Genomic DNA, 72,089 nt, shown 5'->3' with positions numbered 1-72,089 from the left:
AACAATAAAATCCATAAATTAACCAAAATATCCTAAATACATTTTAGGATCAGAAACTTTAACATGCAAAAATTAATTTTGTGATATATCATAATAACACAAATTATACAAGTTTTATATGTTAATCTTTATAACTCGGAAAAACTTTTAACCGATTTGCATGCAAACAACCATGGCTCTGATACCGATTGTTGGAAAAGTAGATCTATATACTCAACATATTCATATATGTTTTGAATTTAATTTGTCATAAAATTAATAAATGAATCTTATGCATGCAAACTTTAATAAAAGGAGATAAGAAAATCAATTTCTCACCAAATGAAATTTGGTTTTATGGGCACTAACAAATTCACCTATTTGTTAGTTCTTGAGCTTTCCCTTAAATGGATGAACAAAAGGTCCAAATTAGAACCTCTCCCAAATGTGAATACCCAAGGAATACATCTTAAAGACTAAAATAATATGATCTAGTATTAAGATTAGTCTACTTAAAATTGACACAAAACATTGATTTTACTCTTGGAATTTCGGTTCAAGAGATAGTAATTTTGTGACTTTATTTCTCTAGAATTATCATAAATTGTAGAGAGTTTTTGATAGATTTTCTTACACTAGAAAAATAAGATGAAAAGAATGAATTAATGAATTGAAAAGAAAAACTCTTTTCTTTTCTTTTCTTCTATGGTTGGCCGAAAATTGGCCTTGGGTAGTATGCCCAATGCCTTTTATTTTTGCTCTTCTCAAAAGCTTAGGTTTGTATGGCTACTTGTTAGCTTTCATCATTGTGTTTTCCACTTAAACAATTAACACAATTTCTCCACTAACTCCCTCCATAATTTTGGCACTTTCATTATAAAATGAATGGTCCATTTTATTTTGTCATTTGTCAATTTGTCACATGTAACATGTTACATGACATGTCACAATGTAATGTATTTTTAACTTATTAAAAATCAACATATTCATAAAATATGTCATTTACAAAATCGACTAGTAATTCGTAATTACTCGTACCAAAAATGTTTTCAAATTATAAATTACAACATTCTGTATTTATAATAATTTATTCATTCCGTTTCAATTGTTTCTGTAAACAATGATTTCATCTAAGTAATAAAACAATTCGATTACTTAGACCGTGTCTCATTTAATCATATTTACAATAAGATACGTAAATTATACTCACAAAATCATCCGTCAATTTTAAGCAATTTAATTAACTCGTATCGGTATACGATTAATTAAATAATCAATTAAGAGTATTTCCCTATAGGTATGACCTAAGGGGATCAACAGATCACCACCGTCCGCACGACGAATGTCAAACTCTAGTCACCAATCATTACCGATATGTGTGGACCAGTTGACTGTAAAATATTACATCCCACATGTATTCTTAAAATGAGATTTAATAATGATATTTAAATCATGTGATCGCACTATTGTTGAGGACACATTTCCCAACAAGTCCATGTATCTTTCATTGGAACAAAGTGAGCTGACTTGGTCAGTCGATCCACTATTACCCAAATCATGTTGTTACCTTGTTGACTCTTTGGCAAACCCACAATGAAATCCATGGAAATGGATTCCCACTTCCACTCAGGTACCTCTAAAGACTGAATCTTCCCTTGTGGTCGTCGCTGTTCCCCTTTAACTCTCTGGCATGTCAAACAACGGGACACAAACTCTGCTGTCTCTTTCTTCATCCCAGGCCACCAAAACGTTTTCTTCAAATCCTTGTACAGTTTGTCACCACCCGGATGTACTGAGTATGGTGTACAATGCGCCTCTGTCATGATAGTCTTTTTCAACTCCTCATCATTAGGAACACACCACCTACCATCGAACCTCAAACAACCATCTGTATGAATAGAAAATCGGAACACTGTCCCTTTCTCTACTCCAGCTCTCCACTCCACTATCTTAGGATCCAACGCCTGTTTACCTCGAATGTCATCATAAAACTCAAGATGTACTGTCATATCACCCATGGCGTCTCCTTTCTGCATCATATGTATCCCAAACCTCCCTACCTCATCTCTCAGCCTCATCAAAGATAGAGTTGTACACAGAGAATGTACACTCTTCCTACTCAAAGCATCAACAACAACATTGGCTTTCCCTTCATGGTAGATGATTTCCATGTCATAATCGCCAATCAACTCCATCCACCTCCTCTGTCTCATCTTCAACTCATTTTGAGTGAAAATGTACTTGAGACTCTTGTGATCAGAAAATACCTTAAAGATTGCTCCATAAAGGTAATGTCTTCAAATCTTGAGAGCAAACACCACCGCACCCAACTCCAGATCATGAGTAGGGTAGTTTTCCTCATAAGGCTTCAATTGCCTAGAAGCATAGGCAATCACTTTACCGTTTTGCATCAACACACATCCTAACCCATTCTTCGAGGCATCTGTATAAACCTCAAAGTTCTCGATCCCTTCAGGCAATGCTAAGACAGGAGCTGTGGTCAAACGCTCCTTTAATGTTTGGAACGCCGTCTCACAACTCTCATCCCAACGAAACCTGTTCTCTTTCCTCATCAACGTTGTCATAGGTCTAGCTATCTTGGAGAAATCTTTCACGAACCGTCTGTAGTATCCAGCTAAACCCAAGAAACTCCTAACCTCAGCAACATTCTTTGGTGCTTCCCACTTTGTCACTGCTTCTATCTTTGCCGGATCCACAGCTACCCCCTCCTTAGAGATCACATGCCCCAGAAAAGCAACTTTCTCTAACCAGAACTCGCACTTGGATAGCTTAGCATACAACTCATGGTCCCTCAAAGTTTGCAACACAATCCTTAGATGCTTCTCATGCTCCTCCTTAGTCTTGGAGTAGACTAAGATATCGTCGATAAACACCACTACAAACTTATCCAAAAACGGTCTAAAGATCCTATTCATCAAATCCATAAACATTGTCGGTGCATTAGACAACCCAAACGGCATCACCACATACTCATAATGGCCATACCTCGACGTAAAAGCTGTCTTTGGTATGTCCACCTCTCTAATCTTCACCTGATGGTACCCCGACCTCAAATCAATCTTAGAAAAGACTGATGCACCACTCAACTGATCAAACAGGTCATCTATCCTTGGCAAAGGATACTTGTTCTTCACCGTCACTCGGTTCAGCTCTCTGTAGTCTATGCACAACCTCAGACTCCCATCTTTCTTCTTTACAAAAAGAACTGGTGCTCCCCACGGCGATACACTAGGTCTAATGTATCCCTTCTCTATCAAATCATCCAACTGCTTTCTAAGCTCCTCCATCTTCTTAGGACCCATGCGGTACGGTGCCTTAGAGATTGGCCCCGTCCCTGGTTTCAACTCTACTGTAAAATCTATCTCCCTCTTTGGTGGCAACCCCGGAATCTCGTCAGGAAAAACATCGGCAAACTCTCCCACCACTGGTATCTCATCAACTGTCGGACTCTCCATCCGGTCATCTCTCACATGGCACAAGATCAAAGGACATCCCTTCCTCAGATAAGACTTCAAGGTGACAGGTGCAATCAACTTAACTTTGGGTTTGACTAGAAACCCACGATAAGACACACTAACACCCTTAGGACCTCTTAAAGACACTTTCTTTTGATGACAGTCTATCGTAGCTTTATACTTTCCTAACCAATCCATCCCGACTATCATCACAAAACCGTCAAAAGGAAACTCTAGCAAGTCTACAGGTAGATCAACTTGCCCAACTATCATAGATACATCTCTAAACAACCTCCCACATGATACAGACTCACCCGAAGGTATAAAAACTTGCTCACTAACAGACTCATATACCCTCAAACCCAACCGCTTAACATGACTCGAAGATACAAACGACTGAGAAGCCCCCGAATCAAACAAAACAAAGGTATGAATACCATTAACAAGGAATGTACCGGTGATAACGTGCGCATCTTCCTCAGCTGCTTTCTTCTCCATCATGAATAACTTTCCACTGGTCTTCTGTCCACCTCCCCGGACAAGATCTTGGCTGATGTGGTCGGCTTAGCACCCGACCCTTGATTGTTGTTGTTGTTCGTTGGTGGTTTCCGATAAGAATTACCGCCGTTGCGGTTGCCTCCACTCTGGTAACTCGACTTCCCGGTTTGGCCATGATCCAGGCCGGTCTGTTGCTCGCGTAGCTCGCGCAGTCTCCGGAAAGATCCTGCACTTGTGCACTCATGTCTCTTGTGGCCTACACCACCACAAATGCTATAGCAGTCACTCCCCAACTACCACTAACACTTCCACGGCCACGCCCAAAGGAAGCCCCAAAGATCAACCCCGACCCGGAAGAAAACCCCTTAGACTGATTGTGGTTGCCTTTCTTGCGATTAGATTGGCCACCACCCTCGCTCTCAGACTTCCTTTTCTCACCACCTAACCTCTCCCGAGCCATCTCCACCAACCTCTCGCTCTCCCGGCCCTCTCATAAGCTTCCTTAACATCGCAAGGGACTCCCACGGGTAACTTATCCATAATCTTAGGGGTCAACCCTCTCTCAAACCTCAATGCCAAATTCTCCTCGCTTAAACCCATATCCTCCGCATACCTAGACTTATCATTGAACTGCCTGTAGTACTCGGCCACAGACATCTCAGCGGTCATCTTAAAACTGTCAAACTCTTCTCTCAACTTACTCCTCACATGCTCCGGTACAAACTCCTTTCTCACAGCCCTACGAAACTCCTCCCAAGGTATAGCAGGTAAGCCTTGGTTTGTATATATCTCCTTAGCACTCACTTTCACCGTATCCCACCACTTGCCACCGCCTCCCTCGGATAGAACGCAGCTGTTCCACTCTCATCTCATCGGGACAAGTGAACCAAATCTAGTATGTTCTCCATCTCTCTAAGCCAACTATCGAGAAGGTTAGGCTCCCCAACTCCCTTATACTCTTTCGGGTTAAACCTCGCTATATAGAGGCTGATTTTAGAATGATCAACCTCCTTCTCCTTATCCTTATCCTTATCTTTATCTTTCCCCACAGTCTTTAAAGCCTCAGTGAGAGCATCCTGATGCTCCAACATCTTAACGATGTCATCTATGTTCATAAGCTCAGCTCTTGCATACAAAGCAGTCTTCTTGGGCGGCATCTTGAAACTATCATAGAAAAAGGGGTGGATATAAACATACGCGCCAAAACCTCAAAACGAGAAAACACGCTGCCCAGACCCCTACTCGATCGAGTTCCCAAACACACTCGATCGAGTAACAGGCTACTCGATCGAGTGCCCACCATACTCGATCGAGTGCCCCAACATCAGACCCCTAACAGACCTTCTGATCTCTAACAAACTCGACCGAGTAGCTAGGCTACTCGATCGAGTGACCCCCTACTCGATCGAGTGCCCGAGGTACTCGATCGAGTGCCCAAAAACACGATTCTGGACTCAAAATCGTCAAAAACCCACCCGATCGAGTCAGTCCCACTCGATCGAGTCATGCTAACTCAGAAACGCTACCCGCATGCTATATCATATGCTAACATGCTAAAAACTTTATAAAACCACATATTATATCATAACTAAGCATATAATGCTACGCATCCTTTCCTACGATCTACGAGATCATTATATCATGTTATTAAATGCCACCTTATAAACATCCAACATGTTATCACTCCAACAACAAGTCTACATATATCATTAATCTTTCTTTCACATTCTCAACCTTCTACCTCAAACATCCAACAACTACACACACTTCATCACATTCTTACACAAGCAAACCAAACAACACATACGACCTTGACATACACCCCCCATGTGACCGGTTCAAAATTGTAGGGCAAGTTCGCGACTTTAGGACGTCTCCCAAGCCTTTGCATTAGCTCCTACAACTTTTACCCCGGGTTCATTTTAATTGACTCCCTATGTTCATTAGGTTCATTGGTTACAGGTTTCAGGATCGTCTCTCTGATACCATTTGTAACACCCCCATACTCCAAGTGCCTTACCAGGACCACTCAGGTATGAAGACATTACCATCTCGGTTACCCGAGGCAATGATAATCAAATAAACAATGAAGAAACAAAGTTTAAATATAAATACTTAGCGAAGAGTTACAATTCTCAAAACCAAACCAAATGTGTAATACATGTTCTCAAACTGACTGTTCTAGCTGAAATGTAAATAAACTAATAAGCTACAGCGGAAGACTCCTATCATCATGTCATGGCCATCCCAGCTATCCCAGTTCTCATCTCATACCTGCTTAATATCTGCTCACCATCCCCGAATGGATCACCGCAGGTTTACAAAACAACACCGGGGTCAGTACTAATCACACAACTCAATATATATTAACAATAAGATAAACAGACGACTTAATCAATCATACACACACAATCACGCCAAATCCAATCATCTCAATCACCGATCGTCCACCGGACCACCACGCTGGGGGGACCGCAGCCGTACCCACCAAATCCCCGCTCCACATAGTGAGCGATAACCCTGTCCATTAATGTGCACATCCCTTCTGTGGCGGGTTCCACAGAAGGCGAAACTAGGGCGTGAAGCCACTCCCGCAAGTGACCTCACTCAGCCGAGGCCACGCCTCGCGAACCATAGACAACGATCACAACCACAATCACAATACAATTACTATATCCAACAATCAATCACAACACATCAACCAATATCCCATTATGGGACTAATACTGAGTAGGAAATCCTACCCGAAAGCACACTCGTCGACGGTCTCTCTGGCCGTATCAAAAAGACTCCTCTATGAAACCTCCTCCTATCATACAACACATAAATGCTACCCAATTACAAACTACTCAAAAACCCCCAAATCCCTATATTAGGGTTTAACCAAATCAAAGGAAAGACAATAAAAAGGGTACACAGATCTTACCCTTGACGCAAGGAACTAAACGGTATAACCAACGCTAAGAACTGACCTTCCAAACTCCGGAGATTGCTAATAATGCGATTAGGATGAAGAACTTGCTTGCTTTCTCTCTTAAACAGTAATTTAGGTTTTGCAAAAGTGATTTAGAATAATGACGACAAAGCTTATATACCTTAATCGCATAATTAACAAAACCCGAGAAAACTCCCCGTAAAACCGGACACTCGATCGAGTACCTGAGGTACTCGATCGAGTACCCCCTTACTCGATCGAGTACCCTAGTTACTCGATCGAGTACCCAACAGGTCAGAAACTTTTCTAAAACGCAACTTACCCTTACTCGACAGAGTAAGGCCTACTCGATAGAGTACCCCAAGACTTATAAATACGGAGTATTACAGTAACCCCACGGTCGTACGGTCCAAATCAGTCAGCCACTCCCTGGCTGCATCAGTCAAAGAAAAAGGAAACAGAACTTCCTTAATCTTGTCTTGAGTTACCCCCTTTGTGGCGGGGATAGTAGAACAGTAGTTCGTAAAGACCTCCATATGCTTCCTCGGGTCTTCACCTGCCGCACCTCTATAGAGATTTCTCTCCACCAGATTTATATAGGAAGGATGGATGTCAAATTTATTCCCATCCTCAGTCTGGAGATTGAAACCTTTAGGAATATACGATGCTTTAGGCTCCGAGTGACTAGCAATGTTCGGCATCTTTGCTGGTTGATTGGCAGAAATAGGAATGTCTTCTTCTAAAGACTGGTCTTCTGCGAAAAGAAAATGATGAAGCTCTGGCTTGAAAGTACTCAAGTCTTCCTTTCGTGACTTTCTCTGCAGATGGAGTCTATGCCTGAATAGTCTCTCTGACTCTAAATTAGCTGAAACTAACTGAAACCTGTCTGACCTGGGCATAAACAACACTGAAAGAAAATAAATAAGAACTGCCTCAAGGAATAAAAATTCCCTGAGACGGATAAAATCAACGAAACAAAGACAGATAGGGCAATTGCCTCCCCGGCAACGGCGCCAAAATTTGATACGTCTGTCGTGTACCTATCAAAAATAAACTAACTAAACTAACTATATAGTTAGGGAAGTCAGGTCGATCTCCTCAGGGAGGCAAGATATCTGTAGAAGTCCGTCTATTTGGTCACAAATGGGGGCGGTTGTTTAAATTGGTTTTCTAAACTAAAAGGTTTAAAGGAAAGAGAAGTAGAGACAAGAGCAGTAAAGGCAGAAAAATAGAATTAAACTATCAAATAGAGAAGGGACATGTCAGGATTTCGGTTCACTACGGTATTCCAGTGACTCAACTGTAAACAACTTAGACAAATTAATGCGAGACGGATATGGAAAGGTCCTTCCGGTCCACTTTCTACCCTAAACTTCCACTAACTTAACTTACGTCCTCGTCAGGGTAGTCTACTATTCATAGCAGACCTATTTAGTCCAATGTTCCGATCCAGGATTAAATTTAGCCAGATTAAAGGGTGACTCAGAAGTGTGCACTCAACTAAGTCGGTAAAATACAGTTAAATTGCTATGGTGACAGAATCTCACAATTAATTCATCTAACCTACTCACTACATCGTCACATTTCTACCGTAGATCCCCTAATCCCAACATGAAACAAGTTTAGCTACTCATATCGCTATTTATACTATCAAAACTAACAGTAGATAAATGACCAGCATTCAACATATTAAAACGATAATTAAATTGCATAAAAGTAAATTAGGGCAGAAATTGAAGAAGTAAACCAAAGAATTAAAGCGAATGAAATAAAGATTATTATTAAGAAAGGAGGAAGAAATTACAATCGTGAGAATCCGGCGTAAAGAACGACAAAATCCGAGCGAAATAATCCCGAAAGCAAAGTTACAGAGAAAAGGGAAAAGCAACGTAATGTGTTTACTGTGAAAAGCTAAAAACTGATGAATGATAAGATAAAAGATGATCAGGTACTAATGACCTAGTTAACGAAAGTTTAAATAGAAAACAAACTAAATCCAACAACTAAAACACGTTCACGGGCTAATTAAACCCCACGAATGCCTAAACCACTCGATCGATAGAATAAATCCACTCGATCGAGCAAAACTCTAGAAAATCTACTCGATCGAGTAGAATAGTTACTCGATCGAGTAACCTCTCTTTTAAGCACTTCTTGATCGAGTAAATAACTACTCGATCGATCAACCATGGCTATAAAAACCACTCGATCGAGTAATAAAATCACTCGATCGAGCCTTCTTCCTTCAAATCAGCCCAATCTCGTACTCGACTGCCTCGTAAACCGTGCTTTCACGCATTCCAATGCAGTATCTCACTCTGGAAAATCCCGTCTCCTCAAAATGCATGCAAAAAGGACGAAAAATGATACGATTCCACTACTTTCGCGTTCATTTCTACAAAACGGAAAAGACGAACCAAAGTAGCCAATTCGGGGCATAATACTATGTAAACAGTACAAAAATGCATGGAAATACGTGCTAAAATAGGCTAAAAAGACTATACAATATGCACGTATCATTGCATTTGCATGTTCTTTATCAACTTCATAAGTTCATTTTGAGAGGGGTAACCTTGTGGTTCTTGATAAGGTTGGTTGGCTATGGGCAAAGGAAACCCATAGTCATTCCGAGTGTTGGTACCTTGTCCGCCTTGGTAATTTCCTCTAGGGCCATTGTGGTTGAAGTTAGGTCCTTGACTTTGATCTTGAAACCCTTGAGCATACCCTTGCCCAAATCCTTGATTAGCTTGATTCACTTGGTTCCCTTGATAAAACCCTTGGTTGTTTTGATTGCCTCCAAAATCTTGAGGTTGGTTCCCAAAGTTTTGGTTGGTCTTTCTTGGATTTTGATATCCACCTCTAGGTTGAGAGAACCCGGGTGGATTATTTGGGACTTGGGGTTGAAGATGTTGTGGGTTTTGAACATTGGTACTCTTGTAGCTAAAGTTGGGGTGATTTCTCAAACCCGGATAATAGAAGTTGGTGTTTGGGTTATAGACATTGGGATTGTTGTAGGGTGGTCGCGGTGGTCTTGTATTGTTGTTATAGCTTTGAAAAGCGTTGACATCCTGGACATTTTCCTCATACCCTCCATTGTAGTTGTTGTCACATATGTCAAAAGTGTGACCACTCCCTCCACAAAGCTCGCAACTTGAAGCTTGAGCCGCTTCCTCCATGGGTGGACGATGTGAGGTGGTGGCTTGGTGAACTTGGTTTCTTTGTAGTTTTTCAAGTTTTTTTGTGAGGAGGTCGAGCTTAGCATTTGTCTCGACACTAGAACTAGAGGAGTTCTCCTTGGGATATTTGCCATTCCTTCTAAGCATATTTCCTCTAGATCCATAGTTGGCCTCCGAGTCCACCATTTTCTTGATCAACGTCGTCCCTTCCTCATCATTCAAATGATCGAATCCTCCTCCCGCGGAGGCATTCACCATTTCCTTGGTTCTAGGTAGCAAAGTTTGGAAGAATGTTTGGGTGACGTACCACTCGGGAATCCCGTGGTGAGGGCAACTCGCAATGAGATCTTGGTACCTATCTTATGCCTCACCCAAAGACTCTCCCTCGTCTTGTTGAAAGGTATGAATTTCGTTTCGTAGAATGGGGGTCTTCGATGAGGGATAATACTTTGCCATGAATGCCTTGGCCAAGGCATCCCATGTGGTGAAGGTGTCCGGAGGGTGAATGTTCAACCAACGGTCCGCCTTACCCGTTAAGGAGAACGGGAACAACATCATCCTCAAAGTATCTTCGGATACCCCGTTTTTCTTCATCATAGAAACCTTCCTCTTGAACTTTCATAGATGAGCATGAGCATCTTCTTCAATGTGCCCCCCCGAACAAATCTTTTTCAATCAACCCCACTTGGACGGGGTGCATCTCGAAGTTGTTGGGAGCCAAGGTGCCAAAATTAATTGGATTGCAAGAATCATTGTGGTTGGGGCGATTGTGATCTCGTAGAGCCATTGGTGGTGGTGGGTTTGGTATTTGAGGGGGTGGTGATTGAGGTGGACTTGGAAGTGGAAAGTTGTGAAAGGGATTTTATATAGGGATCTCAATCGTGTTGGTTGGTTGGAGAAAGGTTGGTGTTTCACTAGTGTGATGGGTGGGTGAAGTTGCTTGGTCAAAAGTTGTTGGAGGAGAATTTCGAACTCTTGCTAGGGTCCTATTCCTTAAGGTCCGGAGGAGCCTCTCGGGGTCGGAGTTGAAAAGCAAGGCTTGGTGATTTCTCCTAGGCATGCAACTCGGTGAACTGTTAGTCTCCTAGTGTTTTTACACACTAGGCAAAGACAAAAATCACGCACTCTACACAGGAACACACAACTACTCAAGCAAACAAACAATTGAGCTAAAACTATAGCTAAGACTCCTAATAAACTAAATACAACCTAACGCCATCCCCGGCAACGACGCCGTTTGATGATTAAGATGAATTTAATATATATAGCCGTCAACTCTTATCATCAACAATATTTATAAACCCAATTAAAAAGTAGTATTAATCGGGGTCGAACCACAAGGATGGAGGGGTGTATATTTAATTTAATGCGAGTCTAGTCTAGTCGGGAAATAGAGGGAGATTGATTCTTAACTAATAATAGACTAAAATGGGTAATAAGCAAGAGGTGTAAACAATCGATTTAAAGTCTAGGGTCTTCAGGTTCGTCTAAGTGGGGTGAAATGAACATGGGTGAACAAAGGGGTCAAGGGTAAGGTTTAGTCTAGGAAATTGGCACAAAGTCTAGGCCTTCCTAAGGATGACACCTTACTATCATCAAGCATACAATCCTCTCCTAATCATGCTATCAAAATCCGCCATAAACTTTCATAGACAAAGGACTTAAGCAAATAGTGAAGAAATACATGAACTTTTTTCACTCATGCAAATCATCAAACACCCTATATGCATGTATAGGAGGACTAAACAACTTACCCACAACCCACATATTCATCACCCAATTATTCCATTCTAATCCCACGTAGAATCCCCCTAAACCCTAGGGGGTCACTACTCACACATAATCAAAGAGTAAATGCAAACAATTTAAGAAAGACAACTAAACACAATGGAAAGCATGGTGTAGAATATAACAATGAAAATAAGGAATTGAAATGTAAACTATTGATTTAAATAAAGTAAATAAGAAGAGAATTATACCAACAATAAGGAAAGATTGATGCTTTGATTGAATTAAGGAGGAGATTCTTCAATATCTCCAAAATACAACCTAATAACCAAATGTAAACAATTGAAACTAAGTAGATCTATATTAATTTAGTATGTAATTAAGGAGTAACTAAGGAAAGATTAGTACATGCTTAATAAATATTGCATAAACTTAGAGGATTCTCAAATCTAGGGTATTGTGTAACACCCCCATATTCAGAGGAGCCTTAACTAGGCCTTCCTTAGGATATAAGGGCGTTACCATCTCGGTTGCCCGAGGACAGTAATAATCAGACGTCAATAAAAGAACTTTAATATTGTATTACAAGTGATTTAAACCAACAAACTATAGAAAATACACAACTCAGAGACTACTGGCTATGACTATCAAATCTCGTGAAGACTCATCCCCGCCTGGACTCCGGCTATCAACAACATCAACACCTGCTAAGACCGACTGCTCACCATAAGGGATCACGGCAGACACATAACAAACAAACAACCACACAAGGTCAGTACTGAGATAAGATAAGACAACTGCAACTGAAATCAACAATACAAATAATACCAGTTGTCCCAACCACATTCACAACAATCCAACCAACTCACATCGATCGATCGTCCACTGGACCAGACCGCCATGGGGGACCGCAGCTGCCGTACCCACCAAATCCCCGCTCATCAAATCGAGCGATAACCCTGTCCATTAATGTGCACATCCCCTTCCGTGGCGGGTTCCACGAAGGGCGAAACTAGGGCGTGAAGCCACTCCCGCAAGTGACCCCACTCAGCCGAGAACGCATCTCGAGAACCGTCAACAACGATCACAACCATCACAATACAATAACTATAGCAAACAACCAAACACAACACAGCCACAATATCCGACACACTAGACCATCTACAGAAACTGAGTAGGCGAACCTACCTTTAAGCAACCGCAACCAATCCACGCGACGGATAACATATCCAACCACCAAGCAAAGCCTATAACCAGCATATAAATATCTATTACTAACAAGCAAACCCTAACTATAGAGACAAAGGCACGGATGATGACTATGACATACCTATTAGGGAGAAACTCAGCAAAAGACCGCTACCCGATTCAAGAGGCGCTCTCCTAAGGCACAAGAATCTTCACAAAGGTTTCCATGGAGGTTTTGAGGTGAAGGGAAGGGAAAGAGGCGACTGAAAGATAGGAGGAAAGTGGCGAAAGTGATTTGCGGATTTAACAAAACGCGATATAAAACCCTCGGCGAAAACCCTAAGACTCGATCGAGTACCCAACATACTCGATCGAGTAGCCCCCTACTCGATCGAGTAACCTAGCTACTCGATCGAGTAGCCTCTGCTCTATCGAGTACCACCCTTAACACGCACCCCAAGATGGTTTTGGCATACTTTCCTAAGATTACTCCCGCTCCCAAGGACAGTCAATGATGGTCAAAGGGTCCCTAAAAGGGCGGGTATTACATATTGTCCTTACAATTGATTAGGGAGGGGGTATTTATACTATTCCATTGGATTAGAGAAAGGAAGGAATAAAAGCCCAAATTTCGTAGCTTGTTGTCCTGTGCCGGCGCACCGGCTATCCCAACCGGCAGCGTCATCTTCAAAATCTGGCAAAATTGTGACTTGGGGATCTCTCTGCTGGTGGATCGGCTGCCGGTTGCCGGCAGAGAGTGCTTCTTCTTCATAAGGGGGAGCGTGTGCCGGCTACCCCTGCCGGTAGCGAGCTCTTGTGATTTTAGCTCCAAAACTTCCTCAAATTTTGGCTAAGTTTGGGCGTGTGTTCCCTGCCGGTGGGCCGGTTGCCGGCCTGCCGGCAGAGAACTCTTCCTCAGCTTTGTTTCTTTCTCTTCTCACGGGTAGTGTTCCCTGCCGGTGGACCGGCTGCCGGCCTGCTGCTTCAGCATTTCTCCCTTCTCTTCCTCATGCCTAATCATCGAACCGCCTTTCTTGCCCCGATTCCTTTATAACCGCCTCAAATCCTGCAAGAGGGGCACAAAATCCTAGATACGGGTATCAGGCACAAAATACAAGGTAAGGCGCACAAAACCGACTCAATAGGAGTCGGAATGCATGAAAGAAGAAGGAAAATTGGTGCAAATAAATCATATATCATGTACTCGGTTAATAATGAACATAAAATAATGTAAAAATTACGGAGGTGGTCTTAAAAGAAAAAAAAAACCATATTTATCATTTTTCATATTACTCGTCACATTTCACTTTAACGCTCTAATAGACACATACTCTTATCTCACTGTGAATATTTTAATTTCATACGAGACTAGTTGTTATCTTATGTTATCTGTTTTTCTAATCAAAATAAGAATAACTAGATTAATGCATTTGCAATGTATGTATACAAGGCTTAAAATAATGTCGACTCATTCATTTTGGCTGAAGGCTCGCAATACAATTAGAGCATATAAATATCTAATATTCCTACCAAAGAAGGTTTCAATTATTTTGAGATAGTACGAGCTAGTTTATCAATGTTAGAATTTAGGGATCAAAGTCAATCTAAATTTTTTATTTAGTTATATTAAGACGTTTGTCATGTTTACCGGATCGTTGCGAAAATGTACTTTAACCCCGTTAAAAAGGGTATAGCTGTATAGGCACAAAAAAAAAGGCACATTTGATAGGCACAAAAATAACTAGGTAAGCCATTATGTAGGCATGTAACTCTTTCAAACATATCCAATATCACATTTATTTATTTTTGTGTCACAAACACCCAATCAATATTTCATAGACATTGATGTCCTATAAATGTAGGTTTCTTCACCATCTAACCAAGGATTCTTGTCATCATAAAGAATGTGTTTTGGTAAATCTTCTCATCCTTAACCTCACAAATAAACGCATCATGACAATCTTGATCGTTGTTTCTTTACTAGATAAAATGTCATTTTCTGTATCATGTATATTGTCTTATTATATAGAGTTATTGGTAATTTGTTAATGCCTCATATAACCATAGAGGCATAGGCAAACCAATAACGGGATAGAGACATTGGATATACGAGTAACTTTTTACTAAAGTAAAAATTCTATTTAATAATTCTTCTATATAAATTAAAAAAAATATAATTGTTTTAATAAAAGAGTGTATAATAATACATTAATATGTGGGTAACATGTACTATCACCACCTGTAGTATCACCACCTATAAATGGTTTCTTCCCCTCTTAAAATCAAAGGTAAACAAATAAGAGGGAGTATGAAATTAGTAGCCAATCAATGTGAAAGTATAGAGCCTTCTTTTGGGGCGTATCCATTACAAGAGATAGTTAGTGCTAGTCTAAAAAAAGACTTATATAGTCACGTCACTTTCTTAACATTTCACAAATAATTAATCGAAATAATTCCTACGATTTTGAAATAAATTGGACAAGAATTAATCCATTCTGATATTTGGTCGGAGTTAAAAAAAGTCAAATACCAAATGGTTTATAACTCCACGCAACACCTGAAACACTGTACCCTCCTCCACCATAAATTTAAATGTTTACCCTTTATATATACAATCCAAAAATGAATCAAATGTCAAAAAGAAAACATAAAATCTTTATTTCAATTCTTTTCATTCCAAATGTTATTAACTTGGCCTTGGTGTGAGACTGTGAGTGAAGGTAGATGTTATGGACACCAAAATAGTTGAATCGGGAGTCCACCATCAAACAATTAGTAAAGTATACTACCAGTTATATGATATAAAATCAGAGCTCTATACTAAAGTTTTCGAGTTTTGTTTTAAAGAATCTGAGTTATAATGTAAAGTATCTAAACTCATCCACTTAAATATACAAAAAATAAACTTTAAAAAAACTCATAAAAATATTAAAAGTACATAGGGAAAAAGAATAGAGAGATTAAAAATATTTAAAAAATATAAAGGTGGGTTTTATGGTGGATTAATATGGGCCCTGTGGGGGTATAGATGACATTTTTTGTAAATATAGATTTTTTTTAAATTGTAAATATATATTTTAAATAAGGATAGAATGATCATTTTCTTAGCCAAATAAAGAAACATGTAAAGTGGAGTTGAATGGACGAAAAAGGAATACTTGCAAAGTAGAGTTGAATGGAGGGAGTATATTTTATGGTAACGAAACAATACGCCAGCAAGGCAGCAACCTAGGCCCAAACTCTAAATACAGACGTTAAAGCCCAAGAACAAATCAAAACAGACCGGGATCCAAAGATAAAGTGGTGTGTTAAATATCGTCGACACTTTTACTAATTATCGTCGATTATTACCACAACAACTTTCCAACATTCCTATTAACTCCCCCTTGTTTCTTTCTCTCTCTCAAATCTTTCTAAAACAAAAAAAGACGTTTTTTGGGGAAAAATCGTAATTTAATTTACATAATTTTCGATATCGACTAATGACAGTAACAACGATCAAGCTAGTAACGATGTTCAAGAGATATGTTTATGTTTTAATTACATTTCAAGTTTATGATTTCAAGTCTTAAATGAGTTTGGGGATATGAAGTGTATTATTTGAAGGAGTATGAGAGTATAAAAAATAAAAAGATAGTGGAAAGCTAAGGTGATAGAGTATGAGGATGTCTAACAACAACAAAAATAATAAAAAGCCTTATACAAGTGGTCTCGAGTTAATCAACGCAATATCCCAGATCTGCTAAACAAACAGCTAAAGCGCCCTAACTCTAAACCTTCATTCAATTAATTTTTCAACCATACAGCCAAGACATGATATTCATCAATTAAAATCCTCTCCATTTCCTCCTTTCTCCATTTTGTTTTACCGGTCTGGAGGTCTGGATTTTACCCTTAGGCTTGAACGATCTAACGATCACAATTTCAATCAACGAATGATGAGGTGAGGGTAAAATAATACTCGATATACTCAATGAGAGCCATATCGAGTAAAGATAAGAGTATTATTTTACCACTTAAAAGAGAGCATATTTGCATCGTTCCGTTTGCTTGAAATCTATGCATCACATGATCGCATACAATTGGGCAACCCAAGGTTAATGGAGTTGTTTGACAAAAAGATCAGCTAAGAGAACAACATGTCTGTCTCCATATAAAGGAAGAGACAACTCAAGATATTCCTTCTAAGCACGCACTTTTATCCACACACAGTCGAACCATAAGTAATCAATCAGCTTCAGCAAGCACGCAGTTTAACTCGAACAAAAGCTTGTCATAGCAATCAAAGCAAATGGGGTAATGATTAATGCATCAACCCTTTCTTGCATATTCACAATCACCTCAAACTCCAACCAAATCCTTTTTTACTTGACATTACAGTTGAATAGCCAAGGTTCGAAATCCAGGACTTAGGCTCTTCAACGATTTATCATATTCATGCACTGACTTCCATGGTGGAAGTCCATTTCGTATCATTTAAACAAGAGACCAAAAAAGGTTGACCTCATCCTCTATTATTATGAATAAAAGCACGGAAAGAGTTAACCCACATCAGCAAGCTAAACAGAATCTAGGCTCAACAAGCTCCCGGGAACGAGAACAAGTGAAACCGAAGACAACGAGACCGTCCCTATTCGTCACACCCCTCAACAACCAACAAACAGCATCAGTCAACAACAACTAGTAGGAATTTATGCACTCATATTTGTCCACTAGAATCCTATCTTAGTTCGACACTCCACTTTGATTGCATATCGCACGTTCTTAGACAAGCTATGACCCTCAGGCCAAAAACAAGGAACCTGTTAAGAAAAATTAGCAGTGTCGGACACTTCAACACTCTGTCATGAGCAACACTTTTTCTTAGAATCTTCATCCTCAAACACACTGCTTAGCAAATGTAACTACATCACTTTTTGGAGAGGCCCAAACAAATCAACGCAGAAGAACGCTAAACACATCTCGTGGGAGCTAGACATTAGCCGTAAAAATATCATATATACATACATTGGCGATTTTGCAGCTTTAGTGACAACAATGAATCGTTATGCAACTGATCAAGGTAAATTAGCAGAATGTAGCAAGTATATCACCAACACAATGTAGATTACACAACAAAAGTTTTCTTTCATGATGCTACATAATTGTTAGCTACGGAGTACATAACAATTAACAAGGATAATTATCCAAAAACATTGAAGTGCACAAGACCTTAGTTTCGCAATAATGGTATAAAGAAAAGGCATATCTAAAAATTTAGACATGCTAATGAACCTCACTAAGTGAGCCTTGTCTAAAAGGCGCACCTAAAGTGCCCCAAGGCTTTGGATAGTGCCTCATCCAAGGCGGGTCTTGGGAGCACTCGAGGTGCGCCTTTTCAAACTAAGCACAAGACAGTGAAGACACCAACATTATTAATTGATACTGGAAAGCATAATAATCATCAACTTATATATTAGTACTGTACAGCTTGCAACATCTGCCTCTTACGAGTTAGGACTACAGCTTCCTGAATTTGCATCAAAATAAACTAGCAAATCACTTTTCCATATTCCATTTACATTAACATTTACATTTAAATGTCCGAGTTACTAACATCTAAAAACTTGACAAATGGGATTAATAGAAGCAGTTGCAGCTCTTATGAACCACTAACATTGATCATGATAAAATGCGCGATATTTAATAATCAAAGAAACGCATGGAAAACATAGCTGACCTGTGAGTCAAGACTCAGCTCATCAACAATAACATCATCAACATTCTCCCCATTTCGCTCCCTCTTTCTCAATTCATACTCAGCATCATCGGTTGGCAACTCATATCGACAAATAGGACAAGTATTACGAATTTGCAGCCACGGCAAAATACAATCCCCATGATAATAATGCAAGCAAGGCAGCTGCCTCACCACTTCCACTTCCTCACCTGAAACCTCGTCCCTACAAATCGTGCAAACCACCTCATTCTCCTTCAAACCACCATCTTTCAACAACAGCTTAATAGCAGGGAGACTCTCAATTACCGCCTTAGAAGCGGGAGGACTCCCTCTCCAATCATTCATACCTTCCTCTATTTCACCAAGTATAGCCTCATACATATCCACAGTGAAGTCCATATCGTAAACTTCGCTATAAAAACTATTGAGAGCAAAATGGGTGTCCCAATCTAACTCCAAAACAGCATCCTCCCCGCCCAAATTGTCGTCATCCGACTCGATTACAATCTCCCTTTGCTCCTCCCTCTCTTGGTAAGCATCAAACAAGGTAGACACCCCGGCGTCCACATTATCACCTTCATCAACAGCACTTCCATTATACAAGAAATCATCATCAATTCCTCCATCATTTTCTTCATTAACATTTCGATTATTAAACCCTAGATAATCCCAACAAAAGGGGGGACGATCAAAATCACTGACCCCACCAAACCCTTGATTATTATTATTATTATTATCAAAATCATAATCCGGGAGATTCCCATCATCAGATTCTGTATCAGAGTCTAAATTAACAACACGCGAACCCTCAAAACGACGCGTTTCTTCATAATTGGTTTGAGAAGAGCTCCCCAAACCAAACCCTAACCCTAATTCCAAATTAACCTCAGATCCACCTCCGTTGAAAAGTCCGCGCCTTTGCGGGTCAAGCCGGCTCGACCCGAAATAAGAACCCAAATCAGCACCTTTGAAGGTGACGTCATGCTGATGATAGGGATGATGATGATGGTGATGATTATCCTCTGGAAAAGCAGAAAAGAGGGGTTCGAAAGTATGAGTGCCGTCTTCGACATCGATGTCGAAGTCGGGTTCGGGTTCGGAGTCGGAGAGGGAGATTGGAGAGTGAGGTGTGGTGCCGGGTAAACGGGTTATTGGGTTTACGGTATGCCGGAGCTCCGGTGCGTTGCAGACAAGGTTGGAAAAATGTGACATTTTTTGAGAAAAATATACAAGTAGTAGTTGATTTTTGTGTGTTGGTTTGTTATTGATTGTGAGAGAAATTGATTGGCTTGGACACAAGTTTAAGGCATTTTGTATTTGTGTTCAATGTTTATTGACTAGTAGCGTAATTGGGTAATTGTGTGCAACACTCTTCTAATTCTACTATCACAAATTTTAATTTGTGACGGAAGTATTCCACTGTTCCGTTCCGTCACAAGACCTTTCACAAGAAGCAAGTAAGAGATCAAGTGGGAGGGGGCTGTGACAAGACGGATTGTTCTACTATAGTCTACTAGCTTTGGGCCATGGTCCCATACTCCTATGGACAATAACCCATATACCTCGTCGTATTAAAAACTCTTGGATATGACGGTCTTACAATTGAGATGGGGTAGAAATACGATAGATACATGTTTATAGCTTGATAACCAACTAGTTACTCAATGGCTAACTACTTTGAGAAATTGTACAAGCTTTAACTAATTTTAAAAAAACAGCACGAACAATTAGTAATTCGATAAAACAAGAAAAATATTTATGGTCCCCCAAAATTAATCTGGTTTAATTCTAGGTTAGACAAATATAGTAAGGAGTAGTTGTAAACTACCTTCTTGTGTTGACCCCGCTAGCCCATTGTGTCTAATACCAACCAAAGTGAACTTGCTCAAATTAATAGATAAAAGGCTAATTTGATAACTTATACCTTGAATAATCCGTTTTTTCAAATCTTATACCTAAAATAACTTTCTTTAAAATCTTATACCTGATATAACATTTTCTTTTATACTTGATACCAAATTAGACTTCCGGTGAGAAAAATTGCTTACTGACTGTTTTGCCCTTATTAAAGGATGTGTGTTCATTTACCCTCTTCACCCCTTATTATTCCATTCAACCTTTAAAATTATCGATTAAAAACCCTATAAATCTAAAAACCCCCAAATTAAATTAATCACATCAAAAGCCCCAAATTAATCGCATCACCATCTACAAACAAGCAATCAAAGTCATCGTGCCTATCTCCAGTCAATTCTAACCCATTGTTCAGGTATGTAAAGCTCTATTCCCTAAACTTGTCTTCATAGTTAAGGTTTTTTTGATGTTTTGTACTGTATTCTTCATAACCTTACTTAATTAAGGTCTTTATTTGTGCTTTTTTCTTACCCTTTTCATATTTAAAGTTGTTAGGTTGTACTAGTGTATACACTTAGGATTTACTTGTCTTTTATGCTGTAATCTTCTTAAATTCGTATTGTTTTCTGAAATCCACTTGAATTTCTGCTATTTAATGGGTTTGTAGGATGGAGATGCTTCTTACTGTTAGAATGTTCTTTGGGGGTAAATTTATACTCGAATGGTAAACCGAATATGTTGGAGGTAGTACGCAGATTAATGGTGGTATTTCGATTAATCGCTTAACATATGGCTTCATCTTTAAAGCTGCATATAATTTGATTGGTACAGATGGGGTACCATTTGTGTGGTATAAGAAGTATGGGGGGGATTTAAGTAGTAGCAGAACCTTAATAAAGACTTGGCAGGAAGTGGGTGAGGTGAAAAAATCAAGAGATAAGGACAATGTAATTGATTTGTATGTGACCACAGAAGAAGTAGCTTTTGAGATGGACCCTACTAAGCAGATTGAAAACTATGGGCTTACCAAAAGAAGTCCAGCAAAGAAGAAGCCCACTACTGATGCCCCATTGAGAAGAAGCCCTAGAAAATTATCAGTTAAAAATCAACCTTCCATATTAAATGTTGACCCTGACCCTGACATTGTAGTTACTCCATTTATTCCACTTACAATTGATTTCTCACACACCAAACTCCCACCACAAAATCCTCCCCAAAGATTTCCAAAGCTAGCTTGTAGAAGGGCTGATAAAGGGAAGGGGAAGATAGTTACTGAGGATTTTAATGTTGTTAAAGAAGTTGATGGGAGGCAGGATGAATCAAGGGAAAGTGATTTGAGAAAAAAAAGTAAGGTTCAGGGAAAAGCTGTTGTTAAGGGGAAGTCAGAACATGAGGAAACATTTGTGAAAGGTTTGGATAAGGGTACGGGAAAGGCTGCTTTTAAATGCAAGTTAGAGGTTGAAAAGAAGGGCAAGGTTGGTAAGGGAAAATGTCAGAATAAAGGTAGATCCAAAGTTGAAAAGAAGGGCAAGGTTGGTAAGGGAAATTGTCTGAATAAAGGTAGATCCAAAGTTGTTGACCAAGATCTAGACTCGGGAAGAAGCGGTTTGAAGTCGATGATGATGATGAGTTATCAGATTTAGAAGATGAGGTGAAGTTTGGTATTGGTGAAGAAGAGTTGCAGCAGGATGATTTGTTTGAAGGAGTAGAAGGTGATTCCATTTTGCAGACAGTAGAAAAGGGGTTAAATTTTGAAAAGAATGTGCAATGGGGTGATGAAGATGATGTTAACTCAGATGAGTTAAGAAGCCTTCAAGGCAGTGATGATGAAGCTGATAACAGACCCACTTTCAACCCTGATATTGATTTCAAAAAAAAGGTATCACTTTCTGTTGGTTTGTTGTTTCCAGATGCAAATTTTTTAAGAAAGGCCTTAGTACATCATGCAATTGAAAATAAGTATGACTTCTATTACTTGCATAGTGCCAGGGATAGACTAAGTGTATATTGCAGACATAGGTGTAAGTGTGAGTTAGATAAGGTGAGGTGCAAGATTGTAGGGTGTAAGTGTCCAAAAAAGTCTTGGTGTCCTTTCAAGATATATGCCACTTTAAAAGAGGGGGATACATACTGGGAAATAACAACAATGGATTTGAGACATTCATGTGAATTCACTGGGTATACAAGAAAAATTACATCTGAGTACTTGGCAGAAAGATATCTTGAAACATGGAGGGGTGACCCAACTTGGAAATTATCTGCTTTTCAAAAGCAAATATATAGAGATTTAGGTATTGAAGTAAAGTATGGATTATGTTGGCTGGCAAGGGCAAGAGCCAAACTGATGATCTTTGGTGATGGGGCTGATCAGATGCTTTAGAGTGTGGGACTATGTGGCTGCTGTGAGGAAGTATAATCCAGGATCCACTGCAATTGTTATGGTGGATAACATTGAAAGACCCCTCCTATCTTTCGAGGATGTATTTATGTTTTAAGGTGTGAAAGATGGTTTTTTAGCGGGATGCGAGACCATTAGTTGGAGTGGATGGGTGTCATTTAAAAGGAGCATACCCGGTATGTGCTTGGTAGCGATTGGTAAGGATGGAAATAACAACATTTATCCCATTGCCTGGGCTGTTGTGGAAGTAGAAAATGGTTCTACTTGGTCTTGGTTCTTAAAGTTATTAGTTGAGGATTTGGGGAAGGAAGATGGTGAAGGCCTCACTTTTATGTCAGACAGGCAGAAGGTATAACAAACATATATAATCTTTTCATTGTCTTTTATTCAGTCTATTCCATTTTAGTTGTCTGTTTATGATGTTTTAACATTTGATTGTAGGGATTGGTGGATGCACTGAAGGTGATTACCCCAAAAGCTGAAGTGAGATATTGTGTAAGGCATATATGGGCCAACTTCAAGTTGCAATTCACAGGCCAACTTTTAAAAGATTCATTTTGGAGTGCAGCAAGGTGTACAACAAAGGCTGAATTTAACAAACACATGGAAGGTATGAAGTTTCTCTCAAAACCTGCTCATGCATACTTGGCAGCAATCCCCCCTCAAACCTGGTCTAGACATGCTTTCAGTCTCAATTGTAAGTCCAACTTGTTGTTGAACAACATTTGTGAGACCTTCAATTCAGTTTTAAAAGATGCTAGAGACAAACCAATTTTAACTCATATGGAATGGATACGAAGGTATGTAATGAAAAGACATTCTGAGAAAAGAGAGGGTTTGAAAAGTTGGAAGGGTACCCAATTGCCTTATGTGGAGAACTATTTGAAATGGGCTGAGAATGAGGCAAGGTTTGGAACAGTATTAGAAGATTTGAATTATGAGTATGAGGTTGATTATAGAGGGGAACAACATGCTGTCAAGTTGAAGGAAAAGAGTTGCACCTGCAACCATTGGCAGTTGACTGGCCTCCCTTGCATTCATGCAATAGCTTGCATTATCAAGAATAGAGGGAATTCAAAAATGTATGTTGATGAAGTTTATTCTAGAGCCACTTATTTGAGGGCTTATGGACAGTCCATCACCCCTATGCCTGGTGTGAACCAATGGGATAGAGTTGGCCTAGATGAGCCACTGCCACCTCCTCATAGAAAATTTCCTGGAAGACCAAGTCACAAGAAGAGGAAGAAAGAAGCTGGAGAAGGAACAAGCAAGTCTGTGAAGAGGCCAAAGAGGCAAAGAGCATGTGGTAACTGTGGTGTACTTGGTCATAACACCAAGACTTGCAAAAATCCAACTTTAAGCAGGGAAACGAATCAAACTCAACCTGAGCATCAACAACAACCTATGGTTGCAAGAGCCAAAAGCAAATCTGAATGGTCGAAGAAGGTAAGAGAAAATATTGCAAGAAGGAAAGCACACAAGGAAATGACTTCTGAAATGGCTACTTCAATAATCCAAGAAAGTCAAGCTAGTGTTAATGTCCTAGATAATTAGTTCTTCAATTGTTAGGACAAGTTATGTATTGTGTTTGGACAAGTTATGTTTTATGTTTTGGACCAATTTATCAGTTTTTAGGCTAATGTAATGCATTCTGTTGACATGCCTTTGTGGTGTTATGAACAAGTTTACCATTCAGCAAGTAATTTGGTTGCAGCAAAAAGTTGGCTCTTGTAATGGCAACATGTTTTAGACATACAATTTCAACACTTACTTGTATTAATACTTGAATAACCATTCGGGAAATACAAGATATAGAAAATCGGCTCATAAATTGAGCTATTAAGACTTTAAGAGTACAAACAACAACTAAATAACACCTAAACAGCAGCTAAACAACACCTAATAGCTACTACTAAAATAAGTGACTACAACAACCAAAAGGCAAACAAATAAGATCCTCCAAACACTGCTTCTCAACATCTTGTTGCTAGATGATGCCTGATTGTTAACCCACTTCCTATTCTCCTTCAACATCTCAATATCATCCCTCAAATTCTTCATTTGTTCCTTCATATGTGTAGTCTCCGTTTTTAAGATATTGTTCTCAAGCTGCAATATTTTCTTCTCCATTAACAATTGGTTGATAACATTTTTCTGCCAATCATTTTGGGATTCATCATACCAACCGAAATAACCACAACCACGAAAATCAGTTACTGTGTTGTAGAATTTGCAACCCCAAAATCGTCTTCCTGGGTTGTCTTGCGTCCAAGATGTTACAAGAGCCAAAGGAACACCACATCCACACCTTCGTACTCTGCTCGAAGACTCTAACCCAACACTCCGAGTTGACATATCTGCAAATATCAAATTTCCCCCAAATTGATATAAACCCGAATTAATTTAGGGTTCTAACCCAACACTCTGAGTTGACACACTTTTAAAATTAATCAATCTAGAACAAAAATAAATGAATATAGAGTAAAAAAATTTACCTTAATACGTTGTAGTGTTGATGAAAAGATGAAATTGAAAGAGATGGATTTGGGAATAATTAGATGATAGAGAATAATAAATGATGAAATAAAAGAGGTAAAAAGTAGATGGGTGCTATATAAAAATATTGGAATAAAAAACAACATTTTATGTCCAAATTTTGAATTCCACCGGACTCAGGCAGTTTTTCTCACCGGAAGTCTAATTTGGTATCAAGTATAAAAGAAAATGTTATATCAGGTATAAGATTTTAAAGAAAGTTATTTTAGGTATAAGATTTGAAAAAACGGATTATTCAAGGTATAAGTTATCAAATTAGCCTAGATAAAATGACATGTTTTGATTCAAATTAATTAATTGACTAATTTCATTATTATTATTTAAATTTAAAATATTTTTTTTTTTTTTTTTAAAAATGAACGCGATAAGTCGCAGTCTCTTACTGAGTAAGAGTAAGAATCAAACCCCTAACCCTAACCCTAACCATAACCAGTGACCAGATTGCCAAACGGCCAACTAACGAACCGCATGATTGTCATTATCTAATGGCGCCAAGTTTCTCAGTCCTTTCCTCCAGAAAATCTGTTCCTATATTGTTGATCTCTCCTTTAACAATCGCCAAATTTCTCAGTCCTTTCCTTCCCAAAATCTCCTTTGATAATGTATTCAAATCTATGTTTATGCGCCAAATTTATACAGCTGAACATAAACTAGTAACACCCACCAAGAAGAAAACTTTTTCCCACATTTTTCAAGAATGCACTCATCAAAGAGCTTTAAATCCGGGCAAACAAGCCCATTCCCAGATGATTGTTTCTGGGTTTCGGCCCACCGTCTTCGTTGCCAATTGTTTGATTCAAATGTATATAAAATGTTCGCGTATAGGATACGCACATAAAGTGTTCGACTTTATGCCTCAACGAGATACAATATCCTGGAATTCCATGATCTTTGGTTATTCTGGAGAAGGGAAGATTGATATTGCGCAGATTTTATTTGATTCCATGCCCGAGAGAGATGTGGTGTCGTGGAACACTTTGATATCGAGTTACTTGCGGAGTGGGGATCATCGGAAATGTGTGGGTATATTCTTGGAGATTGTGAAAGAGGGAGTTTGCTTTGATCATGCTACGTTAGCTGTAGTTCTGAAGTGTTGTTCAGTAATTGAGAATTATAAATTGGGTGTACAGATTCATGGGCGTGCAGTGAAATCGGGTTTTAGTGTTGACATGGTATCAGGAAGTGCTTTAGTTGACATGTATGCAAAATGTAAGTATTTGGATGAATCCTTGAGGTTTTTCTTTGAGATGCCTGAAAAGAATTGGGTTTGTTGGAGCGCTATAATTGCCGGTTTTGTTCAGAATAATCAGTTTTTTGATGGGTTGGAGTTGTTTAAGGAGATGCAAAGACAAGGAGTGGGAGTCAGTCAATCTACCTATGCTAGCGTATTTAGGTCCTGTGCCGGGCTATCTGCAATTAAAGTAGGCTGTCAACTGCACGCTCATGCTTTGAAGACAAACTTTGGTAAAGATATCATTGTGGCGACTGCTACCTTGGATATGTATGCAAAATGTCAGAGATTAGTGGAATCTAGGAAGGTATTTATGTCAATCTCACGTCGGACCATACAGTCCTACAATGCCATGTTAGTGGGTTATGTACAAAGCAATCAAGGCTCTGAAGCATTGCTAGTATTCCAACATATGAGGGCATCCGGCCTTTTGCCCGATGAGGTTACTTTGTCCGGTGCCTTTAGTGGATGTGCTATGACCAAAAATCTTTCAGCAGGTTGTCAACTGCATGGTTTAGTCATGAAGTATAATTTTAGATTCAATGTTTGTGTAGCGAATGCTATTTTGGACATGTATGGAAAATGTGGAGATGTTATTGGAGCTCAAGGTGTTTTTGATGAGATGACGAGGCGGGATGCAGTGTCTTGGAATGCGATAATTGCAGCTTATGAGCAGAATGGGCTTGGAGAGGAAACTCTACGCCTATTTTCTTCAATGCTGGATTCTGGGATTGAACCTGACGAGTTCACATATGGCAGTGTTTTGAAAGCGTGTACCAGTAAACAACATATTACACGTGGCATAGAGGTTCATGGAAGAGTCATCAAATCAGGAATGGGTTTCCACCCATTTGTAGGAAGTACTATAGTTGATATGTATTGCAAGTATGGTAAGATTGATGAGGCTATGAAGCTTCATTATAGACTGGAGGAACAAAATATGGTGTCATGGAATGCCATTATATCGGGATTTTTATCACAAGATCAGAATGAGGAAGCACAGAGAATTTTTTCTCGGATGTTGGAAATGGGCACTGAACCTGATAATTTTACGTATGCTACAGTTCTCGACGCGTGTGCTAACATAGCAACAGTTGGATTGGGGAAACAAATTCATGCTCAAATCATCAAGTATCAATTGCAGGGAGATGCTTATATTGTGAGCACTCTTGTAGACATGTACTCAAAGTGTGGCTTAATGCTAGATTCTCAGCAAATATTTGAAAGAGCACTAGAAAGGGATTTTGTGACCTGGAACGCGATGATATGTGGATATGCTTACCATGGTTTTGCAGAAGAGGCTCTAAAGGTTTTCGAAGACATGAAAAGAGAGAAGGTGAAGCCAAATCATGCAACATTTGTGGCGGTTCTCAGAGCTTGTGGTCACATGGGTCTTGTTGAAAAAGGTTGGGCCTATTTCTGCTCAATGTGCAGCTATGGACTAGATCCTCAACTGGAGCATTATTCGTGCATGGTGGATATTTTAGGGAAGTCAGGGCAGATTCGAAATGCCCTAAAACTTATTGAAGACATGCCATTTGAGGCTGATCATGTTATTTGGAGAACTTTGCTAAGTGTTTGCAAGATGTATGGAAATGTAGAAGACTTGGATGTGGCAGAAAAAGCGGCTGATGTCATCCTGAAATTGGATCCTCAAGATTCTTCCGTCTACATTCTTCTCGCAAATATATATGCTGATGCTGGGATGTGGGACCAGGTTTCCAGGTTGCGGAAGGCAATGAGGAAATATAAGGTAAAGAAAGAGCCCGGTTGTAGTTGGATAGAGGTGAAAGGAGATACACACACATTCTTAGCTAATGAAAAGGCTCATCCAAATCATGAAGCTATTAGAGAGGAGTTACGTTTAATTTACAATGAGATGAGTTTGAGTGAATATATACTGGAAAGTGATATTTCTTTGAATACAGAGATAGGAATATAGGATGATGTTCTTATTTGTGCATTCGTTGTGCCTATGCATCGGGTCATCGATCACTGGCAGCTTTGGAGAAATAAATGTCTGCCACAATATGCCGTGGAACGTCAAACCCTGTGACGCCGTCAATTTGGTCTATCTTGGCAGCAGTCAAATGTCAGTGCAAGGGTTAGTAGGAATTCACTGAAGATCCTTTTCCCGGCACGAATTCTAAAAACATGTCTGGAATTGAAACTGCTACCAAACTACCGGAGCTCTGGGATGCAATTTTGTCAGGTTAGTGCATTAGACCACCTCCTGTAGTTTTCTTGGTAGAGTCCCCCTTTTTTATTTTGTGGTGATCTTGGAAATATAGGAAATTTATACTGCCATTTGAGTATTACATTTCATTTGAGGGATTTTTGTTAGTTTTGTTATATAAACCCTCTTTTTCCTGCCATTTAGATTGGAAAAGTGATTAATTTTCGGTTCGGGCTTAGTATTTATAGTTCGTTTTCTAGATCCCCGGACTTAAATCATAAATTAATGACCATCTTTTTAAATTTATACTTATGTTTTCCATTACTGTACAGTATCAAGTTGACATCATGCTAGTCATAAAATTACATGAACCCCTTAACATACGGTGTCATTTTCTTGTGTAGGACTACTAGTCTACTACCAGTAAAATTCAGACGTTATAGGAGAAACCATAGAAAAGAACTGTATATATTACGAACTAGAAAATCTTATATGAGACTGTGTTGTGCACACAATTGTCACACCTCGTGTCATATTCATCATTTCATAATAGCGATAATGGTCTTATTATATGAATGCAATGGTGCTCACGCTAACGAAAAACAGAAAATTTATGAGAATATCAAGCTTGAAACTCCAATATATATATAATAACATTACTTGGTCTGAACATTTGACAATATTCTTTAGCTGGTTTTGACTTACGACTTTATTTTCGAGGAAGGGATGGGTACAAGAAGATGAAGGTCATCCCTCCCCATGTAGTAAATTATACAGCAAAAAAGAAAAAAAAATCACACTACACACATCAACGCCATAACTATTAGGTCAAATGAACAGAAATAAAAGTGTCATCAGAATCACTTGGGTGGTTTAGGTATTGTGCTTGGATCAGGTCGTGGACGTCTACCGAGCATACGAGGTTGACCACGGTGCCCAGCATCAGAAACCATACAAGAAAGGAGGATCATAAAGATGGTAAGTAATATCCGCAATCTGTTGTTCATTTTTCTCTGTATTTTCTTTACTGTTATTCTAGTGGACTGGAAGTTGTTTCTCTTTTGTTGATAACTTGATACTAAGATATGAGAAGTAATAAAATTCAATGGGTTTGCAGATCAATATATAGGAGAGAGCTTTAATGGGTTGGTTTATTTGGTTAAAACACGAACGAACAGTTCAGGGCCTCGGTTTTTAGCTGAAACCCATGTAGGAACAATTTGGCATTTGGCATGATTGCATGAGGTTATATACTCATATCTTTCAGAGTCAGAGCGTAATAACAAAAAAATATGGTTAATTTAGTGGTCATGGTCAGCAAGTTATCACATATACACGATATACTATGGGTATACTTAGTACTAACAAAAGTAGCAGGTAATAATTACCCCCATCGCCTAGAAAATATATATGTTAAAAAGTTGGTTTCTTTTTAACGTTTGGAGGAATGCTATCTACCGTATTCTTTGGATCTTTTCTCTAACCTGCTCCTCTAATATACGATTAAAATTTAAAATATTTATTTTACCCACTTGTTTGACGAAGAACGACTATTGTTATAAGCCGATATTCGAGAAGGTCAGAGAAAGTTAGAAGAAGGTCGGTAACATTCCTCTGTGTATGTACGATAATTTTTGTGTTTTTTTTTCAATCGCGGTCACTTTCCTATTCCTTCTTCACGACTCTGTAGTTGACATCAAGGGAAAGGAATCTATATCTTGGATAGAGATAACTTGTGCTGGGATTAAGTAGATGAGATCACATGGATTTCATTTGTTTTTATTTTCTTACACATTAAGCTTATGAAGTATGCATTTGTTTTTTATCTTCTTAGGCATTTTTTTATATATAATCTTCTCACTTTCTTAGGCATCTTGCATTTGAAGCATGCACTTGAATTTTTTAGGGAAAACCGTACAAAATAGCTTACCAAATATTTCCCGAGCCTTCCGGATCTCTTGAAACTTTGAAAGTCATTATTCATGAGAGCTGATTAGGTAGGGTCGTGGATCATGGACTCAAGGCAAGTGTTGACTTTGACTAAACAGCATCGTAGTAATAAGACTGGTTATTAGAGCCAACACAAACTGAACCAGCTCAAAAATAAACAACCTGTAGCGATTCATTATTTCGTATCTGAAATTATCCAGCTCGAGTAACTTGTTTTCAAAATTACCAAAGTTTCTGACACGTCTGAAATGGCTCTGCCAAACTGACCTCGACACAAACTCGATCAACTGACTTGTTAAACAAGTTACGCAGATGATCACTTCAGATGTACATGGAACGGAAGTCAAGATAAGCCACTAATTAAAGGTTCCAAGTGGATACATATAGTTACAAAAGATGAGATCATAAATAACGCGTTTGCATATGTAAGTGTTGTACTTAATTCTTAAGGTAACTCGTTACAATAATAGACCATTGACTTGATGTAGTGGAAACAATAATACGTCCAAGACTTCCAACCTATTTTTGATTTTGATACTCTTTTTTCCTATTGATCTAGGTTGAACTATTGACTTCGTACGGACTTTCTACGTCCACGAAGTTTCGGAGATCACAGATGAGGAATGGCAAGGAAACCTGGTTACGTTGTGATTGAATACAAAGTCCAGGTTAGTACTCACATTGTAAGTTGTATGCAAACTCACCCATACTCGTGATACTTCGTATTAATGTTACAAGAAACTCTTTTTAGATAATCCATAATGAAAATTGCATCAGGAATTGTTTTAGTGAGTCATTTACTTCGAATATGAATTCAAATCAATAATAGTTAGTATTGAAATGTTGGAATTTGGACTTTCATCAGTTGCCTTTTGTTATTTGTGAAACTTCTTCAATAAGATGGGGAATCAAACCAAGTAATAAACTCGCCCTAAAACCTTTAAAGTTTGCTATGAAAGTAGTTTTGAAAGTGAATAAAACGAGATTGTATATTTGAATGTAAGTTACTAATTCGACTTAGTGTAACGGCCCCGATCATTAACTCTGTTTCTCAACTCTTAGATGTTCTGTTGATATTCATGAATTTTTTTTAAGTGTTTTTGCCATGGTTAGGTTCGTTCATTCATTGACAGTCATGAACTCATGATACAACATGTATTCATGTCGCATCGGTGGATTGCCAAGTCCTCCTACTTCATTAAATACACAGCATGTTTGTGTTGTTTGCCACTTTCTTACTTGATTGTCAGTTAACATGTAGCCGGAGAACTTGAGGAACAAGTAAGGAAATTGCAAAATATGATTTTTAGACTGTTGTAGCTGAAACAATATGTACAAGACTCAAATTTCAGGAGGATAACAGGAACACACACTATAAGTTTTAGGATACGTAAAGCCAAGAAATAGTTCATACTTGAAAACCATACATGCTTCTAATATATTCACTCTCTCTTATATGGAGTACATTAAGTAATTCTATGGTGGTTTGGGCATGATGCTTGGCCCAGTAATTGGATGAGAGCCGAGAAGGCGACGACTGCCACGAAAGCGCACCAGAGGCTGTAAGAGAGAGGAGCAGGATTATCATGGCCACAAGGATGATGAGCTTGCATTTCTGAGCCATCATCACTATTTTTACTTAGAGAAGTGTTGGGTATTATGGGAGTCAGGAAGTGGAAAATAAATAAGGTGCTCTTGGGTTTGTAGGGTTGTCTCCCGTTATATACAAAGGTCAAGTTGTTTCTCTTACGTCTTTGCGTCAATGAGAGATTAAATTAATCTCAAGTTGATAATTTCCGGTTTTAAGTATTCTAAGTTTGAATTTTGGATCACTAATGACCACCAATAACCATCTTCCGTCACCAGCAGCCCTCTTCCGTCACCTGCTTCTTTCACCAAAAATAAAAAATAGTCCTAATTTTACTATGGAGGTGCGGGAAACCAAATAAATAGAAACACTAGTGAAACAAAAGTTGGATTGAAAAAACAAGTATGGTCTATGGCTTGGCCAGGAAGCGTCAATTAAGGACTGAGTCATATTGGTACTCGGGTGATGCTTGAGGAAGGGTAGTGAAGTCAGTTATGAAGGGGAATGAAGAGTGTCTATTGCAAATGGTTAATCGTGATAATTTGTTTTTTTCGGATGATTGGAGTTTAAAATTAGGAGTCGTTTTGGTTGCCTCGATAAAACGTAGGCATTAGGAAATCCCATGAATTGAAAAATCAAGACTTGTTTGGTTGACATATTTTTTGTAAAATGGAGGAATTCTAACTTCCTAGGAACTTCCAATGCCTACATAATGGGGGAATTGGCTTACCTAGCCCCCCCTAGGTAATTGAAAGTTCCGGTGGAATTAGATTCCTACATTGATAACCAAACAAGTTTTCTCAAATCACATGAATTCAATGTAGGAACTTAATTCTTATGAATTAGCATTTCCTAGGAAAATCTAATGCCTTCATGAACCAAACGACTCCTTAGAATAAATAAACTTGAAATTATTTCGAAACTATGCCAGTTTGAAGAGGCGACAAAGGTGGAATTGTTGACGACTGTTTCGACGATAATGTTTTCCAAAAATTCTATTTCATTTTCTTCCATGAACTTCTCTTCTTCTCTCTTTTACTTATTTGATTATGATTATGAAAAAAAGACAATAAGATGAAATATGATATTGCAAAAATGGTAATCAAGCTATTTCAAAGTCATCAGCAGTGGTACTGGACTACTGGTCATTACGTAGGGTTAGAGAGACCTGATTAGGGGAAGCTGATACCATTTAATTGACTAACCAATAAACAAATTTGATTATGGTTATTAGATCTTGACTACTAATAACTAACCATTACAATTAGGAAAATGAGATAGCGTTACCGGGTGGTACCGGGATCAATACTACCCAGGGTATTTTGGTAAACTAATACTCATTGAATTGCTCAGCGTTTACTGTTAAGCATCAAAGAGGAGACCGAGACTAAAGGCCTTACTCAATAAAGCAAGTTTCCGGGCAATAGAGAGGAATCCCCACGAGTCCAGGCCAGCACCCACGAGCTAAGGGGCAGCCAAGCCAAACCAAAGCAAGAGAGAAAAGGGAGTGAGCTCGGGCGAGCTTAACTGGAGCTAGGGCGAGCCCGTACCCTACTCGCACGAGCCAACTGACAGGATTGACCTCGAAAGTGGGAGGTCGTGCGACCAGACCTAGCTCTAGCAAGGCAAAGGACTTTCTTAAGGGGCCTAATCGTCATTTAAGCCTTAGTTAACCTTAAAGCTTGTACTTAATATAAATACCTCGTGTAATTAGAACTAGAGATTATGATAGTTTAGATTATTTTAGACTACTTTAATTAGCTTAATTACATCTTGATCTTTCCTTAATTATTGCTCAAACAATCTTAGATCTAGCTTGGTAATTGAAGATTACTTGGGTTTTGTATTGGAGAATTGACAACTCTTCATCATTAATCAAAACTTTCTTCTATTACTCTTCCATTTCGTTTGTTAATCTTAAGTTGATATAATTCTTTTACTCTTTACTTAATCCTTTACTTAAATCTTTTGTTGATTGCTTTAATCAACTATCATGTTTATGCTTGTTAAGATGTTTGACATCATTGATGACATGATTACCATGATGATGTGTGAGTAGTCTTCTAGTTAGGGTTAGGGGGGATTAGGGGAGTAATCATGGGTTAGATCTATGCTTAATAAGTTCATATGAATAATTGTATGTTGTGTTTTCAACTTATGCACATGTTGTGTTTTCAACTTATGCACATGTTGTGTTTGATGAAATGCTTGATTGACAACCTAGCATGATTCTCTAATCTTTTCAACAAGACTTGTAAGACATAAATCAACTCAAGGATTGTTAGAGTATGCATATAGTTGAATAGGGAGATCCAAGTCGTTGTAGGTGTCGTAAGCTATAAATCAACTCGACTCCGAGACCTAAGTCTCCCTAGGAATTGTAAGACATAAAAATCAACTCGATTCCAATACAACTATAATCGTTTGTATGACTCATTAAATCGATGAGGCTATGAAGCTTCATTATAGACTGGAGGAACAAAATATGGTGTCATGGAATGCCATTATATCGGGATTTTTATCACAAGATCAGAATGAGGAAGCACAGAGTTTTTTTTCTCGGATGTTGGAGATGGGCACTGAACCTGATAATTTTACGTATGCTACAGTTCTCGACGCGTGTGCTAACATAGCAACAGTTGGATTGGGAAAACAAATTCATGCTCAAATCATCAAGTATCAATTGCAAGGAGATGCTTATATTGTGAGCACTCTTGTGCACATGTACTCAAAGTGTGGCTTAATGCTAGATTCTCAGCAAATATTTGAAAGAGCACTAGAAAGGGATTTTGTGACCTGGAACGCAATGATATGTGGGTATGCTTACCATGGTTTTGCAGAAGAGGCTCTAAAGGTCTTTGAAGACATGAAAAGGGAAAAGGTGAAGCCAAATCATGCAACATTTGTGGCGGTTCTCAGAGCTTGTGGTCACATGGGTCTTGTCGAAAAAGGTTGGGCCTATTTCTGCTCAATGTGCAGCTATGGACTAGATCCTCAACTGGAGCATTATTCGTGCATGGTGGATATTTTAGGGAAGTCGGGGCAGATTCGAAATGCCTTAAAACTTATTGAAGACATGCCATTTGAGGCTGATCATGTTATTTGGAGAACTTTGGTAAGTGTTTGCAAGATGTATGGAAATGTAAGAGGACTTGGATGTGGCAGAAAAAGCGGCTGATGTCATCCTGAAATTGGATCCTCAAGATTCTTTCGTCTACATTCTTCTCGCAAATATATATGCTGATGCTGGGATGTGGGACCAGGTTTCCAGGTTGCGGAAGGCAATGAGGAAATATAAGGTAAAGAAAGAGCCCGGTTGTAGTTGGATAGAGGTGAAAGGAGATACACACACATTCTTAGCTAATGAAAAGGCTCATCCAAATCATGAAGCTATTAGAGAGGAGTTACGTTTAATTTACAATGAGATGAGTTTGAGTGAATATATACTGGAAAGTGATATTTCTTTGAAAACAGAGGTAGGATGATGTTCTTATTTGTGCCTATACATCGGGTCATCGATCACTGGCAGCTTCGGAGACATAAACGTCTGCCACAATATGCCGTGGAATGTCAAACCCTGTGATGCTGTCAATTTGGTCTATCTCGGCAGCAGTCAAATGTCAGTGCAAGAGTTAGTCGGAATTCGCTGAACGAGCCTTTTCCTGGCACGAATTCTAAAACCATGTTTGGAATTGAAACTGCTACCAAACTACTGGAACTCTGGGATGCTATTTTGTCAGGTTAGTGTATTAGACCCACCTCCTGTAGTTTTCTTGGTAGAATCCTCCTTTTTTGATTTTGTGGTGATCTTGGAAATATGAGAAATTTATATTTATATTACATTTCATTTGAGGCATTTTTGTTATATAAACCCTCTTTTTTCTGCCATTTAGATTGGAAAAGTGATTATCGGTTCAGGCTTAGCATTTATGGTTCAGGTACTACATCCCCAGACCATAATCATAAATTAATGACCATCTGCCTTCTAAAATTATACGAGTACTTATGTTTTCCGTTACTGTACAGTATCAAGTTGACATCATGCTAGTCATAAAATTACATGAACTTAACATATGGTGCCCTTTTCTTGTGTAGGACTACTAGTGTACTACCAGTAAAATTCAGACGTTATAGGAGAAACCATAGAAAAGAACTGTATATATTACGAACTAGAAAATCTTATATGAGACTGTGTTGTGCACACAATGGTAACACCTCGTGTCATATTCATCATTTCATAATAGCGATAATGGTTTTACTATATGCATGCAACGGTGGTCACGCTAACGAACAACAGAAAATTTATGAGAATATCAAGCTTGAAACTCCAATATATATAGCATTACTTGGTCTGAACATTTGACAATGCATGATTCTGTTGCCGGTTTTGACTTACTACTTTATTTTAGAGGAAGGGATGGGTACAAGAAGATGATGAAGGTTATCCCTCCCATGTAGTAAATTATACAGCAAACAATAAAAATCACACTAGACACATGAACCCCATAACTATTAGGTCAAATGAACAGAAATAAAAGGGGTCATCAGCAGCACTCGGGTGGTTTAGGCATTGTGCTTGGATAAGGTCGCGGCAGTCTACCGAGCATTCGGGGCATACCACGGGCACCGGCATCAGAAACCATACCAGAAAGGAGGATCACAAAGATGGTAAGTAATATCCACAATCTGCTGTTCATTTTTCTCTGTATTTTTTTTTACTGTTATAGTGTTATTCTAGTGGACTGGTTGACGTAGTTGTTTCTCTTTTGTTGTTACTAAGATATGAGGAGTAATAAAATTCAATGGGGGAAGACCATTATATAGAAGAGAGGTTCAGTGGGTTGGTTTAATTGGTTAAAACACGAATGAACAGTTCAGGGCCTCGGTTTTTAGCTCAATTCCATGCAGGAACAATTTGGAATTTGGCATGATTGCATGAGGTTATATTTTCTGGAGTCAGAGCGTATTAAGAAAAAAATATTAGTTTCTTGTCCATGGTCTCCAAGCTATCACATATACTAATATACACGATATACTATGGGTATACTTGGTGCTAACAAAAATAGCATGTACAAATTACCCTATTTTCAGAAAATATATAGGTTAAAAAGTTAGTTTCTTTTTACTTTTTACCTGAAAAGAAATACTATCTACCTTCTCTTTTAGGTCGGCAACATTCCTCACTATTTTGCACATAGAATAATTTATGTGCCCTTTTTTCTTTCAATCTCTATCACTTTCCTATTCCTTTTTCACTACTCTGTAGTTTTGACATCAAGGGAAAGGAATCTTTATCTTGGATAGAGATAACTTAGTGCTGGGATTTAGTTGATGAGGTCACATGGATTGCATTTGTTTTTATTTTCTTATACATTAAACGCTTAACAGTAAACGCTATTTCCGTTACGTAAACAACTTAATCAATTCAATATTTGCTTAATTTTCAAATTTTTTTTGCGCATCGTTTAATCTATTCGATAGTTGAATTACTTGACGTATTAACTTAGTAGTAGCGAATTTTTGAATTATTTGCGTAATTCTGAAAATTGTCCCCCGAAAGATGAACCATGGCCAAAAGTTGGAAACCAACGTTCAGACCATGGTCCAAACGGTGGAAATCAACGTTTGCCATGGACCAAACCATGGATTTCCACGTTTGCCATGGTCCAAAAAAAAAATTCTCCGTGGCCAAACGTGGGATTCCAACGTTTGGACCACGGCCAATGTTGGTTTCCCACGTTTGGACCACGGCCAACGTTGGTTTTCCACGTTCGGACCATGGCAAACGTTGGTTTTCAACGTTTGGTCCATGGTCGATTGTTGAATCTCAACATTTAGTCCATGAACTAGTTCATTTTAAAAAAAAAAAAAAAAACGTGTTTAATACGTTTATTTGCCGAATTTTTGAATTTATTTAAGTTTTCTAGTCGATGTGCGTTAATTTCTAACATCTTTTAATTGGTTTAATGCAATGAGAGATCGAAATGTAGTTGGTTTTTAGTAGAATTTGAGAGAAAATTGTTTAGAGAGAGAAAATAGTGTAATTATGCAAAGGGCATTATCGTCTTTTGGAATGAAAACGTCGACGATATTTACTAAAACGTCGACGATATTTACAAATCGGGTATTTTATTACTTTCCTTAATATTTTGGCCCCACCATTTCTTATTTAACTCATAATTATTCATCCCTCTCTCCTACTACCAAACCCCACTCAACTTTTTATTCTTATTTTATTCTTCTCCTTAATTCTCGTGCCCACAAACAAAGGGAAGAATACATAGAATTGGAGGGAGTATTTGTTTTTATGTTCTTAGGCATTTTTTTTATATAATCTTCTTACTTTCTTAGGCATCTTGCTTTTGAAGTATGCACTTAAATTTTTTAGGGAATACTGTACAAAATAGCTTACCAAATACTGTACTATTTCCTGAGATTTCCGGATCTCTTGAAAGTCATTATTCATGTGAGCTGATTAGGTAGGGTCGTGGATCATGGACTTAAGGCAAGTGTTGACTTTGACTAAGCCACATAGTAGTAAGACTAGTTATAAGACCCGACCCGACGCAAATTGAACCAGTTCAAAAATAAACAACCGGTAGTGATATGAAATTATCCAGCTCGAGTAACCTGTTTTCAAAATTACATCCAAAATGACTCTGCCAAACCGACCTCGACACAAACTCGATCAACTGACCTGTTTAACAGGTCTACTAGTATTCCAGCTGAAGTTAGGGATTAGGCAGATGATCACTTAAGATGTGCATGGAAGGGAAGTCAAGATAAACCACTACTTAAAGGCTCCAAGTGGATACATATAGCTACAAAAGATGAGATCATATGTAACGCGTTTGCATATGTAAGTGTTGTACTTAATTCTTAAGGTAACTCATTACAATAATAGATCATTGACTTGATGTAGTGGAAACAATAATTCCTCCAAGTCTCCCTGCCTATTTTTGATTTTGATAGTGTTTTTTTACTATTGCACTAGGTCGGACTATTGACTTCGTACGGACTTTCTATATTCACGAAGTTTCGGAGATCACAGATGAGGAATGGCAAGGAAAACTGGTTACGTTGTGATTGAATACAAAGTCCAGGTTAGTACTCACATTGTAAGCTGCATGCAAACTTACCCACATATTAATGTTACAAGAGACTCTTTTTAGCTAATCCATAATGAAAATTGCATCCAAAATTGTTTTAGTGAGTCGTTTATTTCGAACACTGTTTCAAATCAATAATAGCGAATATTTATCTTCCGTAGACATTGAAATGTTGGAATTTGGACTTTCATCAGTTGTTTTTTGTTATTTGTGAAAGAGTAAATTATCAATTACACCCACGCCAAATACACATTTTTACATTTACTCCCACGTCAATTTTTTTTTTAAATTACACCCAAATTAATAGCTCCGGTTATAATTTGCACCCAAGGCCATTTTCAGGTGAAAAAATTAAAAAATGACGATTTTGCCCCTGCATCTATTCTATCTTCTTTATGCTTCCTTTTCATTTTCTCAGTAACCACCATCATTTTGTATTTTCGTTGCTCCCTCTACATCACCATGGTTGAACCTCCAATTAGTAGTTGACATGGCTCGCACACCACCATAGTACTATTTGAAATTGGAGTAATCGGTCCACATATATCGGCATGAACAAGCTCGAGTTTCTGAGATGCATGCTCTCCAGGTACTTCTCTTAGGAAAAGAGACGCAATGTTGTTTTCCTTTCAAACAGTCGGTACACAGTTACACACAGTTGTGATTTCGTCGATCTCGGATAGCCCTCTCACCATTTCTTTCGGTTGTAGTGTTTTCAGGCCTTTGTATTCGAGATGGCCATACCTCTTATGCCATAGTTCAGTGACATCTCCATCTTTAGTTGTTGTACGTAGACAAAAGTCGACTTCAATTGCACTTCCTAATTCCATTCCGCCGGTCAATTGCACTTTCGAATTGATTGCTAATTTAAGGTTTTATAATGGTCTGGCATTAACCGACATTATTTGTAATGTTTATAAATTGCTTGGCATTAAACAATGGGAGACTTACCTTGAGGAGGGGGAGGTCTTTAAATTAAATTGGGGAAGATGAGGGAGAAAGATATAGAAGAATGGATGAGAATGAGGAGAAAAAACAAGGTGGGTTCATAGAAGAAGAAGGAGGAAGGAAGGGCAAAATCGTCCTAAAATCAATTTTTTTTAAAAAAAATTGAATTTTGACGGAAAAGTGGCCGGATTCCGATATTGGGTGCAATTTGTAAACTGAGCTATTAACTTGGGTGTAATTTAATAAAAAAATTTGACGTGGGAGTAAATGTAAAAATGTGTATTTGACGTGGGTGTAATTGATAATTTACTCTTTGTGAAACTTTCTTCAATAAGACGGGGAATCAAATCAAGTACGTAATAAATTCGACATAAAACCTTTAAAGTTTGCTATGGAAGTAGTGCTGAAAATGAATAAAACGGGATTGAATATTTGAATGTAAGTTACTACGTCGACTTGGTGTAACGGTCCCGGTTATTAACTCTATTTCTCAACTGTTAGATGTTATTAACAATATTCCTACAATATTATCAAATAAAGAAGATATCACACAATCCTCTAATCAATCAATTACACCCTATAATCAACAGGGCCGTCTCTGGGATTTTAGTGGCCTTGTGCGAGATTGTAAAATGGGCCCCAAGTTACCACAAAGTCAAATATAATTGCAGTGGATAAAAAGTTAAAAACTTCAGTGGGCCCTGTAGCTAGAAAATTTAATAAAAAAAATGCTTAATTGGGGAGTCGAACGCGGGTCTACGCTGCACAAATTGGTTGAATTATCACTGCGCCATCTACATGCATAATGCTTATGTACAACTATTTAATTTCTTATTGCAACTGAAACGGGCCCCAAAATTTGGGGCCCTGTGCGCCGAGCGGGTTGTACACCCATCCGAGCCGGGCCTGATAATCAAGCAATCAAATAATTCTTTCACATTGTAAATATAACAAAGATAATTGTATAGGCTCCCTTTATTTACTATACTTAGTTTTGTAATCTACTATATAATGCAATGCTTGTATCAGTGTAATTCATTAAAAACATCAATACAATCCTTTCACTATTCTTATATGGTATCACGACGCCACAAGAAATCCACAACCAATCCGCTTTCACCACGCAACACCACAACCTTCAAAACCTTCAAACACACCCTGCATCAACCCTTCCCTGCCACCATTACGACACCCACCACCTCAATGGCCACCACAGAAAACACGATCCCAAACCCACACGACAACACCACCCCCACTGATCTCACTCAATCTCAACCATTGCGTGAAACTGACATCGCTAAATGACATATCTTGGCAATTTCAATTGATGAACATATTGTTCGGGTATAGCCTCCTTGGCTTTCTCGACGGTACCAACCCAACACCATCACCAACTATTTCCGGTGATGACAAACAAGACAAACCCAATCCCGCTTACCTCTCGTGGCTCAAGCAAGATGGCTTGATCCTTGGTGCCCTAATGGGTACCCTAAGTGCCACGGTTCAAGCACTCATAGTCCGAGCCACCACTTCCAAAGAAGCATGGGACATCTTGGCTAGCACATACGCAAACCCATCTCGCGCTCATGTGCTACAACTCAAAGATCGTCTCGATTCCATTGTTAAAACCACTGATCAGTCAATAACTGATTATATGAATACCTTTAAGATTTGCATCGACCAACTTGCCTTGCTTGGCAAAACCATCGACCCCGATGACCTCGTGTCGAAAGTCTTAAGAGGCCTCGACTACAACCTTTTTAAACAAGTCATGGACACGGTCTGTGCACGCGATAACCCGATTTCCTTCGAACTGTTACATGAAAAATTGCTCCAACATGAACTCCTTCTAAAACAACAACCAACACCCGACCTTTTTCAACCTACTGCCAATATGTCCTACCGCCAAAACAATAATTCTCGCGGCAACAATCGACCCAACTACACCAATCAAACCCAATCATACAACCACCAGTCCCACTCGTCTTCATCATCCACCAACCCAAACCCTCGCCCCTTTAAAGGGCGCTGCCAATGGTGATTGGTGTCGACAGGTTGGACATGTTATCGCCAACTGCCCTTTCTTTCGCAAACTTTTTCCCAACATCACCTTCCCGACACCACCAACCTGACACCCTCAAAACCCACCACAAGCACACACGGCTACCACTGGCAACACGAACCCCAACACCAACTATTTGCTAGACAGTTGAGCTTCTCACCATGTCACGCATGACCTTGACACCCTTGCCCTTCACTCGCCTTATTTCGGTCCTGACGATCTCACCATTGGCGATGGCTCCAATCTCGAGATTGCTAATATAGGTTCATTCAAATTCTCTAATCTTAAGTTTAATAATGTTTTACATGTACCGAAAATATCGCGCAATATATTGTCTATCTCGAAACTCTGTCATGATAATAATGCATATGTAATTTTCTCATCTTCTTCTTTTATTGTAAAGGAAATCTCGACGGGTGCGACGCTCCTCCAGGGCAAGGCTAAAGACGGAATTTACGAGTTGAGCAAAGACCAGCCGACTGCCTATCTCACCACGAAAAGCTCAACTCACCTCTCATGGCATCATAGACTAGGGCATCCTACCTTTGATGTAATGAAAACCATTAATAAAATTGCTTCAATTCCATGAATTTGATTACTGTGAATCGTGCAATCTCAGCAAAAACAAGAAACTGCCTTTTGCAATGTCGATGTTTAAAACCAATGAACCTCTTCAATTAATCTATTCTGAGCTATGGACAAGCTCAATATTATCTCGGGAAAATTACAAACATTACGTAGTCTTTGTCGATCATTTTAGCAAATATACTTGGCTATTTCCGTTACGACAAAAGTCTGAAACCACACAAGTCTTTTTACGTTTTAAATCACTTGTTGAAAAATATTTTAATAAACCAATTAGACAATTTTTTTCCGATAATGGTGGAGAATTTCAAAAATTAAATCCCGCATTACTCGACAACGGCATCAGTCACTTTACCTTTCCATCACACACCCCGGAACACAATGTGTATGCCGAAAGACGACACCGTCACATTGTTGAAACGGGCCTCGCCCTCTTGTCTCATGCCGGTCTACCTACAAAACTATGGCCATTTGCATTTAGTACGGCCACGTACCTTATAAATCGTATGCCGACTAAAACCCTCAATGACCATACACCATTCTTTAAATTACATAATAATCATCCCGACTATACCAAATTACACAATTTTGGTTGCCTCTGTTACCCATGGCTAAGACCTTACACCAAGCATAAACTTGACTATCGATCCGTGCCTTGCATCTTTGTTGGGTACTCATCGACCCAAAGTGCTTTTCATTGTCTTGATCCCAAAACAAATCGCATTTACATATCGAGACATGTCAAATTCATCGAATTTGCCTACTTCAAACAACGCCACCTTCATCTACACATTCCAACCCAGATGATTGATGTCATCTCATCGTTGCCAACCCTCTTGACACACCCAACCCGTCACCTACCCTTGTAGCTCGACAATCCCGCCACCCCATAACTAACACCTATACTAGACGACCACCCACCTCTAATCACGAAACCACTAATCCCACCACTACCACTACCACGACCCAATCTCCATCCACCCAATCAACCTCCACAAGTGACTCTAACCCCACGACAGTCTAGACCACATCCAAACCCGAACCCAGCAATCGCATCACCACTAGACTCGCTAACAACATTAGGAAACTCAATCCTAAATATGCTAATCTCGCTCAAACAACTAATAGTAGTACTTCGCTTCCCAAAACCGTCAAACAAGCGCTTATTCTACCTTAATGGCGTCAAGCCATGGAGGTCGAATTTCAAGCCCTTACCCATAATAAAACGTGGACATTAGTCCCTCGACAACCGTCTCACAATATCATTGGATGTAAATGGGTTTATCGAATCAAATACAACCCCAATGGGTCCCTGAAATAATACAAAGCACGATTAGTCGCAAAAGGTTTTCATCAAAGACCCGAGATCGACTACAATGAAACATTTAGCCCCGTCATAAAACCAACGACAGTCCGTCTAATTCTCTCACTCGCTGTAACCCATAATTGGCCATTACGACAACTTGATATCAACAATGCCTTCTTACAAGGCACGTTGACTGACGATGTCTATATGGCCCAACCACAAGGCTTTGTTGATACATCTTACCCCGAGTTTGTGTGCAAGTTGAACAAAGCGATTTATGGCTTAAAACAAGCTAGCTCCTCGAGCTTGGTACACCGAGTTAAAATCATATCTTATCACCTATGGATTCAAGCAATCCATCTCCGATTCATCACTATTCTTGCTCAAAACCGAAAATAAATGCATTTACATGCTAGTTTATGTTGACGATATCATTATTACTGGCCCAAATTACAATCAATTACAACAATTCATAATGACTCTAGCTAAACGCTTCTCACTAAAAGACCTCGGACCGCTCTCATACTTTCTTGGAATTGAAGTCACACCAAATAATCTCGGATTACATCTCAACCAATCAAAATACATACATGACCTATTAACCAAATACAAAATGTCGGAAGCAAAACCAAACACTACACCCATTGCTACTGACACTCACCTTGTTCGAGAAGACCATAAACCCGTTCACGATCAAGCTGACTATCGTGCAATAGTATGAAGCCTACAATATCTCTCTCTTACTCGTCCTGACATTGCGTTTACAGTCAACCGTCTAGCACAATTTCTACACCATCCTACTCTGACTCATTGGACAGCCTTGAAACGACTTCTTCGTTATCTTCAAGGGACCCCTACCCACGGTCTTCAACTTCATCGAAACTCACCTCTCTGTCTCCATGCCTTCTGTGATGCAGATTTTGCAGGCGACAAAGATACATACATTTCCACTACTGGCTACCTCATTTACCTCGGTCGCAATCCAATCGCTTGGTCCTCCAAAAAGCAGCGTGGCCTAGCACTCTCTACAACTGAAGCTGAATATCGAGCACTAGCCGCTGTTACCACTGAGACATTATGGCTTCGTAACTTGCTCACCGAACTTGGTATTACCATCACCAAACCGCCTGCCTTATACTGTGACAATATGTCCGCCACACTTTATGCTCGAAATCCAGTATTTCACTCAAGAATGAAACACATGGCTTTATCATTCCACTTTGTCCGCGAACAACTTCATCTCGGCCATATCCGTATCCAACACATAGCAGGCAAGGACCAACTCGCAGATGCTCTTACCAAACCCCTTCACAAACTTCGATTCCATGAACTACGAGACAAGATTGGCCTTCTTTCACCACAGTCCATCATGAGGGGGCGTATTAACAATATTCCTACAATATTATCAAATAAAGAAGATATCACACAATCCTCTAATCAATCAATTACACCCTATAATCAAGCAATCAAATAATTCTCACATTGTAAATATAGCAAAGATAATTGTATAGGCTCCCTTTATTTACCATACTTAGTTTTGTAATCTACTATATAATGCAATGCTTGTATCAGTGTAATTCATTAAAAACATCAATACAATCCTTTCACTATTCTTATAGATGTTTCTGTTGATATTCATGAATTCTTTTTTTTTTTAGTGTTTATTCATTGATAGTCATGAATAGACATGGCAACGTATCCTGGACCCTATTCAGATTTGCGGATCCGGATCCTGATGGGTAGGATATGGATCCTAATTTTTTGGACCCCGTGGATATGGGTTGGATATGAATCCACTTATTTGAAAATGGATCTGGATATGGATCTGGAAAATTTGGATCCACCGAATATGGGTCGAATATGGATCCAACGTTGGTGTGGCAGATATGGATATGGATCCTATCGGACCCTACTCAGATCCGGTCCATTGTCATGCCTATTAACATTACACAAACACAGTACACAAGTTGTAAGTTAGAGATGGCAACGGATCCTGGACCTTATCCAGATCCGCGGATCCGGACCCTAATGGGTAGGATATGGATCCTAATTTTTCAGACCCCGTGGATATGGGTTGGATATGGATCCACTTATTTGAAAATGGATCTGGATATGGATCTGAAAATTTTGGATCCGCCGGATATGGGTCGGATATGGATCCAATGTTGATGTGGTGGATATGGATTTAGATCCAATCGGATCCTATCCGGATACGGTCCATTGCCATCCCTAGTCATGAACTCATGAGATGTTGCATTATTGCTAAGTCCCCCTACTTGATTAAATACAGAGCAAGTTTGTGACTTTTGTGTCATTTGCCATTTTCTTCTTGATTGTCAGCTGAGAACTTGAGGAACAAGTAAAGAAATTGCATAATATGATTGATTATTAGACTGTTGTAGAAACTAGAAACAATATATACAAGACTCGAACTTCAGAAGGATAACAGGAACACACTCTATAAGTTTAAGGATAATAGGTCATACTTGAGAACCATACATGCTTCTCATAATATTTATATATACTCCTTATTAAGCAATTCTATGGGGGTTTAGGCATGGTGCTTGGCCCAGTAATTGGGTGAGAGCCGAAAAGGCGACGACTGCCACGAAAGCTAGCGCCAGAAACTGTAAGAGAGAGGAGCAGGATTATCATGGCCACGAGAATCATGAGCTTGCATTTCCGAGCCATCATCACTATTTTTACTTAGAGAAGTGTTGGGTATTATGGGAGTCAGGAAGTGGAAAATGAATGAGGTGCTCTTCGGTTTGTAGGGTTGTCTCTCTTTATATACAAAGGTCAAGTTGTATGTTTCTCTTACGTCTTTGAGGTTAATGATAAATACAAACCAAAAGAGGAAATAAATTCTTAATATATACATTGATTGTATTGGTTAATGTGTAATTTAGTTCTTAATTCCTAAATTAATACCTAAATTAGAAGGTATTTAATGCTTAAATACAACCCACTGGGTTGTATTTAGCATTACCCTTAAATTAATCTCAAGTTGATAATTTCCGGTTTTAAGTATTCTATGTTTGATCCATTTATCTAGTTTTGGATCACTAATGATAATTAACCAATACAATTTGGAAAATGAGATAGCGTCACCGGGTGATACCGAGTTTCAGTGCCACTCACTGTATTTTAGTAAATTAATGTTCATTGAATTGCTCAGTGTTGACTGTTAATGTCTGACTTCCACACATTGTGTTATCTTCAACTGCATGACAAGCCAATTTCTTGTCCACTACCAACAATTTGAATTTTTTTATCTTGTGAAAGTTTTAATAATTGTTTTTCAGAGATGCTCGTATAATAATAATTTAACTTCACGGATGACTGAAGAAGGCAGTAAGTCTTGATCGACTTTCTCTAATCTAAAACGGAAGACCGTTAGTCTTTGACTTCACTGAAAATGGAAACATAATCTTGCTTGTGTAAGAAGATTGTAAATTCTTCGGGGGATGGCGATGGGAGAGCATTACACAAAACCTTATAAGCTTATTATTTCATCGACAACATATCGAAGCATGAAAAAACTTTTGGAAAAAAGATGTTTAATTTGGTGCCACACTGCGGCAGCTGACCGGTTAATTAAGTTGATTTCTCAATTGTTAGATATTGATAGTCATGAATTCAAGAGAAGTGTTGCATAGGAGTTTAACTTGTGGCCTGAGATGTTAGAGAACACCAACAACTAACATTACCGGAGTGTCTTAAGGGTACCGTCAATAAAAAAAGCATGGAAAATTTAAAAGTACACACTCTTACTACTTTTGTAATCTGTATTAACAACACAAATGACTGCTTTACTCGACAATGAATGAAGGATGCATTGTATTACTTCTATAAATATCACAAGAAGAAGAAGCGCATTTACTTGCGTGAATTATTTAGTAATCTTTAAACTAGAGAATTGCGAGGCTTTGGCTCCAACATAAACATTCAAAATAAAATTGGTAACAAACAGAAAAAATACATAACTGATTATTGACAGTAGAAATTGAAACAAATTCTACAGCACTTACATCTTACCCTACACACATGTTACGCTCTCCGGGACTTTTAAGGACAAAACACAAAAGGAACACACTTTCAAATTAAAACTTCTGTATTTATTTGTTTATTTATTAGGTAGTATTATACAGAGTACATGGTAGAAGTGTAGAACAATAACACAAGTGAAGGTCTCCAAATGTTGGGTCATCATTCACGAGTAATAAGTAATTTTATGGTGGGTGTGGGTTGGTGCTTGGCGGCCCAGTGATTGGGTTAGTGCCGAGAAGACGGGCGCCGCCACGAAGGGTGCCGGCAGGGACGGTAAAAGATAGGACAAGGACTATAAAAGCCACAAGGATCATCAGCTTGCATTTTTTAGGGCCATCATGGCCATTATAATTAGTGCTTGAGTTAAAAAGTTGGGAAGTGGGTTTGTTGGATCATGTCCCCGTTATATAGAAAGGTAGAACCGTGGAGGCGTGGAAGTGGGTTTCTTCACTTTCTTGTACGGCGTCTTCCCATTCAACAAGTCTCTCTTGTTACGGACATATCCGTCCCAAACTTGCGACGGGTCAAGTAATACCCATGTGGTTAGATAAGACAAAACAGATTGTTACTCCCTATGCATTCTACTTTTGTCTTATCTACCCCACATGAATCAAGTTGACCCGTCGCAAGCTTGCGACGGACATACCCGTCACAAATGAGAATTTGTGCTTCCCATTTAATTACAAAACAAGAGATTTAGGCTCTGTTTGACATGTCTTTATAAGTATCTGTTTTGACTAAAGTAACTTTTTGTCAAAAATTTTAGATAAAAATTTCAATACCTCATTCTTTTGGCAATGTTTGACAAGTAACTTATTTTTTTGGCAATGTTTGACAAGTAGTTTATTTCAGTTACCTGATTTAAAGTTAAATTACCTTTTAACCCCTTCAAAATACTCCCAGTGTTTTGAGTTCTTCCCCTTTGCTTTTTGCACCAAAAATAAGGAAAAAAAAAATGGATAGAGTAGTGTGAGTTGTGGAGAGAGAAAATAATAAAGAATGAAAAATGAATAAAGTAGTGAAAGTTGTTGATTTTTTAGGATAGAGGGTGAATAAAGAATTAATAAAAGTGTATCAAAAAAAAGGAAATGGGAAGATAGAAAAATAGTCTCGAAAGGGAAATAGGTAAGATTGAAAAAACTTGGAGGAAGTAATTATTATATCCTTTTACATCATTTCACCAAAATATGTTACCTTTTCAGTTAGTTTGACAAATATTTTTTTATATAATTAGTCAGCTAATCACCTCCTAATTTTCAGTTACTTTATCAGTTAACTTTTCAGGTTTCATGCACCTTTTTAGCTCGTTTTTACCAAACAGAGCCTTATTATATTCGATAATCTGGATTGGATTTTTATTCCAAGCTCCTATTCGACGTTGACAAATTACTAAATAATGTCAGCAAATTGTAATGAACTTAATTTGCCCCTTACTTTATCATCTCCAACATAAACCACAATATTTCAAAAATAATTAAAAAAAATTGCTCACAAAACAACAAAAAAAACCGCTTTGCAAACATTGTTATTTCCGCATTACCATTTCAATTCCGCCACAAAAATCAACGAATCAAAGACGAAAGTAATATAAAACCGTTATCTTTTTATTAATTTTGTAATTAATTAGTATATTTATGAGGATTATAATAGAATCGTAATTGTTAATCTCGTTATGGATCATGTATATTGAGGCTCATTGTATTAGTTTTTTGGTGGAATGTGAAATTGATATTAATAAACATGAATCAATTACGTCACCATACAAGGATCCTACCATCCTCACGTGTTCCAGTTAACAGTGTATACCTACACTATTAAGCTAGTTACAATCAACTCTCGTTTTACATGTGGTAATCCTACTGTGCGCTCTACCAATAACATCACCTTTAATTCTACCGAGCACAGTAGAAGGAACAGGCACTACACCTTGTATTCTGCAACTATTACGAGCTAACCAGATGTGATAAATGAGACTAGCTATCCCAGTAAAAACAATTTTGTTTCTTGAAAAGAGAGGCTGTAATACTACGGATTTCTTAGGCTTGTACTCAACCGAGTAGAGCCTACTCGGCCGAGTAGTGTAGGTTGTGTAGTCTGTTTGGCTACTGCCGAGGAATACTCGGCCGAGTATGATTAATACTCGACCGAGTAGAGGATACTCGGCCGAGTATACTCTATACACGGTCGAGTATCCGGTCTGGCGAATAATATTTCAGCGGTTTGATTCGGGAGTAATTAGGGATTATATATTCGATATTCAGTTTCTAAAATGTCATTTGCAAACCTAATCAAACCTACGACACTCTAATCACTCCCAAATCTCTCCTCTGTGTGTGTAGACATCGTAGCTATCGCATTCAATCTTTCATTCTTTCGCCGGTAAGTCTTTATCCCTATGTTGTTGATGATTAATTCTAGGGTTTGTCTTTATTCATGAATTGGGGGAAATGGGATTTTGCAGTTAGTGATTGGAATTATATGATTGTTGTTGTAGGTGACGATGTGGTAATTGTTATGCATTTGTATGGTTGATTGCAGCGTAAGCGGATTGCGAAAAGGTAGGGTTTTCCCTACTCGGTATTGTTAATTGATTGAGATTGCATATGTTTTATAATTGTTGTTATCTGCTGATCATCGGAGGATGGGTGTTGTGGTGACGGTGCTGATGTGGTTGTGTTGTGACGGTTGTGGTGTTGTGACAGCTGTGATGTTGTATGTGTGTGATTGTGGTGGAGTCACTTGCGGGAGTGGCTTCACACCTTAGTTCGCCCTCCGTGGAACCCGTCACGGGAGGGGATGTGCACATTAAGGGACAGGGATTTTTAGTCGCTCGTTGATGAGCTGGACTAGGCGGGGATGGGCTGCGGTCACCCACTGGCGGCGAGGATTACCTGTTGCGATGGGTAATCTGGCAGGGCTACACACTTCGGTGTGTAGTCGATTCTTGTGTGAGATCGGAGACCGGGGATGAAGGATGATCAGCTGGTTGTATTGTTTGTTGTCTTATATTGATTGAGTAGTACTGACCCCGTGTTGTTCTTTGTAAAACCTGCGGTGATCCATTCGGGGATGGTGAGCAGATTGTGACAGGTAATGCAGATGTTAGCTATGGGACAGTCATTGGGAGTCATCACGTCAAGTCTAGCTTCCGCTGTTATGAGTTTAGATGTCTTAGATTTCATTTGTTTTGAGACCTTGTACTTTTATTTTGAGTTGGTCTGAGATAATGTAATCGCTAACTCTTTATACTTTAATAGATGTGTTTGTGGATTGTTACTTTTGATATATACTTACCTCGGGCAACCGAGATGGTAACAGCCTTTCATGCTAGGGTAGTCCTTGGTATGAGGGGGTGTTACAAAGTGGTATCAGAGCCGACGATTCCGGCACCTAAAACAAATGAACCCAATGGACTTAGGGAGTCTAAATAAAATGAACCCGGGGAGAGTTGTTTGGAGCTACCGCAAAGACTTGGGAGACATCCCGAAGTCGCATTAAGGCCCTTACAATCTCAAGCCGGTCACATGGGGGGAAACTGTTGTATGCTTGAGTCATGTGAGTTTGATATCTATACTTTGAATCTTGTGCATGGTTGGATGAAATGGTGAAAGAAGTGGAATGTGATAGTTGTTGAAAGATGCATCAAGGATTGTTGATGTTAAACTTTGAGCATGAATATGTTGGCATGTTATGTTTTGGAACATGGTAAAATATGAAAGGTGAAAGGTGAATTGTGAATTTGTATCTGATTGATATTGAGCATGAAGAATGTGATCATGTTACCTGTTTAATACAATCTTGAGCATGAAGTATGGTAGTGGTACATGTGCATATGAACATGATGATGTTAATGCTTGATTGTTGGTAGTAGAATATGGTTACGGGCAGGTGTCTATATACATGAACGTATGATAAGAGTTCACTTGTGTACTGGTTTCTTGAAGTAATGAGTTGTTGTTGTTGCCTTATGCATGTTCAAATTGTTTTGATTTAGGAAATTGGATTTGTATGATGATCGATTATGGAAGGGTTGTCTTAAAACTGTCATAAGTTGAGTTCTAGAAATGATATTGCTGTAATTCCAATTGGAGGTGATAGCTTGTCTTCTTACGATTCTAACGATAGGTCAAATGCCCAAAACGACCAAGTAACGAGTGAGATATGACTGTTTTACGAAAACTGGACGATGCTGAGAATTGTGTTGGTACTCGACCGAGTAATCCTCTGTGATTATTACGTTCGCTTCTGGAGTCGAAAACTTGGCCGAGTAATATAGTTACCCGACCGAGTGTCCTGTACTCGACCTAGTATGCCATGTACTCGACCGAGTACCTCAGTGGGCGGCTATTTTGAGTCGGTGGCTATATTTTCACCTTAATTTTTAAGTCGGTGGCTATGTTCTTATATTTTTTTTGAGTCGTGGGGTATGTGCACACGTATATTTTGAGTCTTAACGCATTGTTTTATATATGTGACGGTCTTGATACGTAAGTTACCAAATGCTATGATAGGGAGGATGTCGGCGTATGAGGGATAGGTGTTGGATATAAAGGACATGAGTTATATGCGGTTGTGAGGGATAGTGGAATAAGAAAATAGTAGATTGATGAGCTAATCGAGACAAGGAGCATGTTTTGTGAGATATGATGAGTGATATAGTCGTGGGTTGAGTAATATAAAAGTAAGTGCATATGGGCAAGGGTGATGTAAGTGTAAAGAAACGTGAGAATGAAAGATTGAGATGAGGGATACGAATAGTGGCGTATTGGGTTGTGTAAGGATTTATGGAGGGAGACGGTTTGGATTGAGTTGCTTAAGGATATATGCGATAAAAGGTCGCTATAGAGAGATGGAAACGAATAGTGTATAGTGAGGTCAAGTTATGTCGCGATGAGTAGACAATGGTTGATTTGGGAATTTGGAATATCAAGGGGTGAGCCTAGTGTGTAATTCTTTGGGAAATTAACGGTATGAGGTAAATTTTTGGTCTTCTAGAGATACGAAAGGGAGATACGACTAATTGAAGAGTAACTGTTAGTGTGTAGACTTGATGGTGACAAGGGAAGTGAGAAGAAAGATAAGAGAGGATAAATGATAAGAAGAATGATAAGATATTGATATGAATTAAGGGAATTAGAGTTGTAGAGCTATTGAAAAATAAACAAATTACTAAAGAGTTAGGTAGAAAGAGAAAGGAGATGAATTATTAATTGGTATTAATGAGTAAAAAGGGGGAAATAAGGATGGAAGTAAGTTGAGAGAATATTGACCAGAGTTAAGGAGCATGAAGGTAGGAAATTATGGAAATGTACGATAGTCTCACTAGAGGGTGTGAGTTAATGGTTATATAAGAGAGTAGGACGACATGTTAGCCGTGAGTTTCGAGGTATTAATTGAATGAGAAGCTTGTAGAGTGTTTGCACGATATAAGACTTTGATGGAGAGTTAGGTAACGATATGATAAAGGATAGAATTGGGAATAATGTTGAGGTAGATTTTGTTGATGGATTGGATGTTCGTTATTTGGGATGATAACCAAAGAGAGGAAACGGAGTGTTATATGAAGAGGTGATAGTAAGAGAGTGGTCACATGAAGGATGTTGGTGTCATAGTATTGTCACTAGTGGTTGAGGATGATGTTACTTTAGGGAAGTTAGTTGTTCTAATGAGATTGATTTTGTGGAGGTGATTAGTATGTTTGGTTGTGAGGGAGTATAAGATGTGGATATATGAGGTGTTCGCTCGAAGTTGGGTACTGATGTTATGGCTACATTTGCCGGAGGGGTGATAATTGTGTGTATGAGAGGATATGTTATGAAAGGCACCTGAGTTAATTTCGGATGAGAGGTATTCATTGTCAAGTGATAACTTACGTGCTCAGGATTGGCTAGCTAGATTCGATTATGGGTCCATGAGGTGTGTAAAACTTTGTGTGAGGTCCTGGCCTCACGAGTAATGGTGTGGTGTGATAGTTATGAGACGTTATATGTGTGTTCCACATCATATGTTATACTTATATGTGTATGCATAATATCTGTGAGTAATTGTGTGAGGTTCCAGCCTCAAGAGTCATGGTATGGATAACATTCATAAGGTTGGTATTTGTGATCTCGTCTAATATGCTGCGTCGTGATCTGGTAGAGCAGTTTTAATAAAGTCTTGTGCTCAAGGAAGTTATGCTGAGTCAGTGTTATGAGATTGTAAAAGTTGTGATGGCTATCGATGTGGTTTTGTGCATTGTGCACGGTAATCCGTGTGGTGATACGGGTATTTTCATGTTGTCACATAATGTTGTTTGTTTACTGTTGTTTGCTGTTAGTGTCGGTGTTGGCATATCGAGTGTTGTTTTGTTTGTTAATGTTTCTTATCATTTTCGGCTTCGGATTGGAGGTAGAGTGGGATATGAAAGAGAGTTGGGTATGGTTTTGTTGTTGTCATGATATAGTAATATTATGTTAATGGGACTCAGTAGTGAGAGGTTGTTGGAGTATTTTTGATCTTGTTTTAGATGAGGCATTGGTGGACATAGTTGTAGCAAGAGTTTGTGGAGCATGTGTGGTATTGAACTGGAACTACATGTGGTTTAGCACCTTTTATTGGGGACAAAGAGTACGAGTTTTGGGACTTAGTATCATGTCAAGTTAAGGGAGTAGTGGTAATAAAGAAGATGAACTTGAGAAGCTAATGTAAGTATGTGTAACACTTGAGGATTGTGAGATAAGATTGTGGAGATGAGTGTATATGTATATAGAAGTATGTCGTGTTGTGGTAATGTAGAAGAGATGGAGTAGTGGTTATAGTGAGGATTTTATGATATATGTTATGGGAATGCAGAATAATTGGAGGCACGAGAACTGTTAAAGAAAGAGAGTCCTGGATATAGGAATGGTTGTAGGTGTTGAGGTTATAGTGGGTTATCGTTGTCATGCAGTAGTAATGAGGATTATGGGAGGCTTAGCAAATGACCTAGTAGTAGTGAGTTACGAGGATGTAACATTTATCTTAAGAGGAGTAGGATGCGACAAGAGAGTTTGATGGTCATACAGGTTGCAATTGGAAGTTTGAGTGTTGGTGCAGAATAAGGATGGATTTGTGTGATTGTCGATTTTATTACAGGTAATGGCAGTGCTCGTAGTAGTATGATGTTTATGAGTGAGAGTAACGGATTGTGTGAGGATGTTTATGTGTGTGAGTAAACTTCGAGGACGAAGTTCGTTTTAAGGGTGGTAGAATGTAACATTCCGTTTCGATGGTTGATCTTGTCCGTTGGATTGTCTCGGTAATTGAGGATGTTAGTGAGCGTTATGAACTAAGATAGAGTTGGCAACATTTAGGTTGTGGGTATCCAATAGTATTAGGGAGTTAGTATTGGGAGGCTATGCTATAGTTGAGACGATATCGTGAGCCATGTTGTGGAAGGAAGAGTGGTTGGTGGAGTTAGTGTTAGGGGTCCATGTTTTATAGGTTGGGTTGGAACTTCGGGGACGAAGTTATTTTTAAGGAGGGAAGACTGTAATACTACGGATTTCTTAGGCTTGTACTCGACTGAGTAGAGCCTACTCGGCCGAGTAGTGTAGCTTGTGTAGTCTGTTTGGCTACTGCCGAGGAATACTCGGCCGAGTATGATTAATACTCGACCGAGTAGAGGATACTCGGCCGAGTATACTCTATACTCGGTCGAGTATCCGGTCTGGCGAATAATATTTCAGCGGTTTGATTCGGGAGTAATTAGGGATTATATATTCGATAATCAGTTTCTAAAATGTCATTTGCAAACCTAATCAAACCTACGACACTCTAATCACTCCCAAATATCTCCTTTGTGTGTGTAGACATCGTAGCTATCGCATTCAATCTTTCATTCTTTCGCCGGTAAGTCTTTATCCCTATGTTGTTGATGATTAATTCTAGGGTTTGTCTTTATTCATGAATTGGGGGAAATAGGGTTTTGCAGTTAGTGATTGGAATTATATGATTGTTGTTGTAGGTGACGATGTGGTAATTGTTATGCATTTGTATGGTTGATTGCAGCGTAAGCAGATTGCGAAAAGGTAGGGTTTTCCCTACTCAGTATTGTTAATTGATTGAGATTGCATATGTTTTATAATTGTTTTTATCTGCTGATCATCGGAGGATGGGTGTTGTGGTGATGGTGCTGATGTGGTTGTGTTGTGACGGTTGTGGTATTGTGACAGCTGTGATTCTGTATGTGTGTGATTGTGGTGGAGTCACTTGCGGGAGTGGCTTCACACCCTAGTTCGCCCTCCGTGGAACCCGTCACGGGAGGGGATGTGCACATTAAGGGACAGGGATTTTTAGTCGCTCGTTGATGAGCTGGACTAGGTGGGGATGGGCTGCGGTCACCCATTGGCGGCGAGGATTACCTGTTGCGATGGGTAATCTGGCAGGGCTACACACTTCGGTGTGTAGTCGGTTACTGTGTGAGATCGGGAGACCGGGGATGGAGGATGATCAGCTGGTTGTATTATTTGTTGTCTTATATTGATTGAGTAGTACTGACCCCGTGTTTTTGTTTGTAAAACCTGCGTTGATCCATTCGGGGATGGTGAGCAGATTGTGACAGGTAATGCAAATGTTAGCTATGGGACTGTCATTGGGAGTCATCATGTCAAGTCTAGCTTCCGCTGTTATGAGTTTAGATGTCTTAGATTTCATTTGTTTTGAGACCTTGTACTTTTATTTTGAGTTGGTCTGAGATAATGTAATCACTAACTCTTTATACTTTATTAGATGTGTTTGTGGATTGTTACTTTTGATATATACTTACCTCGGGCAACCAAGATGGTAATAACCTTTCATGCTAGGGTAGTCCTTGGTAAGGTACCTTGCTATGAAGGGGTGTTACAGAGGCACATCTCCAGGTTTGGCACCATGTTACAGGTTCCTTAGCACCCAGATTAAAACCTAGCCAAGTCTGACCTGTACTAGGCATTGTCTGCTAAAATCACAGTGAAAGAAGAGGTGATCTTTGCTATCATTTGCTTGCTGGTATAGCAAACTGACAGTCTCCGTGCATATCCTATGAGCAGCAAGTCTGTCTCTAGTGGATAATCTGTTAAGAGCATATAACCATAGGATAAAGAAATGCTTGGTGACAGTTATCCTATTCCAGACCACAAGCCACCAACTTACCTTAGGTTTTTGATGGTTCAAATCTTAACCTCGCAAGTACACGGGTTTTCGTCGTACAAATTGAGGGTCGAATCCACGAGGAGCATGGGAGATTATTAATCGTTTTTAGTCTCTTGTTTAGCTAAGTCGACAATAAATGAGATGGGGTTTTTAAACTAATCAACTAAACTAAATAAAATAAAATGCAAATGAACTAAAAATGGAAATTAAGCAATTGAATGAAAATGATGTAATCAAGATTAAGGAAGGCCTAGGACCCGACTTCTCCTCCGACAATTGCTCCTACAAGTTTAAATTCCCTCTAAGTGGTCGATTAGGTAGTGTTAAAGAGGATGACGGCTCTAGGTCGCCAAACACCTCCCTTTCGGTCTCGTGAGTAGACACTAGTAAACTCTTCCAACCCCCTTCTCCGGTACGAAGGTCGGGTACCTAATTCCGAGTTTCAACTCCCAACAAAATCATGCATTATCTCAAGGGTGGTTTAAACTAGAGTTAGGTTCATTAAGCTCGCGTCTCAAATCCGAGTCATCCCACTCCCTCTCTCGAGGGTCGATTTCAAACACAAAATTAGGGGTGTTCTCCCAAGGTTCTCCCTTTCGATCTCAACCAAGGTTAACGAAAGACAAGCTAAAATCACACCATCCTCCACCTAATTGATTTTCACCAATGGTCAAGGGTCAAGGACAAGAAGAGAACTCCAACAAGTTAATAACACAAATCAATAACACAAATTAATCCTCTTAATTCTCCTTTACCACCACCTAAAATGACCAATTAAATGGGTCTTAACCAAGTAGGAAACTCATGTCGGGGATAATCGAGTCCTAGTAAAAGGACTACTCACTAATCATGGTTATTACGACAAAATAATTAATAAAGATAGATTCTTTAACCATAGACATGATATGAATTTGAATACTACAATTAAACATGCAATAAATCAACAAAACTATGAGAAGAGACAAATTAAACTAAGATGGAAAAAGATTAATGCAAAAAGGAATAAACTTTGACACTACTAATTAAAGGTTCAAACAACTAATAAGAGAGATTCAAATGCAAACAATTGATATAAAACTTAAGAGAAAGTAAATGTAAACAAATGAACATAAAGGAAAGAATTAAGAAGAAGAATTATACCAACAACAAATAAAGATGGAAACTTGGATTGGAATAATAAGGATGAATCTCTTCCTCCTTCAAATTGCAACCCACTAATCTAAATGTAAACTATTGAGAATTGTAGAACTTGAATAAACTAAAGAGAAATTAAATTAATATGAAAGAAAGATTACAACTTTGATTCCGGAGAAATTAAGAGAGAAAATAATCTAATATAGGGTTCATGTTCTTGAGAGAGTATGAGAGACTAATTATTCTAATCTAATTGGGTGGGTAGAATAAACTAAGGTCAGGTCAGGTTAAAAGCCTAATGTAATGTCTCTTTTATACTAGTCTAATAATACCACCAATACAACAACTAATAATAATAATAATAATAATAATAATAATAATAATAATAATAATAATAATAATAATTATAATAATAATAATAATAATAATAATAATAATAATAATAATATTAATATTAATATTAATAAGCATCTCATTGCCTCCCCCCAAAGCGTCTTGCTTGTGAAGGATAGTGACCCTCTCACAATATGCAAGTGGGAGGGCGAGTGGAGCGCTCCATATTTGTCCCACTTGTCCTCTCACTTGCAATTGTGTAAGAGGGCCACTATCCGTCACAAGCTTGTGACGGATAGTGTCCGTCACAAGCTTGTGACGGATAGTGTCCGTCACAAATGAGAAATTGCCTCCCCTCAATTGTGTCTAGAGCTGGCAAAAGCTGGCCCGACCCGAGGAACCCGGCCCGACCAGCCCGATACGCGACCCGATATAACCCGAAAATTGGGTGAACCGAACCGACCCAATAACCGATAGCAGCCTTATTTTTTCCAACCCGAACCCGACCTGAACTGACCCGACCCGACTCGTGACCCGATATTTTCTCAACCCGATAATAATCTAGTTTAATAATGGTTTAAATAACACCAAATTGACATTCATCTTAATTATTTTCACTTAAAACAACAATTAATACACATACCCATTATTTAAACATAAAATTACCATCTAAAACTAAATATATAAGATAAAATATATCCCGATAACCTGACCCGACATTGACCCGACCCGACTTCCCACCCGTTGATGACCCGACCTGAAGATGACCCGACATGAACCGAACCGACTCGAACCCGTCACTGACCCGACATAACCCTAACCCGGCATGACCCGACCCGCTTTGACCCGACCTATAACCAACCCGAGTGACCCGATTGCCACCTCTAATTGTGTCACACGACACACACACACACCCCTCAAAAACAAAAGCAAAAGCCCCCTTTATTTTTCAGATTTCCTTTTTGTCCTCTTCCCAAGACCAAAACACCACCCTTAAAAATTGTACCCGACCGGGCAACATTACACCCGTCAGTAACAGTGATTTCGCCCGACCGGGCATAAGTTCGCTCGACCGGGTAACATTACACCCCTCGGCTGCATTGATTTCTAGGCTCGATGGTTGCATAATTGACTCCCCTTTTTGCTTCCTTCTTCCTTAAAAGCATCGACTGCAAATTCAACTCGGGTTTCTTTTCAAAGGTAATTTCAGATCTATGATTGCTCAATTCCAGCGTTAGATCGAAAGTGGAGGTCTAATTGATGTTGCTCGTTGTTGTTGTACAACAGAGGCGATGCTCGGCAGTGGCAGGCTCGATTGTGGTGATTGGTTCTGGGCTCCATGGCTGCTGCTTGGTTGATGAGGTGGTTAGCGGTGTTGCAGGTGGGGTGCTCGACTGACTGTGGTGGTAGAGCACGGTGGGTCATATGTGGCGTCTTGACCGTGATGATTTGAGCTCGGTACCGCGACGGGATGGAATTAAGAGCTGATGGTGACGGAGTAGTTAGGCTCGGGTTGTGCGAGACTGTGAGCGGAGCGGAAGGAGCAGCAGGTGGTGGTGGTTGATGTAGGCGGTATGACTATTAGACGAACAATGAACATATAAACTTACAAAAATTAAAGAGAAAGATGTCGTGGCGTGATAGAATCACTGCCCTAAAGTTGAATTTGCCCCGCTCGATACACACGGCCTCTTAGCAACCAACTTCTTAGGGTTACACGACTTCCGAGTTTAAGGTGTACGACAACGACTCAGATTGAGAATTACTAATAGAACGTTGCCAAAATCAGCTATGAATGAAATATATTAAAGAAGGAGTAGATTGAGAAAGAGTAGATGGGAGAATGTGTTGTGTGTTTTTGGAATGACAAAATAGGTAGTATTTATAGGTACATAAGGAAGGATTTTAGAGGCGTATTAAATATCGTCTTGTAAATTATTTTTTGGAAGACCGCACAATTAGCATGGAGAAGGCAACACTCAGTTTAGAAGACTGAGTAATCCGAATGGGAAAACCGCAATAGTCAGCATAGAAGACTGAACTATCAGACTTGGAAATTTTGCAAAAACCACATAGAATTCCAACACTTCATTCCAACAATCTCAATGATTATTCAACCAATGTGGGATAATAAGAGCTTCTTTTGAAGCAACACTTCCAACAATCCCCCACATGATTCAAAAGAAGAAGAAGAAATATAGCTGATTAAGGCAACGGAACGTAAGTCTTAAGATGACAATGTTCCTGAGGAATTTAATTGTTACCCAGTGCATACAATTACCTGCTACAGCCGTATCGAGTTGCTCTCAGCATTGGACTCTCCACGATGGTTTGTAACGGATAACTGCGCACAAATCTGCATTCGAATCTGTGTTCGTCCTCGCGAAATGTCATAAAAGGTGCCCCTCACATGCCTGGGATCTCGTGAACGCTCTAGAGGTCCTAAAGCCTAAAGACCTCATAGGGGTAGGGCATTTCCCCCACATTCACATAGGTAAGTCCATCAGGCTTGACTGTCACAAACCATCCTTAAACAAGGACTATGGACTTATTAAGAGCTTAGCTCAACCTTCCTCACATGACAGAAATAGCTCAATATATAGAAAGAATACTACATCACTTTTATTAAAAAAAAAAGGAATGGTAGTAGTATTACAACATGAGATCCTCGTGACTTCGTTTGACCCATTGAACTTGCTAAACCCAAGTGGGGGAGCCCCGTCACGATTCACTCCCAATAGGCTTTAAACCCATTCCTCGTGGTGCCACCTACACCAACATCTACCATGGCCATTGGTAGGAGGATCTCAATACGGATAATTCACGCGGTAGCCTTGAAGTTTGTCACTTTTGCACGAAATACCCAAATTTCTGATCCGAAAAATTTAAAGAGGTCATAACTCGTGTTTACGAGTTCATAAAGTGACGTTTTTTTCCAAATCGCTTATCTTTCCGAGAACTACAATTTGGAAAAAAAAATTGTCGCATTTGGATCCGTTGCTAGGAGTTATTGTGCGTCAAAGTTTTTCCGAGCGAACAAACTTTGAGTGATCATATCTCTTGGTCACGAGTTCCAAGCTCGTCAAAATGTTTTATCAAATCATAGTTCTCGGAAAGATGATCGATTTGAAAATAAAAAATTTCACTTTCTGAGTTCGTTAACACGAGTTTTGGCCTCTTTAAGTTTTCCGGATCAAAAATTTGGGTATTTTGTGCAAAGTGGCAAACTTTAAGGGTACCAAGTGAATTATCCGATCTCAATATCCTCTTCACAATTTACGTACGTACTATCATGATATCACATTGTGTAAGAGATCTCAAAATCCACTTACAATTCATAACCTTTCTGAACACATTATCCGATCAGATTATCCATCACTTTTAATAAACTGCCAAAAAACCTGATGCTTCAGATTATGATGCATGACAATTAATGGAGTCAAAATATTACCACAAAGGAATACAACCACTTAGCCATTCAGCTTTTTATCCTGCAAATTCTTCACAATATATTCATACTCCATTACATATTCAACAATGCAACTATGCATCTATAACTTGCATGATATAGCGTTATAAAAGACACAGTTTTCCAAAGTCAAATAAATATCATAATTATTCGACGTTCAATTAAATTGCAAACTCATTCCCAAAGATACAATTGTTTTTATGGATTAGCTTACAAAAAAAAAAAAAAAAAAAAAAGCATGGTGTCCATCACCTATAACAACGACATGAGCTATATCATATCTCTCATAACGCATACAAACATCATATGTATAAATGTAACAACCTTTCTACCAAATTCACTTTGTCATGTATAAACCCATGTATGCATCTTAATTAATGTAATACTCCGTATTTATAAGTCTTGGGGTACTCTATCGAGTAGACCTTACTCTGTCGAGTAAGGTTAAGTGGCGTTTTAGAAAAGTTTCTGACCTGTTGGGTACTCGATCGAGTAACTAGGGTACTCGATCGAGTAAGGGGGTACTCGATCGAGTACCTCGGGTACTCGATCGAGTGTCCGGTTTTACGGGGAGTTTTCTCGGGTTTTGTTAATTATGCGATTAAGGTATATAAGCTTTATCGTCATTATTCTAAATCACTTTTGCAAAACCTAAATTACTGTTTAAGAGAGAAAGCAAGCAAGTTCTTCATCCTAATCGCATAATTAGCAATCCCCGGAGTTTGGAAGGTCAGTTCTTAGCGTTGGTTATACCGTTGAGTTCCTTGCGTCGAGGGTAAGATCTATGTACTCTTTTTATTGTATTTCCTTTATTTTGGTTAAACCCTAATTAAGGGATTTGGGGGTTTTTGTATAGTATATGATTCGGTAGCATTTATATGTCGTATGATAGGAGGAGGTTTCATAGAGGAAGCTTTTTGACTCGTGAAGAGAGACCGTCGATTGTGTGCTTACCGGTAGGATTTCTACTCGATTAGTCCCATAATGGGATATTGGTTGATGTGTTGTGTTTGGTTGTTTGATATAGTAATTGTATTGTGATTGTGGTTGTGATCGTTGTTCGTGGTTCGCGAGGCGTGGCCTCGGCCGAGTGGGGTCACTTGCGGGAGTGGCTTCACGCCCTAGTTTCGCCTCTGTGGAACCCGCCACAGAAGGATGTGCACATTAATGGACAGGGTTATCGCTCACTATGTGGAGCGGGGATTTGGTGGGTACGGCTGCGGTCCCCATCGCGCGTAATGGGTCCAAAGGGACGATCGGTGATTGAGATGATTGATTTGGCGTGATTGTGTGTGTGACGATTAAGTCGTCTGCTTTATCTTATTGTTAGTACATATTGAATTGTGTGATTAGTACCGACCCCGGTGTTGTTTTGTAAACCTGCGGTGATCCATTCCGGGATGGTGAGCAGATATTGAGCAGGTATTGAGATGAGTACTGGGATAGCCGGGATTGCCACGACATGATGATAGAGTCTTCCGCCGTAGCTTATTAGTTATTTACATTTCGATTAGAACGTCGGTTTGAGGACATGTATTACACATTTGGTTTGGTTTTGAGAATTGTAACTCTTCGCTAAGTATTTATATTTAAACGTTGTTTCTTCATTGTTTATTTGATTATCATTGCCTCGGGTAACCGAGATGGTAATGTCTTCATACCCGAGTGGTCCTGGTAAGGCACTTGGAGTATGGGGTGTTACAAATGGTATCAGAGCGACGATCCCGAAACCTGTAACCAATGAACCTAATGAACATAGGGAGTCAATTAAAATGAACCCGGGTAAAAGTTGTAGGAGCTAATGCAAAGGCTTGGGAGACGTCCTAAAGTCGCGAACTTGCCCTACAATTTTGAACCTAGGTCACATGGGGGTGTATGTCAAGGTCATATGTGTTGTTTGGTTAGCTTGTGTAAGAATGTGATGAAGTGTGTTAATTGTTGGATGTTTGAAATAGAAGGTTGAGGATGTGAAAGAAAGATTAATGATATATGTAGACTTGTTGTTGGAGTGATAACATGTTGGATGTTTATAAGGTGGCATTTAATAGCATGATATAATGATCCTCAGAGATCGTATTTAAAGAATGCGTAGCATTATATGCTTAGTTATGATATAATATGTGGTTATATAAAGTTTTAGCATGTTAGCATATGATATAGCATGCGGGTAGCGTATCTGAGTTAGCGTGACTCGATCGAGTGGGACTGACTCGATCGGGTGGGTTTTTGATGATTTTGAGTCCAGAATCGTGTTTCTGGGTACTCGATCGAGTAACTAGGGGTACTCGATCGAGTAGGGGGTCACTCGATCGAGTAGCCTAGCTACTCGGTCGAGTATGTTAGAGATCAGAAGGTCTGTTGGGGTCTGATGTTTGGGTACTCGATCGAGTATGTTAGGCACTCGATCGAGTAGCCCGTTACTCGATCGAGTGTGTTTGGGAACTCGATCGAGTAGGTTCTGGGCAGCGTGTTTTCGTGTTTTGAGGTTTAGTACGTGTGTTTATGTTTACCCTTTCTTATATATAGTTTCAAGATGCCGCCCAAGAAGACCGCTTTGTATGCGAGAGCTGAGCTTATGAACATAGATGACATCGTTAAGATGTTGGAGCATCAGGATGCTCTCACAGAGGCTTTAAAGACTGTGGGGAAAGATAAGGATAAGGATAAGGAGGTTGATCACTCTAAAATCAGCCTCTATATAGCGAGGTTTAACCCGAAAGAGTATAAGGGAGTTGGGGAGCCTAACCTTCTCGATAGTTGGCTTAGAGAGATGGAGAACATATTAGATTTGGTTCACTGTCCTGATGAGATGAGAGTGGAACAGGCTGCGTTCTATCTGAGGGAGGCAGCTGGCAAGTGGTGGGATACAGTGAAAGTGAGTGCTAAGGAGATATATACAAACCAAGGCTTACCTGCTATACATTGGGAGGAGTTTCGTAGGGCTGTGAGGAAGGAGTTTGTACCGGAGCATGTGATGAGTAAGTTGAGAGAAGAGTTTGACAGTTTTAAGATGACCGCTGAGATGTCTGTGGCCGAGTACTACAGCATTCAATGATAAGTCTAGGTATCTTTGAGGATATGGGTTTGAGTGAAGAGAATTTGGCACTGAGGTTTGAGAGAGGGTTGACCCCTAAGATTATGGATAAGTTACCCGTAGGAGTCCTTACTGATGTTAAGGAAGCCTATGAGAGGGCTGGGAGAGCTGAGAGGTTGGTGGAGATGGCTCAGGAGAGGTCAGGTGGTGAAAAGAGGAAGTCTGAGAGCGAGGGTGGTGGCCAATCTAATCACAAGAAAGGCAACCACAATCGATCCTAAGGGTTTTCTTAAGGGTCGTGGGTTCGATCTTTGGGGCTTCCTTTGGGCGCGGTCGGGAAGTGTTAGTGGCGATTGGGGTGTGACTGCTATAGCTGTGGTGGTGTAGGCCACAAGAGACATGAGTGCACAAGTGCACCGGATCTTTCCGAGACCTGCGCAGAGTTACGCGAGCAACGGATCGGGCTGGATCATGGCCAAACCGGGAAGTCGAGTTACCGAGTGGAGGCAACCGCAACGGCGGTAATTCTTATCAGAAACCACCGACGAACAACAACAACAATCAAGGGTCGGGTTCTAAGCCGACCACCTCGGCCAAGATCTTGTCCGGGGAGGTGGACAAGACCGATGGAAAGTTATTCATGATGGAGAAGAAAGCAGCTGAGGAGGATGATCACGTTATCACCGGTACTTTTCTTGTTAATGGTGTTCATACCTTTGTTTTGTTTGATTCTGGGGCTTCTCAGTCGCTTGTATCTTCGAGTCATGTTAAGCGGTTGGGTTTGAGGGTATATGAGTCTGTTAGTGAGCAAGTTTTTATACCTTCGGGTGAGTCTGTATCATGTGGGAGGTTGTTTAGAGATGTATCTATGATAGTTGGGCAAGTTGATCTACCTGTAGACTTGCTAGAGTTTCCTTTTGACGGTTTTGAGATGATAGTCGGGATGGATTGGTTAGGAAAGTATAAAGCTAAGATAGACTGTCATCAAAATAAAGTGTCTTTAAGAGGTCCTAAGGGCGTTAGTGTGTCTTATCGTGGGTTTCTAGTCAAACCCAAAGTTAAGTTGATTGCAGCTGTTACTTTGAAGTCATATCTGAGGAAAGGATGTCCTTTGATATTGTGCCATGTGAGAGATGACCGGATAGAGGGTCCGACCGTTGATCAGATACCAGTGGTGGGAGAGTTCGAGGATGTGTTCCCAGAGGAGATTCCGGGGTTGGCGCCGGGAAGAGAGATAAATTTCACAGTAGAGTTGAAACCAGGGACGGGGCCAATCTCCAAGGCACCGTACCGCATGGGTCCTAAAGAGATGGAGGAGCTTAGAAAGCAGTTGAATGATCTGATAGAGAAGGGATACATTAGACCTAGTGTATCGCCGTGGGGAGCACCAGTTCTTTTCGTGAAGAAGAAAGATGGGAGTTTGAGGTTGTGCATAGATTACAGGGAGCTGAACCGAGTGACGGTGAAGAACAAGAATCCTTTGCCAAGGATAGATGACCTGTTTGATCAGTTGAGTGGCGCATCAGTCTTTTTTAAGATTGATTTGAGGTCGGGGTACCATCAGGTGAAGATTAGAGAGGTGGACATACCAAAGACGGCTTTCACGTCAAGGTATGGTCATTATGAGTATGTGGTGATGCCGTTTGGGTTGTCTAATGCACCGACAGTGTTTATGGATTTGATGAATAGGATCTTTAGACCGTTTTTGGATAAGTTTGTAGTGGTGTTTATCGATGATATCTTAGTCTATTCTAAGACTAAGGAGGAATATGAGGAGCATCTAAGGATCGTGTTGCAAACTTTGAGGGACCATGAGTTGTATGCTAAGCTATCCAAGTGTGAGTTCTGGTTAGAGAAAGTCGCTTTTCTGGGGCATGTGATCTCTAAAGATGGGGTAGCTGTGGATCCGGCGAAGATTGAGGCAGTGACAAAGTAGGAAGCACCGAAGAATGTTGCTGAGGTTAGAAGTTTCTTGGGTTTAGCTGGATACTACAGACGGTTCGTGAAAGATTTTTCCAAGATAGCTAGACCTATGACAGCGTTGATGAGGAAAGAGAACAGGTTTCGTTGGGATGAGAGTTGTGAGACGGCGTTCCAAACATTAAAGGAGCGTTTGACCACAGCTCTGTTTTAGCATTGCTGAAGGATCGAGAACTTTGAGGTTTATACAGATGCCTCAAAGAATGGGTTGGGATGTGTGTTGATGCAGAACGGTAAAGTGATTGCCTATGCTTCTAGGCAATTGAAGCCTTATGAGGAGAACTACCCTACTCATGATCTGGAGTTGGGTGCGGTGGTGTTTGCTCTCAAGATTTGGAGACATTACCTTTATGGAGCAATCTTTAAGGTATTTTCTGATCACAAGAGTCTCAAGTACATTTTCACTCAAAAGGAGTTGAACATGAGACAGAGGAGGTGGATGGAGTTGATTGGCAATTATGACATGGAAATCATCTACCATGAAGGGAAGGCCAATGTTGTTGCTGATGCTTTGAGTAGGAAGAGTGTACATTCGCTGTGTACAGCTCTATCTTTGATGAGGCTGAGAGATGAGGTAGCGAGGTTTGGGATACATATGATGCAGAAAGGAGACGCCATGGGTGATATGACAATACATCTTGAGTTTTATGATGACATTCGAGGTAAACAGGCGTTGGATCCCAAGATGGTGGAGTGGAGAGCTGGGGTAGAAAAAGGGACAGCGTCCCGATTTTCTATTCATGCAGATGGTAGTTTGAGGTTCGATGGTAGGTGGTGTGTCCCCAATGATGAAGAGTTGAAAAATACTATCATGACAGAGGCGCATTGTACACCATACTCAGTACATCCGGGTGGTGAAAAACTGTACAAGGATTTGAAGAAAACGTTTTGGTGGCCTGGGATGAAGAAAGAGACAGTTGAGTTTGTGTCCCGTTGTTTGACATGCCAGAGAGTAAAAGGGGAACAGCGAAGACCACAAGGGAAGATTCAGTCTTTAGAGGTACCTGAGTGGAAGTGGGAATCCATTTCCATGGATTTCATTGTGGGTTTACCAAAGAGTCAACAAGGTAACAACATGATTTGGGTAATAGTGGATCGACTAACCAAGTCAGCTCACTTTGTTCCAATGAAAGATACATGGACTAAGGCACAATTGGCTATGGCCTATCGAAAGAACGTGCTTAAGTTACATGGAGTCCCTAAGGACATAGTGTCTGACAGAGATGCGAGGTTTATATCGAGGTTCTGGAAGGAGTTGCAGGAATCGTTGGGAATAACCTTGAAGATGAGTACAGCATTTCATCCTGCGACAGACGGACAGACTGAGAGAACAATCAAGACTCTTGAGGATATGTTGCGAGCTTGTGTGGTGGACTTTGGTGGTAGCTTGGAACAGAGGTTGGACTTGATAGAATTTTCTTATAATAACAGCTATCACACTAGTATTGGTATGGCACCATTTGAGGCTTTGTATGGGAGGAGAAGTAGGAGTCCAATTTGCTGGGACGATGGTGCTGAGGCAGTGGTTTTAGGACCAGAGATGGTGCATGAGATGGTGGAACAGATTAAGATGATCAGGGAACGGATGAGGGCAGCTCAGGATAGGCAAAAGAGTTATGCAGATCTACATCGCAGGGACATAGAGTTTCAAGTGGGGGACAAGGTTCTTTTGAAAGTGTCTCCTATGCGTGGGGTTATGAGATTTGGTAAGAAAGGCAAGTTAAGGCAGAAGTTTATCGGGCCTTATGAGATCGTAGAGCGAGTTGGGGAAGTTGCATATCGTCTGGCTTTACCAGCTGCATTAGAGAGAGTGCATAATATGTTTCATGTATCGCAGCTGCGGAAGTATGTGAGTGATCCGTCACATGTGTTAGAGGCCGAGAACTTAGAGCTAGATGAGTCCTTATCATATCTTGAGGTGCCTAAGTAGATTCTAGACCGAAAGGTTAGAAAGACTAGGAGTGGTGAGACAGTTCTGCTCAAGATCCTTTGGTCTAACCACGAGACTGAGGAAGCTACATGGGAGCCAGAGGAGGCTATGAAAGAGCGTTACCCTTTCCTTTTTGATCAGGTATGTATAGTTACGGGGACGTAACCTTGTTTCTTTTAGGGGGTAGGAGATGATCGCGAACGGTTTTTAAGAGTTTCATACCCTTTTTGCATGTTGTGTCGGTATGTGTGTCGGGATGAGTTGGGTTAGTAACACGTTTTATGTTGAATTTTGTTTTGGTTGTTGAGTCGGGAATGTATGGGAGTACCTTTGTTTAGTAGTGGTTTGAACTTCGGGGACGAAGTTCCTTTTAAGGAGGGAAGACTGTAATACTCCGTATTTATAAGTCTTGGGGTACTCTATCGAGTAGACCTTACTCTGTCGAGTAAGGTTAAGTGGCGTTTTAGAAAAGTTTCTGACCTGTTGGGTACTCGATCGAGTAACTAGGGTACTCGATCGAGTAAGGGGGTACTCGATCGAGTACCTCGGGTACTCGATCGAGTGTCCGGTTTTACGGGGAGTTTTCTCGGGTTTTGTTAATTATGCGATTAAGGTATATAAGCTTTATCGTCATTATTCTAAATCAACTTTGCAAAACCTAAATTACTGTTTAAGAGAGAAAGCAAGCAAGTTCTTCATCCTAATCGCATAATTAGCAATCCCCGGAGTTTGGAAGGTCAGTTCTTAGCGTTGGTTATACCGTTGAGTTCCTTGCGTCGAGGGTAAGATATATGTACCCTTTTTATTGTATTTCCTTTATTTTGGTTAAACCCTAATTAAGGGATTTGGGGGTTTTTGTATAGTATATGATTCGGTAGCATTTATATGTCGTATGATAGGAGGAGGTTTCATAGAGGAAGCTTTTTGACTCGGCAAGAGAGACCGTCTGATTGTGTGCTTACCAGGTAGGATTTTCTACTCAGTATTAGTCCCATAATGGGATATTGGTTGATGTGTTGTGTTTGGTTGTTTGATATAGTAATTGTATTGTGATTGTGGTTGTGATCGTTGTCCGTGGTTCGCGAGGCGTGGCCTCGGCTGAGTGGGGTCACTTGCGGGAGTGGCTTCACGCCCTAGTTTCGCCTTCTGTGGAACCCGCCACAGAAGGGATGTGCACATTCATGGACAGGGTTATCGCTCACTATGTGGAGCGGGGATTTGGTGGGTACGGCTGCGGTCCCCCATCGCTGGCGGGCTGGTCCAAAGGGACGATCGGTGATTGAGATGATTGGATTTGGCGTGATTGTGTGTGTGTGACGATTAAAGTTTCTCTTTATCTTATTGTTAGTACATATTGAATTGTGTGATTAGTACTGACCCCGGTGTTGTTTTGTAAACTGCGGTGATCCATTCGGGGATGGTGAGCGAGATATTGAGCGAGTATTGAGATGAGTACTGGGATAGCTGGGATTGCCACGACATGATGATAGGAGTCTTCCGCTATAGCTTATTAGTTATTTACATTTCAGTTAGAACAGTCAGTTTGAGGACATGTATTACACATTTGGTTTGGTTTTGAGAATTGTAACTCTTCGCTAAGTATTTATATTTAAACGTTGTTTCTTCATTGTTTATTTGATTATCATTGCCTCGGGTAACCGAGATGGTAATGTCTTCATACCTGAGTGGTCCTGGTAAGGCACTTGGAGTATGGGGGTGTTACAATTAATGTCTCATACATTAGTGTTCCAATTATTACCAACTTCCGGTAAAGAAACATCGGTAAAACATAACCAAATATATGTAAATTATATGAATTGTATTATATAAAAGGATAATTACAAATGTTGTAGTACAAGGCTATATATATGCATAGCTAGAGTGGGAAAGGGGTTAAGGTAGCTCTACAAATAAGGAGATAAATAAGCTAAAGATATACACAATTGATTTGTTAGCAAAATACTAGGAGAATAATTAGTTGCCTAATTATTCTTGTCTACATCCCCCCCGCAAGATGGACGGCCTTGGGGTAAGTCCGATCTTGGACATGAGCATTTGAAAGCGCGGACGATGTAAGGGCTTTGTGAGAGCATCAGCAAGTTGGTCATCGTTGGCAATCGGTACAACACACAAGGAACCAACTTGCACTTTTTCCCGAACAAAATGATAGTCAAGAGCGAGATGTTTCATACGGGAATGGAAAACAGGATTGGCACTAAAGCTAGTGGCGCCAATATTATCGCAATACACAACCGGAGCAAGAGTGACTGGTACACGTAATTCATTGAGCAAATTAGTAAGCCAAATGAGTTCTGCAGTCGCATTTGCCACTGATCGATACTCGGCTTCTGTTGAGGAGCGAGCCACTGTTCGTTGCTTTTTGGAACTCCAAGAAATAATGTTACGGCCCAAGTACACGACATAAGCAGCCGTCGAGGTGAGATCATTGGGGTTACCACCCCAAGTGGAGTCCGAATAGGCGTGAAGATTCACCGGTGAATTCCGAAAAATAGATATACCATGGGCAGGTGTACCAACAAGATA

At 39.6% G+C, this 72,089-nt stretch overlaps 4 protein-coding genes and 1 long non-coding RNA gene across 12 annotated transcripts; 4 read left to right on the top strand and 1 right to left on the bottom strand.

Annotated features, from left to right (window-relative positions):
• Positions 1 to 18,394: 18,394 nt before the first annotated feature.
• Positions 18,395 to 20,107, bottom strand: LOC141643228 (uncharacterized). Its single transcript, XM_074452291.1, has one exon. It carries the CDS (start codon positions 19,909 to 19,911, stop codon positions 18,670 to 18,672), a length of 1,242 nt encoding a protein of 413 aa, XP_074308392.1. The 5' UTR covers positions 19,912 to 20,107; the 3' UTR covers positions 18,395 to 18,669.
• Positions 20,108 to 23,129: 3,022 nt separating this feature from the next.
• On the top strand, positions 23,130 to 24,505 carry LOC141641544 (uncharacterized). The gene is made up of 2 exons (XM_074450201.1): positions 23,130 to 23,300; positions 23,393 to 24,505. Exons 1-2 carry the CDS (start codon positions 23,130 to 23,132, stop codon positions 24,503 to 24,505), a joined length of 1,284 nt encoding a protein of 427 aa, XP_074306302.1.
• A 1,420-nt stretch (positions 24,506 to 25,925) lies between these two features.
• Positions 25,926 to 36,192, top strand: LOC141643225 (pentatricopeptide repeat-containing protein At3g02330, mitochondrial). 8 transcript variants are annotated; one of them, XM_074452289.1, is made up of 4 exons: positions 25,926 to 28,950; positions 29,810 to 29,892; positions 31,424 to 31,532; positions 35,062 to 36,192. In XM_074452289.1, exon 1 carries the CDS (start codon positions 25,993 to 25,995, stop codon positions 28,678 to 28,680), a length of 2,688 nt encoding a protein of 895 aa, XP_074308390.1. In that variant the 5' UTR covers positions 25,926 to 25,992; the 3' UTR covers positions 28,681 to 28,950; positions 29,810 to 29,892; positions 31,424 to 31,532; positions 35,062 to 36,192. The 8 variants fall into 8 exon arrangements, with proteins under 8 accessions (XP_074308390.1, XP_074308386.1, XP_074308388.1 ...); XM_074452285.1 differs by having other exon boundaries at positions 29,792 to 29,892; XM_074452287.1 differs by adding an exon at positions 31,177 to 31,289 and having other exon boundaries at positions 25,926 to 29,892.
• Positions 34,938 to 36,489, top strand: LOC141641542 (pentatricopeptide repeat-containing protein At3g02330, mitochondrial-like). The gene is made up of 5 exons (XM_074450200.1): positions 34,938 to 35,567; positions 35,716 to 35,928; positions 36,063 to 36,192; positions 36,346 to 36,390; positions 36,479 to 36,489. Exons 1-5 carry the CDS (start codon positions 34,938 to 34,940, stop codon positions 36,487 to 36,489), a joined length of 1,029 nt encoding a protein of 342 aa, XP_074306301.1.
• A 456-nt stretch (positions 36,490 to 36,945) lies between these two features.
• On the top strand, positions 36,946 to 51,698 carry LOC141643227 (uncharacterized). The gene is made up of 5 exons (XR_012543665.1): positions 36,946 to 37,120; positions 39,161 to 39,311; positions 39,447 to 39,555; positions 51,007 to 51,070; positions 51,593 to 51,698. It is a non-coding gene; the product is annotated as an uncharacterized LOC141643227 (long non-coding RNA).
• The last annotated feature ends 20,391 nt before the right edge of the window (positions 51,699 to 72,089 follow it).

Source organism: Silene latifolia, chromosome 2 (assembly GCF_048544455.1).
Source record: "Silene latifolia isolate original U9 population chromosome 2, ASM4854445v1, whole genome shotgun sequence".
NCBI classification, from domain to species: Eukaryota; Viridiplantae; Streptophyta; class Magnoliopsida; order Caryophyllales; family Caryophyllaceae; genus Silene; species Silene latifolia.
Note: the sequence above shows the minus strand (reverse complement) of the source record. Positions and strands in the feature narration are given on the sequence as shown.

What these genes read in the sequence shown, in the direction of transcription:
- LOC141643228 (XM_074452291.1), bottom strand. Translation starts at nt 19,911, where the DNA reads ATGTCACATTTTTCCAACCTTGTCTGCAACGCACCGGAGCTCCGGCAT.
- LOC141641544 (XM_074450201.1), top strand. Translation starts at nt 23,130, where the DNA reads ATGTGCTTGGTAGCGATTGGTAAGGATGGAAATAACAACATTTATCCC. An exon ending in TTATGTCAGACAGGCAGAAG is followed by an intron (nt 23,301 to 23,392) that starts GTATAACAAACA and finishes ATTTGATTGTAG; the next exon opens with GGATTGGTGGATGCACTGAA.
- LOC141643225 (XM_074452289.1), top strand. Translation starts at nt 25,993, where the DNA reads ATGGCGCCAAGTTTCTCAGTCCTTTCCTCCAGAAAATCTGTTCCTATA.
- LOC141641542 (XM_074450200.1), top strand. Translation starts at nt 34,938, where the DNA reads ATGGTGTCATGGAATGCCATTATATCGGGATTTTTATCACAAGATCAG. An exon ending in ATGTTATTTGGAGAACTTTG is followed by an intron (nt 35,568 to 35,715) that starts GTAAGTGTTTGC and finishes ATGTGGGACCAG; the next exon opens with GTTTCCAGGTTGCGGAAGGC. An exon ending in CTGGGATGCTATTTTGTCAG is followed by an intron (nt 36,193 to 36,345) that starts GTTAGTGTATTA and finishes TCTGCCATTTAG; the next exon opens with ATTGGAAAAGTGATTATCGG.